The sequence below is a fragment of the Notamacropus eugenii genome, chromosome 3, assembly GCF_028372415.1.
Source record: "Notamacropus eugenii isolate mMacEug1 chromosome 3, mMacEug1.pri_v2, whole genome shotgun sequence".
NCBI classification, from domain to species: domain Eukaryota; kingdom Metazoa; phylum Chordata; class Mammalia; order Diprotodontia; family Macropodidae; genus Notamacropus; species Notamacropus eugenii.
The window spans coordinates 210,503,718-210,567,403 of record NC_092874.1 but is presented as its reverse complement, the minus strand read 5'-3'; the positions used below and the strand labels follow the sequence as shown (position 1 = coordinate 210,567,403).

Here is a 63,686-nt window from a genome sequence, read left to right as displayed (position 1 = left end):
TCTTAGTACAGTTTTAAGCTAGTAGAACTTTATTAAAAACTTAAAAATTATTAGAGCTCTAAAGTTTAATAGTTTAAGATTGCACTAAGACTTTTGGGACACCTTGTATTTTTCCCTCTAGGTTATCACATTGCCCACCCCTTGTTCTGTCTTTTATTTGGCTGATATGCTTTTATGATCAAATCATATGGTCTTATATGAGAACAACTGGAGTTTAATACTTTTTGCAGTGACCTACTTGAAGGTGTGTGTTATCATTGGTTTTGCTAATCCATTTGTTTAAGCATATAAAACATACTCATTTGTCTAGAATTGTTTGGGTCTGTTGTTACTGGGTTATGATCTAAAGCGCTACAGTAGATGACACTTTAAGATCCTATTGAACCGAATGGTTCAGTAAATAGAATACAGGATGTAGCTTAGTCTTTTTCAGAAAGTTATAAACCACTGTTTTTCAATACTATTAGCTATCTACAGTCACCATAGTGGGCTATTTATGCCTACAATTGCAGGTCCTTGCAATTTAAGATGATGAAAGGTAAAATGTATTTTATTTTTATTTTGAACACACTGCATACTGTTATACTGAATCTAAAAAATGGTTTCATAGTACATGATTGACTTGGGGGGCACTCCTTTTTTTTTTTCTTCTCAATATGTCCCTTGTAATATTATCACAGGCAAATTCTTCACTGGAAATTTAATCCTTTAGAATCACATTAAAATTTGGATTTCAACCAAAAACAGCAGTATATTTTGATTCTTGGATTTGAACTCCATCAAGATTTGCCTAACAGTAACAATGAGTGCTAAGTGTTGTAAGATACATATCATATAACATTCCCTGACAAAGCAGGTATTATCATAAAAAGAGGTCTGAAAGGACTTTGATGGTTTCAAATTTATTTCCTCAACCTCAATGTAGCTTTCAAGTATTATCCATTTCTCCATTAGCCAGTTATGTCTGTTTTCATTTAGAAATCTTTATTTTAATACTCCTCCTCTTACCTTAATAATTACACATTTGAAATTAATATGAAATCTTTGCATTTAGGTTCTCTGAAGTTTACACTGCTCTAAAAAAAAATGGAACAAATGTTTCCATTCTCAAGTCTTTCTTTATAAGTTATTGGTTGTTGTTGAGAAGTTTCAGTAGTGTCTGACTGCATGACACCATTTGGGGTTTTTCTTGGCAAAGCTACTGGAGTGATTTGCCATTTCCTTCTCCAGCTCATTTACAGATGAGAGAACTGAGGCAAACAGCATTAGGTGACTTGTCCAGGGTCACACAAGTGAGTATTTGAGGCCAGAGTGGAACTCAGAAAGATGAGTCTTCCTGACTCTAGGCCCAGCACCCTGTTTTACCCTCTAATTCTAGGACTTCAGGGCAGTTTTCTTTGATAATTTCTTGAAAGGTGCTGTCCACACTCTTTTCTTTGATCATGGATTTCAGGTAGACCAATAATTCTTAAATTATATCTCCTGGATCTATTTTCTAGGTCAGTTTTTTTTCCAATGAGATATTTTACATTTTCTTCTATATTTTTCATTCTTTTGATTTTGTTTGACTGATTCTTGATGTCTTATAGATTCATTAGCTTCCACTTGCCCAATTCTAATTTTTAGCAAATTATTTTCTTCCATTAGCTTTTGCACCTCCCTTTCCATTTGGTTAGTGCTACTTTTGGAGGAGTTCATTCAATGAGTTTTTGTACCTCCTTTTCCATTTGATCAATTCTACTTTTTAAGGAATTGTTTTCTTCAGTGGAATTTTTTTCCATTTGGCCAAGTATATTTTTTAAGAAATTGCTTTTGTGCTTCCTTTTCCAAGCTGTTGACTCTTGCATACCTCTTATTTCTTTCGCCAATTTTTTTCTACTTTTCTTATTTGACTTTTAAAATCCTTCTTGAGCTCCTCCAAGAAGGCTTTTTGGGCTTAAGGCCAGTTCATGTTCCCCTGTAAGGTTTTAGATTTGGGTATGTTGACACTATTGACCTTTTCTGAGTTTGTGTTTTGATCTTCCCTGTCATCATAATAATTCTCTGTGGTCAGTGTTCTTTTTGGATTTTTGCTCATTTTGTTTGCCTATTCCATGGCTTTTAAAATTGAGCTCTTTTGCTGGAACACAGGGAGCATGGTCTCAAACTTCTTTTGTTGTGATTCAGGGACCTGGACACTAGTTTTGTACCTGGAATCTCAGGTGGCAGCTTCTGGAGGCTGTAGGTGTCTTGTAGCTTACTTGGTACTGAGCTAGGGTCCTAATGGTGGGTGTCTGGAGTGTGCTGAAGTCAGGTGGGGTTTTTCTGTGTTTGTCTGGGTCTGTGATGAAGCATGTAAGCCATATGAATAGTTACTTTTAAAAATGTTACTGATATATCTTCTTTTTATAGTACCTTCAATTTTAAATAGACAAAACTTTTTGTTAAGTGATTACTATGTGCCAAGCACTGTGCTAAGTACTGAGAATACAAAAACGAGAATGTAAGACAGTACCTATCCTGAAGGGGCTTATATTGTAACGAGGGGAAAGGATATAGAAAAAAAGGTAAATAGTAAGGATTTATAGGAAGGTGGCAAGCAGGTGCATGGTGTGGAAGTGTCTGGGAAGTAGTATTGAAGGCAAGCAAGGTAAGTCAAAGCTCATCTACCAGTTCTCAGGCCCCAGGAGGCAGAGCATATGATTGTGGTTGGATGAAAAAGAGGACAAGTAGAGTATAGGTGGCATGGTGAGGAGATGGCTGAAAGTAGCAGTGGCCTAGTTCTAATTTTATTCCTCCATCTTCCTCACCCAGCAGCCAACCCTTATAACTATTTAATATACTATGGGGCTTGCTATTCCAGAGCCAGGCTGCTACATCTCCTGCTCAGGGGTTCTATAGCCATCCTTATGGGATTGAGTATATCTCTTCCCTAATGTTATTGACTTAATACCCCCAGTATTTGTTTTGCCCCTAATTTGGCCATCAATGACTGACTAGTGGTTAAGTTTCTTCCTAAAATGAACATCTGACTATGTTCAATCCTTCCCCTTACCTTCCTACACCCTCAACTCAATGAAGTCCTGTGGCTCTTAATAACCAGAATTAAATATGGAATCCTCTATTTGGGTATTAAGTCCTTCACAATTGAGTTCTTCACAATTAACTTCACAATTAAGTCCTTCTAACTTTTTCAATCTTCTTAACTTTATTTCCCTCCACCTATCTTCAATCTAATATTGTCCTTACATAGGAAATACTCCATCTCCATTTCTGTGCATTTTCACTGACTGTCCTTTGTGCGTGGAATGTTCTCTTTCTTCACTCTTACATTCTGGTGTCCCTAGCTTCCTTCAAGTTTCAGCTGAAATCCTACCTACTGCAAGAAGACTGTTTTGGTCCTCTTTAATGATGGTGCCTTCTCTCTGAGATAAGGTCCATTTATGCTGTATCTATTTTTTTGTTCGTAGTTGTTTATATGTTGTTCACCCCATTAGAATGTGAGCTCCTTGAAGAGAGGAATTATTTTTGCATTTGTGTCCCTAAAATTTAGAATAATGTCTGGCATATAGTTGGTCAGTAGATATTTATTAAGTGTTCACTGTGCATGCCAAACACTGTGCTATCCACCGGGAATACAAAAAAAGGCAAGATAATCCCTTCCCTCAAGAAGCTTGCAGTCTAATGAGGAGGCAACAAGTAATCAAATATGTACAAACAAGCTATATATACAGGATAAATAATAATAAATAATAATATATTTATATTATATATATTATATAATAATATAAAAATAAAAGAAAAATTAAAAATAATAAAATAATAGAGGGGAGGCACTAGAAGCTGAAGAAAGCTTTATGTAGAAGGCAAGATTTTAGTTGGGACTTTAAGGAAGGCAATAGGTAGAGATGAGAAAGGAGAGCACTCCTTTTAGGGTCATGGACCCCAAAGCTGAGAGAGTGTCTTGTTGGTGGAATAGCAAGGAGGCTAGTATTACTGAACTGAAGAGTATTTGGCAAGGTGTAAGGTAGAAGAAGACTGGAAAGGTAGGAGGTGACTAGGCCATAAAGGGCTTTGAAGGACAAACAGAGCATTTTTTATTTGATCCTGGAGACAGTGTGGGGTCACTGGAGTTTACTGAGTGGTGGTAGTGGGTGGGGGACAGAGTGACATGATCTGACCTGCACTTTAGAAAAATCACTTTAGCGGCTGAATGGAGGATGTGATGAATGGGGAGAGACTTGAGGCAGGCAAACCCATCAGATGATTATTGCAATAGTCTAGGAGGGAAGTAATGCACTATTTTGAAGGGAGAAGGAGTGAATTATAGAGATGTTAGGAAGGTGAAATATACAGGCTTTGCCAACAAATTGAATATGGGGGTGGGGAATGGGGTGAGAGATAGTGAGACAAAATAGATATTTAATAATTGCTTGTTGACTTGACAACCCTAAAATTCTATAATTAAAGTAGCCTGTTTCTACTGTTCTGTCCATTCTCCTCAAGTAGTTTAGGCCCAAGATCTTGATTCTTATATTTTCTCTTTTCTCCCCATTTATGACTCACTCTCTGAAGTTTGAAGTGGTTTTGCTTGTGACTGTTCTATACTACTAACCTGCCTTGACTTTTGTTCATTCATTCACAAGCTAGAAAGAAAGAGAAATAGCATTTAAGTTATATTGATATACTATCATTGAAAGGTCCAGTAGATATTTTGATGACTCATTTGTGTGGCTAAGTTCAGATTTGGGCGTAAGTAATCTTTAAGTAATTTGAACCTAAGTAAATTTATCCCGTGCTAAAGATATATTTAAAAATTAATAAAGCATTCACTGTGGGTTTTTTTGTTTGTTTGTTTGTTTTTTGGCAAAGTTGACTTCTCAGTTGATGTATTTCCTCTTTAGATATAGATTCTCCCTTTATACAAATGAGTTTTGGGAATAAGTAGTTTGCTTAGATTACAAGGAAAGAGAATTTCAAAGGACTAATACCTAGAAAGGAACCCCTCTGTGCAGCTTTGTTTGGGTGAGAAATTTTACATTTTTGCCTCCATTCTTTTCTTTCTCAGATGTTTTCCAATATCTCTTTTTCTTAAGTATAGAAGCATCAGTATTGTGATTCTGAAAAACAAATGAAATGCTTTAAAATCACAACATTAATGTTTTCCATATTTCTGAAGATGAAATAACAAGTTTTAATGAAAAAAACACAACTAAATTCTGAACCCAATGTCAAAAGAAGAACATTATAAAATACAAAGTAAAACAAAAACAAGAATTATATGTGAAACTATGAATCTTTATTATGTACAGATTGTTTCTTGAAAGCAAACAATAAATTTAACATATTCCTTTTGGACTTGTTCTGCTTTTCTGTGTTTCCTTCTGAACTTCCTTCTTTTCACTAAAAAATGTTTATTGATGCTACATACCATTTTTTGGCAACACAACAGCTAGCTTCTTTCTCCCCAGACAAATCTCCAACTGCCAGTTGAAACCTGTATAGCCAACAATCATAGTCAAGCAAAAAACAATTCCACATATTGGGTCCAAATCCAAAAATGTATAATATCCAATATCCAATATAATATACAATATCCAAAAATATATTGTATATTGAAATGTAGCCATTCCTCAACAGATGAGTACCCCCTTAGTTTACAAGATTTTGCTACTATGAAAAGAGTTGTTGTAAGTAATTTTGTACATAAGAGTCCTTTTCCTTTTTCTTTAGTCTCTTCAGATATTGTATCACAGCTTTATAATAATGCATCAGTGTGCCTATATTCCTACAGCCACTCCAACTATTAAAATTTTCCATTTTTGCTTTCATTTTTTTCCAAGTTGGTGGGTATAAGGTTGGACATCATAGTTGTTCAATTTGTGTCTCTCTATTTATTAGTGATTTGGTAGATTTTTCACGTGGCTATTGATAGTTTGTATTTCTTTCTCTGAAGACCTCTTACTTCTTACTTTAAAGACTACTTACTTACTTCCTTTGACTTTCTATCCAATCAGAGATCAAGATGCTTGAAGAGATCAATGAAAGAGGAAAAGGAATCATATGTACAAGACTATAGCATCTCTTCTCAGAGTAAAAACAAAACAAAGCTGTAAATTAAAATTATGTTCGTTTGAAGCTTAGTGTGGCATATGGTATGGGACATGGGTTTAAATCTAATTTTTGACATTGCTTTCCAATTTTCCCAATAGTTTTTGTTGAGAATAATTAAGGTCTTTGTGTTTATTGAACTTTATATTATCATGTTTATTTGCTTTTGTATGTTGCATATCTAATCTGTTCTATGATTGTTTTCTTTTTATCTGACTAATATCCTAAAATTTTGATGCTGTTGCTTTGTAGTATAATTTGAAATTACTTTTGCTAGACTCTCTTCCTTCCATCTGTTTTCATAATTTCCTTTATGAATCTTGACCTTGTTTTCTGTCTAATGAATTATTTTTTTCTGTTTTTCCCTCAGAATGGCACTAGATAATTAATTTAGGTATGCCTTTTCAATATAAGTGATTCTGACGTCTACTATATAGGTGCTCATGGCCCAGCCAGGAACAATTCATATTTCTCAGATTATTTAGGTCTGTCTTTATTTTTCTAAAGTGTTTTTTAGTTGTATCCATATAATTCTTGTTTGTGTATCTTCTTAGTAGCTAAACTCTCCCAAGTTTTATACATTCTGTAGTTATTTTGTTCTTTTAAAAATATTTATTTAATATTTTATTTTCCCTCTCAGTTACATACAAAAACAAATTTTAACATTTGTTTTTTTTTTAAATTTTGAGTTCCAAATTCTATCCCCCCCTCCCTCATTCCTTCACTGGGAAAGCAAGCAGGCACATCCCAGGGAACTGAATCACTGGTGTCAGTGGCAATTCTCAGACTTCTCAGCACAGGAGGAAGGTGTCTGTCAGAACTGGGTGAGAGAGAAGCATAGTCCTGTGCTGGGTCTGTGGCAGTGGCAGCCACTGCTCCTGCAGCTGTTACCCAAAGACTGAATTTTGAAAGTCACCTATTTAAACTTCTGGGGGCCAAGGTGGTGGAGTAAGCAATAAGTTGCTCTCACCCTCCCTTATAGATTTTGAAAAACTCAGAGAATTTTTCCCCAGGAACAATCCTGGAATAGCAAAGGCAGCAGAAAGATGGGGTACAGCAATATTTTAGTTTGGGAGATTAGCTCAATTAACAGGAAGGGTCCCTCTTGCTGTGGCTGAGGAGACAAGTGCAGGATAAGAGGCATCCCAGAAAGCCAGCAGTAAGCCCCATCTCAGTAGACCAGTGGGAGATCTTGAGCCCCAGGGTGGAGGAGCAGGCAAGTGGACAACAGACACACTTCAACTACCACCACCAGCTCCATCCCAGTACCAGGTAAACTACCAGACCGCTACAACATCCAGCTGCCAGAACCTGAGGCTACAGCACAGAAAAGTACAAGAAGCCTGGGATAGTGACCCCTGGGCCCTAGAAGCAGAGATCAATTTTAAAAGTCAGATAAAAGGCAAACAACATGAGCAAGAAGAATCAAAGAAAAACAATGACCAGAGAGAAATATCTTGATGACAGGGAAGATCAAAACACAAATTCAGAAGAGGACAACATGGTCCATACCCACATCCAAAACCTCAAAGGGGAATATGAATTAGTCTAAAGACCCAAAAGCCTTCTTGGAAGAGCTCAAGGAGGTTTATAAAAGTCAAATAAGAGAGGCAGAAGAAAAACTGAACAATTCCTTTAAAAATACATTTGGAAAAAAAGTACACTAAAGAGAAGGCAAGCAATTTCATATGGGTTATACATGCAGTCATGCAAAACATATTTCTATGTAAGTCATGTGGAAGAAAACACCAACAAAAAAAAACCCAACATGAAAAATAAAGTTAAAAAAAAACATGCTTTAATCTACATTCAGATTTCATCAGTTCTTTGTTTGATAGTATTTTTCATTACAATTCCTTCAGAATTGTTTTTAGATCATTGTATTGCTGAGAATAGCTAAATCATTCATAGTTGATCATCATGCAATATTGCTGTTACTGTATACAACCTGGTTCTGTGCATTTCACTTTGTATCAGTTCATGTAAGTCTTTACAGGTTATTCTGAGAATATTCAGCTTGTCATTTCTTATACCACAATAGCACAATCTGTTCAGCCATTCCCTAATTGATGGGCATTTCTGTAATTATTTTGAATGGAATTTCTATTTCTCCTGGTTTTGTTGGTAATATAGAAAGAAGGATGAGTTTATTTTCTATCTTGTTATTTTGTTGAAGTTACTGTTTCTCTTAATTTTCCAGTTGACTCTCTAAAATTCTCTTCAAGTAGAAATAATTTTATTTCCTATTTCTCTATGCTTATTCCCTCAACTTTTTTTCTTATCTTATTGCTATAGTTAGCACTTGTTCAAATAGTGGTGATAATGAACATCTTTGCTGTACCCTTGACTTTATTGGCAAACAGGATAAGCTTTGAATTTATCTTGATTGTATATAATGTTGGTTCTTGGTTTTTAGATTGTGATAGGACAAATATCTACCAGGTTTTTTTCCTCCCCCAACCTGATGAACATTGTTTAGAAAATTTTCCTCCAAGGGTGACAAAACTTGGATTTTACTTGCTTGGGAATGGGGTAAGGAAAAGCTCAAACTATGCTTTCCTTAATGCAACTTCCTAGTAGCCTTTGGCTGGATTGATGTGGTTTCCTTGTCACTTTTTTTAGTTGCTTTTCAGTTTGGTCCAACTCCTCATGAGCCTGTGGGGGATTTTCTTGGCAAAGATACTGGAGGGGTTTGCCATTTCCTTCTCTAGCTTTCTTTACAAGTGAGGAAAATGAAGCAAACAGGGTTAAATGACTTTCCTAGAGTCACACAAGAGAGTGTTTGAGGCCAGATTTGAACTCAGAAAGATGAGTCTGCCTGATTCCAAGCCCAGCACCTTATCTACTGGGTCACCTAGACATCCCTTCCTGATATCCTTTGGAAATATAATTCCCAACCACATGGGGTCTGTGCCTTTCAGATTTGATGGGTGCTCTGAGACTAAGTATAGCATATAGTATAGGGACTTTGTTACTATATACTGCCATACTGACCAGATGCACTTTTATATGGAGATGAAGAGTGCTCCATTTACCAAAGAAAAACCATGCTATGTTAGAGGTAAGTAAATCCTTTTGTTTTGTTACTGTTCAATGACCCTTTGAGTGCCTCAATTCATCTTGACATCAAATCTGAACTAACTGAATGTGCTGGTATCAGGCCCATCCCAATATATATAGAGATGCTATTTATTATATTAAAGAAAAATTAATTCCCATGTTTTCTACTTTTTAAAATAGAAATGAGTTTTCTATTTGGTCAAAAGCTTTCACCTTATTTATATAATGGTAATTTAAATGGGAAGATCTTTCCCATTCATTAATAGGCCCATGTAACTAGTTTGAATCACATGGAAGCCTAAGTCACATATGGTAGGGGAAACTTGCCTAATGAATGGAACAGGAAAGGTGGAGAAGAGCTGAGAGAAAATTGGTTAGGCTAATCAGAGCTGGGAAGGACACAGGCAAGCAGCTATTGCTAGGCTCATGAGTGTTTGTTTGTGGGAAGGGTCCAGTGGGGGCGAGAGGGAAGGCTTGGAAATGCCTTTGTCCCCTGCAGTGTTAATGTGTATTAACTTCTTGGTTACTATGATGGAATTGGCTTTCTGGTGTTGGGATTTGACTTTCAGATGTCTGAATAAATGTTTCTCTTCTGCCTTCCATATGGAGAGTCTGTTATACTTTGTGATTCAGAATTACACTGGCATATTCACAGTCGCTGTTGGTGCTGTGAATATTGCCTGGGTGATACATTTGGCATCACAAACAGGATCGCACAGTATAAAATCTCTATTTGAAAGCAGAAAGGATTTAGAGGAAGAAACGGATATCCCAGGATGAGAGGATTTGCCCTTTTCCTCACTGGTAAGGGAATGGACTAAAATTCTCCCACTCTCTCTCCCACTGTGAGAAGTGGGAACCGAGGTTACAGGAAGGGGAACCTAGAGACTTGGAAAGGTGTTTGCAAGGAATACCAATAAGACCATGGAAAGAGCTGGCAGGAGTGTGTAACATAAAGTGGATTTTATTAACAGGTTTCCGTATTATGTGTAAAGACAGAGATGAACTGCTGAAGGAAAAAAAAGTCAGATGGAAAAATAGCTAGTTTGCTTGGGAATTCTCAACATTTGGGCTCTCCTTTAAAAGAAGAGGCTGAAAGGTCTCAGGTGGAAGAAAAAGCTATTCATTTTACTAAGAAAAAGTAGAAGGCTGGCAAAAGAAGTGCATATGCAACCTTTGTACAGACCCAACCTATTTACCATGATGACAATTGCCAGGAGAGTGTGTGTGGGAAAAATGTAACTAAGTCAGAGTTGGAAAATGAAACAGTGTTATAGGGGGAGATGTCTCAGGCCAAAACTTGCCCCATGATAAAAGAGGAGAACCAAGCAGCGAACACAGTGTTTAGAGAGATAATTGAGGATTTTACTCAGCAGGAGGTCATAGGTATTTTGAGCTGGTTCACCCAAAGGATGAGAGAATCATTAATATCTTGGATGGTGAGAATCAGTGATATAGGGGCCAAAGTGGCTACAAGTGGCGTGAATTATTTGAAATTTATAGGTATCAGTCAGAATACTTTTGTACAGCAAGTCTTTAGAGAACACAATATGCAGGGAGGTAACAACACAACTAATCTGTTAGCTTTGGCTGCAGAAGGATTCAGTAAGCAGTATCCTACTGATTCTATGTGGTCTAATGGAGATAGACCCTGGTATTCTCTTAGGGACTGTATAAGAAAGTTAAAGGAGATAATGAAGGCTGCCATAATGATCGGGAGCATAGATGCATACTGTGATACCCCCTTAGCAGTTTGCTATTGGAATATAATAGTGAAGATGACTGTTCCTGCTTACAAGCACCTCATTTTGATTCTAATAACTGGGGAAATAGAGTATCTTCTTTCAGAGGAGCTGGACAAGATTTCACAGTTAAGTGACTTAGAGGACTGGGGAAAACACAAAGTTCCTCAAGAGAGAAGAGTAAATAGCCAACAGATTCAAAGTCAGAATAGATTGACAAGGAAAGAATTGTTTACTGCTCTATTGAGAACAGTGATAGATTTTGGAAGCATAGATGGTATTCCAAGGAATGAACTGTACAGAATGTACTGAGAAAAGTTGCTTCATACTAGACAGAATAGAGAAGTAAGAATTGCTACTACAGAATCTCCGGAACCCTTGTACTCAAGTTTGTCACACCTTCAGAGAGAATAGAAAATTGACTGAGCTTCACTTCAGGTTAAAGAAATACATAGACAGAATTATAGACCCCATATCAACTTGACCATATATTAGAAAAATGGATCAAATACTGTAACTAGGGCATTAATAGATACTGGGGAAGAGGATACCTTTATATATAGAAACCCTGATAAATTTAAACATGGAACTCCTATCACCATCACAGGATTGGGAGGGGCTGAAATATCAGCCAGACAAGTCAAACTAATGATGAAAACTGGTCAATTATGTGAAAAAGAATACACTGTGGCAATTGTACCCATTCCTGAATACATCATTGGAATAGATATAGTGGGAGGGATGACTTTAAATTACTTGAGGAGAGATACCAATTTGTAGTAAGGAAGATAGGAATTAATATAATTTTAGTGGATAAAATAAAAATGAACCCAATCACTTTACCTGAACCTTCCAAAATAATTACTTCAGAGTGGTATCATGTGCCAGATGGGCAAGAAGAAATTACTATGAAGTAATATGTTGAGGCAGAAGTGTTAGCCCCTAAAACCACGTGATGGAATAATCTTGTCTGGCCATACAAAAGTCAGATGGGACATGGAGAATGACAATGGATTATGACAATTGAATAAGGTGACTCCTCCCTTGCATGCTGCTATTCCAGATATCGTTACCTTAATAGAAAGGAGCCAGAAATATGATGAGACTTGTTATGCAGTTATTGATTTAACCAATGCTTTCTTTACTATCCTAATAAATGCTACATAATGGGATCAATTTGCTTTCACCTGCCAGGACCAACAATACACGTTTACACACTTGCCACAAGGATATCTGCATTGCCAACTCTTTGTCATTGGATTGTGACTAAACATTTGGATGAATTAGAGTTACCTGGTGTACAGTTTACCCACTACATAGATGATATGTACATACAGGGAAAAAATGTAAAATAAGTGGAGAAGAGTTTGATGCTTATTTTTTTTAAATTTATTTAAGTTTTCAACATTAATTTCCACAAAATTTTGGGTTCCAAATTTTCTCCCCATTTCTCCCCTCCCCCGCCCCAAAATGCCAAACATTCTAATTGCCCCTATCAACAATCTGCCCTCTCTTCTAACATCCCTCCCTTCCCTTGTCCCCATCTTCTCTTTTGTCCTGTAGGGCCAGATAACTTTCTATACCCCATTACCTGTATTTCTTATTTCCTAGTTGCAAGAACAATACTCAACAGTTGTTCCTAAAACTTTGAGTTCCAACTTCTCTTCATTCCTCTCTCCCCACCCATTCCCTTTGGGAAGGCAAGCAATTCAATATAGGCCATATCTGTGTAGTTTTGCAAATGACTTCCATAATAGTCGTATTATGTAAGACCAACTATATTTCCCTCCATCGTATCCTGCCCCCCATTGCTCCCATTCTTTCTTTTGATCCTGTCCCTCCCCAAGAGTGTTGACTTCAAATTGCTCCCTCCACCCATTGCCCTCCCTTCCATCATCTCCCCGACCCTGCTTATCCCCTTCTCCCCCACTTTCCTGTATTGTAAGATAGGTTTTCATACCAAAATGAGTGTGCATTTTATTCCTTCCTTTAGTCGAATGTGATGTTTTTCTCTCACCTCCCCTCTTTTTCCCTCCACTAAAAAGTCTTTTGCTTGCCTCTTTTTGTTCAATGGCATGAAAAGCATCAAGAGAAGCAGGAGCAACTTCTTCAGAGTCAAAAAGCTCCTGAATTTCATCGGGATGAAGGAGGAGATGTTAGTGCCTGCTCTTCCCCACTGGAGTCTCCTGTGAGTGGTCAAGGAAGGCCAAAAGGGTGTGCCCCCACCCTGGGACAGCCAAGATGGGGAGCTCTGGGGTTTTATGGACAGCCCTCGTGGCCAAGTGAAAGGAGAAAACTTTGCCTTAGTGAAATGCATGAATGTTGTTATGAAAGGTGACAGGATGCCCTTTGACAGGGATGGTGGAAGGTGTCTCCCTCCCAGGGCTCCCTCAGGAATGTGTTAATATGCTCGTGAATTAGGCAGGCTTCTTTTTGTTAAGTCCAAACAGTGCTTGTAAAATTGGACTTGGAAGGAGGAAGCTCTGCTAAGAATGCCTGGTCACCCTTGGTCTAGCCTGTGGCTGTAAGAGTTCAGAGCAGGAGTAGGGAAGCTGCAGCCTTGAGGCCACATGTGACCCTCTAGGTCCTCAAATGCAGCCCTTTGACTGCATCTAGACTTTGCAGAAAACAAATCCCCTTTATAAATGGTTTGTTCTGTAAAACTTGGACTCAGTTCAAAGGCTACACTTGAGGACCTAGAAGGCTACATGTGGCCCTCAAGGGTGCAGGTTCTCCACCCCTGCTCTAGAGGCTCCTGGACACAGCCTTGGAGGCAGCCTGGAAACCTGGACATGATCCTCCATAGAGAACCTGCAAGAATGGCGTGGCAACCCAGAGGACTGGGAAGAGAGTTGTGGATTCTATCCCCAAAGGCTTGGCTTAGCTGATGGGACTGTCCTTGAAGGCAGTGCACTCTCTAGCTACCAGGAAACTCCTTCCCTGCTGTTTCTGCTGTTGCCTCCATCATCATTAACCTGGTAATGCCAGCTCAGGAATTGACTGTGTCAAGACATCATTAAAGTCTTTCCCTCTAGAAATTCCTGAAAGAAGGAAAAAGAAATGAGAAGTTGGGCTGACTGACTAGATGGGATTTTCTGGGATCCCCTGAGAAGATGCTGATTCAAGGGGGACCTTGAAGGAGAGGGAGGCAACAGCTTAGACTGATTCTTCCAATAGGGAAGCTGGGCTGCTACTGAGAGGCACTCTCCTAGAGTTTCTGACATGTCTCCAAGACACTGAGGGTGGCTGTCCACCAGGGCCAAGTCCAGCAGCTTCATGCCTGAGCTCAGCCTCAGCTCAGCCTGACCACAAGGTCAATCTCCAAAGGATTCTGCAGGAGGGGTGAAGTGCCAGCTTCATTCTCTATCCTGCCTCCATTCTGGATCTGCCTCTTGGCGCATCTTTATTGAATCTGGGATTTTGACACTCAGCTTAGGATGGTTCTCAGCTTACTTCACAAAGACACAATTTCCTGCTGTCAAGAGTTTGTAACTTTGAGGTAAAGGATTATGTCTCTTCCATGTCTTTGGTTCCCCCCCATCCCCAATAGCTTCTGGTTCTGCAATCCATTCTGGAGGGCAAAAAGAGTTCATGCTAATCAGGTGATACTAACACAGACCCTTAGGCCTCTGTTTCTTGAGTAAACAGCCCTAGATGGATAGTTGGATTATCCCACTCATTTTGCAGATGAGTAAATGGATGAATGAGGGGCTCCCTCAGAACCAAGAAGAGCCTCCAAGGCACACCCTGGACTTTCCAGTTCCCTTGCTTACAGCTGCAAGCTCAATGCCACCTCTGGGATTTTTGAGTTGCCAAGGATTGCACAAGATAAGTTTTAATGACAGGGACTGTCCCAGCCTTAGGAGAAAGTGGTTTAAAGAAAATGAATTAGACCACCCCCAACTCAGATTACAGACAAGACCAGATTGTAGGGAATCTCAGCCTGGTTCCCCAGTCTGTCCATGTAAGGTCATCTCTAATACACTCAAATTCAATTTTGAAGGGCCTGTGACCTTTGCCAGAACCTCTATATTGAGTATAACTCATTTTATTTAAAAGACACTTGCTTGGGTCATGGGATACAGACCCCAATGGATGTCTCTGCCAGTTGTGAAAATGAGAAGGTCTGGTTTGACTAGCAGGGAGAGTTCCTAATAGACCTGTCCTACAAAGGAGGAAGCCATGTCTTCTTAGCCAAGGAATCCCATTTGGTCAACCTGCTGGCTTCTCTGAAGATGGGCTGCCCACTTGGCAAGGACAGGAAAAGGCAAATTGGCAGTGGCCAAGGCAGATAGCTGACCTGATGCCCCTTTCTAGATTCCATCCCCACATGGTGATAAAGTCTGCCCCACTGGAGTCTTTGAATGCCCACCCACTGTGGTATCAGCATCAGCTCTTGCCCTCCGTCCCCCATGCTGTAGTGGAGTCTTTCCCCTGGACCTCAAACAAAGCAGTACAGCTAGTAGTGAGGCTGCTGTGGATACAAATCTCACCACATCATTGGGGGGCCTAAGAAGGTTGCATTGGCACCCCCCAAATTGCCAAGCAAAGTCATCAGTCTACCAGGTAGTCTTAAGTTCAGAATTTCAGTTTCATAAAGACAGAGAATCTAAGCTCTTGACTGTTCTGAATTCTACATTATAAGGGAAAGGCCAACCCTAGCCTCTGTCATCATAATCTAATCCCTTCCCTGCCTGCATCCCCCTTAAAACCACCCCTATGCTTTGAATAGCACAAAATATTGTTCTCCAGCTGATATGAAGGCCCAGAAAAGGCAGGTGTCCCTCTCTGTTACTGCCTCCTAGACTGACCTACAACCCCAGAATATTAGAATTGACAGGGACGTTGGAGATCCCAGTGTCAGTCATACTGCTATCCCCCCAATAAGGTGATGATGATCCAAATGAGCCCACTGATTTCGTTTGAGAGGAGAAAAACAAAACTTAGAAAGGTATTGCCTCATGTACTATTATCACATGGTCAGTGGCAGGGCCATGATAGGGCTACAATCTGGGATGCCTGCCCCCCATATCCTGCCCCACCCCCTCTTCATTCCATCCTGCTCCTCCACCTCTGTGCAAATGAGAGATGACTTTGTCCAGAATCTAATGTCCCCTACAGCCCCTGGGGAGCATCAGGCCAGGAGGCCACCATCCCCCTCCATCCTCCCTTGAAACTTCACATGCCACTTCTGCCAACTGCCTATGTTTCCTCATCTGTAAAATGGGGTTAATAATGGTGCCTACCTCACGGGATTGTTGTGAGGATCAAATGAGATATTTGTAAAGTGCTCAGCACAGTGTCTGGCACACGGGAGACACTCTATAATGTTATTATGTGAAAAGTTCTTTGGAAAAGGGATTAGCCTGTTCTGCTTGACCCTTGATGCACAATCCAGGAGCAGTGGGTGGAAGATGCTAAGAAGCAGATTTCAGCCAGATGTCAGCACAAATTTGTCAACAACTTGAGCTGTCCCAAAGTGAAAGAGGACAGTTTTGAGCTTCTGTCTTGTTTCACCTTCTCTGGAGGCTGTCGAGGGCATGCTGGTGACCCCTTGTTGAGAAAGCTGCAGAGGAGATTCTTTACACCTGAGTTTAACTGAATGGAAATACTCATATGAAGTGTCTGCTGGTTGGCAGGCCCTGTGCTGGCTGCAGGGAAGGCCAAGGCACACACAAAGCTATTGTTTTGCTAGGGGAGCTGTCCTGTTCCTGAAAGATGGAGCATGCACCCAGTGGAGTGTCTGTCTGGATATGTGTTTGTTTACTTATCTAGACAGACACCACAAGGAAGTATAAAACACAGATTTGGAGGCAGTAAAGTAGCATTAAGACCAGGAGAGGCCTTGTGGGTACTTCCAAGGGGCAAGCAGAAGTGAGAAAGTTTCCTTGGGTTCCCACACCCAGCTTTGCTTCTCCCAGCCCAGGCCTGGGCTTGGCTTCCTCTCAGTGCCCAGAGCAATCTATTCCAGGCCTCCCTCAGCAGAAGGGAAGCGACCCTTTGTACAGATTGTTTCTACAACAATCCCTCCTGCTTTTCCCCACTACTCTGAGTTGGCCTCAAGAGCAAATTTCAGGTGACAAGTAGACAAGAAAGCACCAGAGATAGAAGAAACAATTTATTTTTGAATAGGCATAAATTAGACTCTGCAAATTAAAAAATAAAATTAAGAATGAAACAGTAGCCTTTGTGATGGCAAAGAGCTAAGGCCCCATCTGTAGGTTCCTATGTGGGGCAGCTCAGATACCAGCTTCCTGGTAAGGGGACAGAAGAAGAGGGAGTAGACTGGACTGAGGGGCAGCTAGGCTCATCCCCCCACTATCTGCTGGTAGCCCTGAAACCTACACATGAATGAGCACCCTGCTGGCTTTGGGAACCAGTGCCTTGCTGATCGTAAGTGGTAGAAAGGATGGCAATGCCACTGTGAGACCTAACCCTAACCCCTAAATCCTTCTAAAGCTAACGCTAACCCTAATCGTAACTCTAACCCTAAGTCTAAACCTTAACCTTCAAGAGGATGGGGAGTGAAATAGCAATGACTGAGCTGGTGGTCTCCTCCACATAGGTGCCAGTCTGAGGAGGACAGAGACGTCGGGCCCTCCCTCGATCTGCTGTGGATGACGCCCAGAGATTTTGCTGGTCTCTGCTTTGGCCCACTCGCTTTCTCCTGCGTGTTGCCAAGAGCTCCATAGACGAGCCTGAGCAAGGACAAGTTCCTTTCCTTTTCACATGTTTTCCCATCAGGTTTTGGGTTAGGGTGGGGCCAGGAGATGAGGGATGGTAGGAAAGGCTGCACTGAAGAGGGGTCACTTTGGGAGGAGCGTTTTGCTCCTAGACTCTGTTTGTCCTCTTGCGAGGACAGCCCGTGAGCCAGACACCAGGACTGGGGAAGGGCAGGTCCCAGGGAGGACAGAAGGTCGAAGAGGGAACTGTGCTCCTCCCAGCTTCCATCTACTCTCATAGAGCCCGAGCTCAACCGTGTGGGAGCTGCCTCCGTGGGTGCCCATGGCAGCCCGTCTAGCCGTAGCCCCGGGGAGATTGCCTAGTGCGCGCCAGGCTTGCGACCTGGCTTGTCAACTGGCTTATGGCCCAGGTGGGCAGCCAGCCAGAGCGTCTCCTTGCTGAAGGCAGAAGGCCTGGGCAGGCCCGCCTGGATGCAGACATAGTGGGTGGGGGTGGCGGATGTATATTTGATTCCGCTCACACCTGTCCCCCCACCTTCACGTCCTCACGCAGGGTCACCGTAGGGGGCAATGTGACGTGGACGGAGAAGAGCACGCTGCTGAGCGTGCTGACGCGCGGGGAGCTGGACAACGGCCGCGGCTTCTCCCGGCAGAAGCTCTTCTGGCACAAGCAGGAGATAGAGTCCGGCCGCAGCAGCGGCCTGGGCAATGATATTCTGGGCTTCGACAGCGATGGCAACGTGGTGAACAAGCCCGACACCTCCGAGGGCAGCTAGAGTGGACCCAAATCTGTGAGAAGTCCCCCAAGGTCATCACCTTCCTCGTCCTGGCCGGCCACGAGAAGTACCTAAGGACGACCGTTTGGGGCATGACGGTCCACCTGCCCTACTGCTGCATGCTCGTGGTAAGTGGGAAGGGCACCGGCCGGCGGCAAGCAGGTCAAGAGCATGCCCAGCTGTGTGGAAGACAGGACACCTGTCAGGGCTTGTGGGGTAAGGGATCTCAGGGTTGCAGACGGCCCAGGAGTGAACAGGGCGGGACTGGATGTCAGGCGCCATGGCCCCTGGCTGGGTCATTGCAGGCAAATCTTAGTGCTGTGCCCATTCTATGGCTGAAGAAGCCAAAGCATAGGCAAGTTCAGGGATTTTCTCAGAGTCCAGTGGCTAGTGAGCACAGGAATCGGGTCTGAGGTCACCCTGTGCAATCTCTAGACAGAAAGTTAATCTGCTTCAGGGGCTACCTGGACACTTAGCTGAGGAGCCAGCAACACAGGATCATCTTCAAAGGAAGAGAAGCTGAAGCATTCTCTCTCCCCCACCTGCAGCCAGGATGTGGGAAGGGACAGGTGTGTCCAGGAGGGACAGAGGATACTGCTGGCAGGGGCAGGTCTCCAGGCAAGGGAAAGCTCCTTCCCTTACACAGATTGACATACAAACGAAATGAAAAGCAAGAGAAGTCTGGGCCTTTGTATCCTCTGAGCTAATTTTTATGGTCAGTCTGAAGTTTCCTTACTGATAGAAGTTGAGAATTCTTTTGGTTATCTGCCTTGTAAATAACTTTCATGCCCTGTTCTCTTTGGAAGGCAGACTTTGCGTGGGCAGGCCCTTCCCCTAGTAAGCCCTCATCCTGCTACTGTCCTTGTGAGCAGACCCCTCCCTACCTGCTCATGGCAAGCACAGGCTCACACATCTCACCAACACAGATTCTCAGCAAGAGTGGACCCACCGGGTCCTGACACTAGCCTGTGATTGTGGCCTGCTTGTCTTCAGCCCTTGGGCTGAAGCCTTCTGTAACCTTCTGTAGCCTCCTGAAGCCTGTGACCTGTTCTCCAGCTCATGTGTGTGATGACAGAGGGTATGAAGGCTACTGAGGTACTGTTATCAAAATATTTTTTTTAACATGGACCTCAAGTAGAGAACCCGTGTTCTAAGGGAAAGGTAAGATCATGAGAAATTGGAGTTGGTCTTGTTGGTGACCCTGGAACACAGAGTGTCAGAGCCTTGGAGGTCCTCTAGTGATGAGAAACTGAGGAATGATTGACCTTGACCCTGTGATTAGTAAGTAACTGAGGTAGGCCTGAAAGCTACCTTCTCTGATGACATCTCAGCTAATGGGTGTGAGCAAGACTGGCATTGACCTTTGATTCAAGACCCCCCTCCCTGAGCTGTGCTTCAGTTCTAGGGTTCTGTGATGTTCAGTCTTTTGGGGGTCTGTATTCTTTCCCTCCTCCTGTGAGGTTGCAGTCCTCCTTCTGGGCAGGGACCCCAGGCCTCATAATGACCCCTCCACACATGACTGGGCTGGTCTTCAGCTGGAAGACTATCAGGTTGGCCCATGAAGCTTTTCCCAGGTAGATCCTGCCCAAGCTTGCCTAAGCCCAGGGTCCCCTCTGGACTAAGTAGAAGCTTTGAGCAGGGTAGGAGAACATCCCTAGAGAATGAGCTCCACTGGAATGAAGGTTTTGAAGCTGCTTTCAACCTGGTATTAAAAGCAGAATCCTTTCCCACTGATCCCTCATTCCTCACCACACTGACCATTCAGTGTGATCTGAATTTTAGTCAGAGAGCAAGATAGAACTTTGGATGCAGGCAAGATTATTCCAGAAATGGTCAATTCCCTGAGCCCCAAGGCTCTGCTTTTCATCATGTGGGTGACAGGTGGGGTCACCTCAGGGAGAATTGGGGGAAGTGGGATCTCCTCAGGGTTGGCCCTCCCACCTTTCCCCAGCCAGCCCATCCAGGCCTCTCGTCTGTGTCTCCCTATGAGTCTGTCAGGGAAGATCACCAGTGAGCCAGAGGCCTTGCTCTGATGCTTGCCCCCAGCAGTCTACCAGTTTCTTTGTAGCTTCTCCTGTTTCAGCCCTGTGTCCTTCAGATGTCCTTCGTGGCTCTTGGTGCCTATGGTTGACACCAGGGACATGTAGGAGCTGCAATATTTCACTTTGCTTTTCCCCTCTGGGTCTCCACCTTTTTGACTGAGGTCATAGGTCTTCTGAGGCATGCTGAATGGAGGGACTTGGGGCAGCAGGTGGCCCCCAGGTGTCCTCCTGAGTTCTGCCCAACTTCTCTCCTGTCAGTCATGTGCTGGAGTCTGGGCTCAGCCACTGAGTAGTTAGAGGCCTTTCCCTCTGTGGTCCTCTATTTCCTCATGTGCAGAATGGGAACCATCATACCTGTACTCCTGAGCTTCCTGGGCTGTTGAGAAGCCTGCCAGGAGGGGCAGGGGCTTCTGTACCCTGGATTAACCAGAATTCATCTCTGTTGAGTCCTTTCTAATCTTAGTTTATGTCATTGCACTTATTTGTAAGTTGTTGGCACGCTGGCCTCTTGGTTTGATAGAGAGAGTCCCTGCCTCTGATCCACATGGGCTGGGTGGCCCTGGCCAAGCATCTTCCTGTGACCACTGTCTATTTGACTTGCCCGTCTGGTGGAGAGAGTTCTCCACACCGATGATGTGGCTTCCCCTCATGCTCTCCTGGCATCCGAGTTGTGCTGGGTGCTACCAGTATCTGAACACCTGCTTCTTTTCCCCATTCTGGACTTACCCTGGTACTTGTGGCTCCACTGCTGAAGGCTACCCCTAAGAAGGGGGCTATGTCCTGGCCTCCCTCTGACTCATGGTTACTTTCTTTGTCTAGGGCAGGTGGACAACAAAGCTGGGGTTTTGGAGATGACTCAGGAGGACCTGAACTTAGCACTGGTGCTCAATGTTCCCATCTTCATTGTGGTCCCCAAGATTGACATGTGTCTGGCCAACATCCTGCAAGGTAATTGGGAGGCCTCATCTCTGCTGGAGGCAAGGGAGTGGCCAGCCACATTGGCATCATTCAGCAAGCCAGGATCTTCTCATTCCTCTTTCTTGTTTTGATCTTGGCCTGGAAATATTTTTCAATTGAGTGACTTGTCCTCCAGATCCTGTAGAATAGAGCCAGGGGCAGTGGGCTGGAGGCAAAGAGAGGCAGGTTTGTTGGTGTGAAAGGTGTGCCAAGGCCAGGCCCCAGCCTGCCTCTCCAGCTTTATTCCTGCTGCTTCTCTTTTCCCTGTTTTGTCTCTCTGCCTGGTGGGCTGTGTCTCTCCTCCCCTCGCTTCCCCTGGGTGAGAGGGCCTTCCCCTGTTCTCTCTCTTGCCATTCAGGCTACCTTGTCTCATTCACACTAACTCTCATGGCTTCTATCCCCTAGAGAGATGACAGGCATGCTGAGGAAAGGAGCTAACAATGTCCTCCTCTCTGGATCTAGGCACTGTAGGGTTTCTGCATTGTCAGTGAGAGTCCAGCTATTCTTGAGTTGAGCTGAGGTGGCTTGGGGCTACTGAAATAGTGCAGTTGAAAGCTGTTCTCTCTGTGGGTTTGACCTTTTCTAGTGGGAGGAGTGCCTGTAAGTGAAGGCTGCTGTCTTACATGGCTAAATCTAAGAACCATACCACCCACAACCAATCACAAAAATGGCACAGAAATGGCAATCAAGAAACCTAGGTCAGAGTGATACCCATCTCTGAAAGGGGTCAATCCCAAGTTTCTGAGAAACATGCTTTGTGAAGAAACATAAGAAGGGGCTGAAAAAGATGCAGGCCAACAATACCAAAGACCTGAGCAGAGACCATCAAGGCCCTGATCACCAAGGCCTCGAAGACTCAGATCCTTATGCCCAAGATCCCCAAAACCAGTGCCCAGTATGCTGGCCACAACATGGCCACTAAGTTTCCAGGCTCTAGGGTTACCACCAAACATCCAGGCCTCAGGATCAAGAAGCCTGATTCTAAGGATGCCGAGCCCATTGACCCCAAGGTCACCAAGTCTGTCACCAAAGTCAATAAGTCTGATCCTAAGGCTACCAAATCTAATACCAAGGCCACCAAGTCTGATTTAAAGGCTGACAAGTCTGCTTCTAAGGACATAAATTCCAGTGATTCTAAGACTGGGAAGCCTGCTGAGTCCAATCCCAAAGATGTTGGGGCTAAAGCTGCTAGTCCCAAGCTTTCAAAAGCGATGCTTCAGAGTGAAAGGACTTGCTTAAACACAAAATTGCCATTTTTCCCCAGCCAAGGTATGATTATTCATTATTTTGTACAAATAAAATAAATGGCAAGTCATAAGAAGAAAATATAGTGCAGGTATGAGGAGATGAGGCCAAGATCAGGGTAGGGGCAGCATCAGAGAGAAAGCACAGTTTTTGAAAGATACTGCAGAGGTGAACCTGAGGAGAGGTCCTGCTAAGGTGAAATCTGCCAGAGATATTGAAGTGTTGAAATTGATGAGAGGAGCTACAATGGTAAAATCCACAAGAGATGTTGTGGAGAGGTGAAACTGAGGAGAGGTGCTGCAAAGGTGCAATCTGGAAGAGATATTGATGATGTGAAATCTGCCAGATGTTGATTAGTTGAAATTGATGAGAGGTGCTATAGCAGTGAAATCTGCAATAGATGTTGCAGAGGTAAATTGGACAAACCTTGGCAATGGCTTGGATTAGGCAGGGTGATAGATGTTAGGAGTCCAGGATGGTGCCAAGGTCAGGAGTCTGGAAGATGGTAGTGCCCTTTACAGTAATTGGGAAGGTAAGAGGGGGAATTTTAGGGGAAACATAATGAGTTCTGTTTTGGACATGTTGAGTTGACAATGTCTACTATTCATCCAATTTGTGATATCAACAAAGCAGGAAGAGATGAAAGACTGGAGGTTAGCAAAGGGTTTTAGGCAGAATAGGTAGATTTGAGAATCCTGAGCACAGAGATGGTCGTTAAATCCATGGGAGCTGATGAGATCCCAAAAGGAGGGAGAAGAGAAGGGGGCCCAGGACTGAACCCAGGTTCTTCTTCTCCTTCACATTCTTTTCTCTCCAGCTTTTCAGTATTTTACCCACACCTGGTTCTCTTCCTGCCTGTTTGACTGCTCCTTCTCAGTCTGCTTGTCTGCATCTTCATCCCAGTTATGCCTGTTAAAAGCCCATGCCCCACAGAGTTCTATAGGATCTCTACACTGGGGCCTACTATAGACCTACTAGATTACCTTTAGATAACTGTGGGATGCAGATTAACTTTCTTTCCTTTGTAAACTGTCTTTCCCCCCACAACCCTTGTAAAGTAGAAGCAAGGCGGCAGAGGTCTATTAGCCTCCCTCTCCTTTCCCATTGATTGGCTACACCTGGGCTCAAGATGAGCTCCAGCCTCCTCTAAATGTCCCTTAGGTTATCCTGATTTTATGTTCTTGCCCCATTTATGCTTTCTGAGAGGTTGCCTCAGCGTAGACATAGCCAAGTGACTCTGGACAGAGAATCCTGAACTCTCTTTTCCTGTTCACTGCTTTATATAAGTTGCATTGGTTCATTGAGCAGGTAGGAATGACCCATCCAGAAAGCCATTTTCTACTTCATTGGGACAACTGCTTGATTACACTCTGAGCACTTTCTCTCCTTAGGTAAATGAAGTAGTTTGCTTTCATAACAGGAGGGCAGAAATGCATGGGCTAAAAAGATACATTTCCTACCCACTCTGCCAAGATCCCAGATCCCTTGTAAAATAGTGTCTGATGAGCTGCTAGTCTTCACTTGGATCAGTGAAATGCTGCAAAGTGCATTCAGGTTTTAGTAAAGTCTTCGATTGGGTCACAGATGACAGGTGAATTTGAAAACTGTTAAGCAGTTAAATTGCCCTACCTGTTGGTTGCTGGCTAATGAGCTAATGCCAGCTCACTAACAGGTCTCAGGGCAATGGTCCTGATTGCTCCAGGGATTTCTCCTTTTCCCCATTGCTTCTTTAGCATTTTTATCAAGGACTTAAGTGAAACAGCAGAAGATGTGCTTGTCCAAATGTGCCAATGCTAAAGCTGAGAGGGATAGGTGGAGATGTCATATGACATAGGATGAAAGAGCTTTCAGTTTGCTAGAATGAAGGGCTGACTTTACCCAGGTGAAAATATCCTGTGGAGGTAAATGCAGAGTCTTCAACATGAGTTAGAAAAGAAAAATCAACGAGTGGGGAAGGGTTAGCAACCATGGCTCCTGTTAAGGGATCCAGAGATTTTTGGGGATAGCAGTGTCTGTGTAAAATCACCAGTGAAACTCGATGGTTGGATTGGCCAGTGCCTCCCTAAGGAGCATTAAGAAGTCTATGATCTAGAAAGGGGGTCAGTAATAGATCTGTACAACTCTGTCCTGATCACACCCCAGCTAGAGGGTGGTGTTCAGACCTGAGTATCACAGTTTTGGAAAGAAATGGACAAGCTGAGGTGCATTCAGAGAAGGGTGAGCAGAATGATGAATGGCCCCAAGAACATGGTGGAAGGCCCTGGAGAATAGAAGAGGTTGGAAGACCATGGCAACTGTATTCAGGTGACCCAGGAGATAAAGCACTGGTCCTGGAAGCAGGAAAAACTGAGTTCAAATTCACTCTCAAATACTTACTAGCTGTATGATCCTGGGTAAGTCACTTCACCTCTGTGTCTGTTTCCTCACCTGCAAAATGGGGCTAGTAATGGCACCTACCTCACAGGGTTGTTGTGAGGATTAAATGAGATATTTGTAAAGTGCTCAGCACTCTGCCTGGCACACGGTAGGCACTCTAGAATGCTGTTATTTGAAAAATTATGTGGATGGTGGATTAGCCTGTTCTGCTTGATATGAATGAACCAGGAGCAGTGGGTGGAAGATGCCAAGAGGAAAATTTCAGCCTGATGTCAGGACAAATTTGCCTACAATTTGCACTATGCTAAAGTGGAAAGGGACGGATTGGCAGCTTATGTCTTGTTTCCCCTTCACTGGAGACTGTCAAGGGAATGCTGAGTGACCTCTTGGTCAGAAGACTGTAGAGCATATTCTTTCTTTACACCTGAATTTAAGTAAATGGAAATGCTCCTAAGAAATGTCTTCTGTGCTGGCTGTAGGGGCGACCAAGGCAGACACAAAACTATTGTTTTTCTTGGGGAGCTGTCCTGCTCCTTAAAGATCGAGCAAGCACTCACTGAAGTGTCTGTCTGGATATGTGTGTGTGTTTACTTATAGATATCTAGACACAACAAGGAAGTACAAAACACAAATCTGGGGACAGTGAAGGAGTATTTAGACCAGGAGAGGCCTTGTGTGTACTTTAAAGGGGCAGGAAGAAGTGAGAAAGCCTCCTCTGGCTCCCTCACCCAGCTTTGCTTCTTCCAGTCCAGGGCTTGGCTCCTTCTCACTGCTCAGGGCAATCCCTCCCAGGCCTCACTTAGCAGAAGGGGAGCTACCCTTTCAACAGAGGATTTCTACTAGAATCTTGCCTGCTTTCGATTTCTACTAGAATCTTGCCTGCTTTCCACCAGTACTCTGAGTTAGCCTCAAGAGAAAGTTCCATGCGATAGGTAGACAAGGAACCACCACAGATCCAAGAGAAAATTTATTTTCCATAGGCATAAATTAGAATCTGTCGATTAAAAAATGAAACTAAAGAATTAAATGGTAACCTCCATGATGGGGAAGAGCTAAGGCCCCATCTGTAGGTTCCTACATGGGGCTGCTTAATGCCAGCTTCCTGGGAAGGGGACAGAAGTAGAGGGAGCAGACTGGGCTGAGGGGCAGCTAGGGTCAATCCTGCACCCCCTGCTCCTGGCCCCTGAAGCCTGCAGTTGAGTGGGTACCTTTGAGGACTTGTGTCTAGCCCTGTGGTATGAAACACTGCCTTCCCTCCTAACCTTAAGAGGCAGAAAGGACAGTGATCTCACTGTGGGGATCAGTGCTTGATAGCCTGCCCCACACCACCAAACTGAAACTGGAGTGAATATCATTCTGGGTCCCAGGGGAGGCAGTCAGAAATGAAGCCCTTAGCTTTTCTATCTGATAACAAAGAATCATGAAATAGATCTATGTATAATTATATATATGTAGCTATATACATAATACAATTGACCCATAGGGACAAAGAGATCGCCCTTCCCCTTCCATGCCAGCCTTAACTCCAACAAGCTCCATCCCAACCTATCCTGCCAGAAAGCAACTAGAATCAATGCACAGAGTAGGAGACTGATGAGCTTCTGATGCCATTTCCCTGTGGAGGTCTGTGAGGCTGGGCAGGTCCTCCCCAGGGAAAGAGGTCAGCACCGGCTCAATGTCAACCATAGACCAGGCCAAACAAGGACTCTTCTCACCAGGATCTGGGCCAATCTCCTGCCCACTGTATCCATACCTACATGAGTTGATGGTTCTAAAGGAGAGCCCATAATGATTGAGCTCCAGGTGAGGAGGTGGACGAAGGCATGGCTTGAATGGAGAAGTAGGACCCTGGGCCCTTGATGACCAAGAGGAGAAGCCTGATACCAGGAGCACAAGGGAGGGGCATATCCCAATGGCCCCTGGCTGTACTCTGAGCTCTTCTCCCTGTCAGCATTATCTAATCCGAGATTAATACTGTATCTAATACTTCCTTTCCCATACAACAGAAACCCTTCATTTCTCTCTAAATTAAGCCCCAACTGGTATAATGAGGGACCTCCCAGCAAATGCCACCTCAGGTGATCCTGGGGGCAGAAATTCCCTGATAGTGGATGGTCTGAATGGCCTTCCCAGTATTATCATAGGTAAAGTGTGCAAGGGCTACCCTCTCTGACTCTGAATCTTCATTTAACCCCTGAAGAGAAGGAAAAGCAAAAGGAAGGGATGGAAGGATGGATGGATGGATGGATGGATGGATAGATGGACAGGAGGAGACTAGAGGAAAGGTCCTGTGGTTAGGACATGAATCCAAATTGATCAATGCAGGCAAAGGAGAGGTAAGCAGTAGTGGGAGAGGAGGAGAAGGAGGCCTCAGGGGGATTCTTGGGGGAGAGAAAATTGGAGAAAACAAAAGCCACTATGATGTTTCCTTCCTTGATCCCCTCACCTTCTAGAATCTCTCTCACTAATTCAGTAGAGAGATCTTTTGTCCTCCAAGCCCTTGGCCTCCTTCTCTGCCTCTTCCCTTAAGCTACTGAATGGTTTGGGAACCCAACTTAACTGTGGGTACCTCATTTCTTCATCTGTATCAGGATTTAGGTCCTGAAATGTCCCTCTCCCATGCATCTTTTCCCTTCTCCTTTGACTCTGTCTTCTCCGGAAGGGGGAGCATAAGGGCTGATTGTAGAGTCCGGAGACTGGCCTCAACATCCCAGCTGTAAAATGGAGACATCCTTCCATTCCTTACTTCACAATGCTGCTGTTAAGAAATGCCTTTCAGCCATACTAGATAGGAGAGCTGCCAGGCTCAGATACCAAGATGACAAAGTTCTTGGGGGTGCTAAGGATGTTGCTGCTGGGGGACAGGGCTCTGGGCATGTGCTCTAAGGTGAGGGCAGTGAAGTGGATGCTGGCAGATAATTGAACTACAGCAAAGCCCTGGGGGCCTGGCAATGCCTAGGAGTTGCTGGGGTAGATGTCTAGCTGTGGGCAGAAGACAAGTCAAGTGAAAGGTAGGCACCCAATGAAACAGACCCCCGTTGTGGCACCACTCCCTCTTGAGATCCCAGCCCCAAGAGGGCAGGATATGACAGGCAGCGAGTCAAGCTGGGGCCATTTGTTCAGTCCTACCTGGAAAATGGCTCTTAGAGACTGGGAATAGTACCACAAGGGGATGCCAAGCAGACTGAGAAGGGCCTTCCTGGTGTATAGGTCTCTGAGCTGCAAGTACTGAGGATGCAAGGCCCTGAAAGTGCAACAGGGAGAGAAGGTGGGGGTGTCAGTTGAGGGCTGGCAGGATGCAGAGAAGGCCTAGGGCAGCCCTCAAGGCGAGGGAGCATTGCCAAGACATCAGCCCTCCTAATCACCTTGTCCCATAAGGGGCATCCTGATTTTTCAATTCTTGCTTTCCCATAAAAGGCATGTGTCATGTCCCAAGCCCTCTGGCTTTCTACAGGCTGCCCACCTGAGGCTTCCAGGGCATAATCCAGCAGCCAGATGCAGTCTTCACTATATTGCTTCAGGTCTTCATTCACAATTTGGTGTAAGTCCTAAAAGACAGGACTGGATGCATTCATGAGCCTGGCTGCCTGCAGGACCAACCCAGTCCTTTCACAGAGAGGCACATGAGCTTCCTGCTTGGTCAGGGATTCCCTTTCCCTCCTGAAAGGCTTCTCTCACGCCAAACCCGTGATCCCCACTAGGCAGACATGGAACAGGGTAGGCCTCACCTCCTCCATCACTCTGGTCACTCCTTCCTTGTGAAAGATCAGCCTCAGGCCAGCAGCAGCTTCGCTGGCAGACTTGATCTGCTCTTTTGCCACCTGAGTAAGGATTCTGTACTCCAGGTCCCCAAGCTGGGTCTGTACCTCTTCCACCTGAAGGAGCCTAACCTTTGTGCCTTTGTCTTCAACAAGGAACTGAGTGATCCAGGCCAGAAACTGAGACTCCAATTAGAAGCCACCAGAGGAGATCTGAAAACTACCAGAGGTGAGGAAGGTAAAGGACCTGCATAGGGCCCAGGGAGTCTAGAGAGACTCAGAGAGCTCAAGACCTGCATGTGCCTGCCTGGTGACAGGGAAGTGATGATTGTGAACCAAGTGACTGGCATTTCTCCACTGCTTTCAGGTCTGCAAACAGCATCTCACTGAATGCTCTGGAGGGCTGTTCTTATCCACTCCATGTCACAAAGTCCACCCAATAGGCCCAATATCTGTTGGGGAAGCAAACAGTGGACACCTTAGAGGGTTGGACCTCCCTGGGCAGATACTTGGGCAGTTCAGTTTGGATTGAGGGGCACATGTGGCCTAATTGGTGGACTGGTGGACTCATGTCACTATGCAAGACTGCCATCTTCTCTGGAGAAAGGTTTACTTCCTATGCCACTGCAGCCTGTCTCTGGCTCAAGGTTGTCATCTCATGTCTCAGGCCCATCTCCTTTAACGTATTTTCCCAAACAGGTTCTTGGACCAACCTAGCCAGTGAAAAAAGAAGTCAAAGTCAAACACTAGCTAGTTGCAGATGATGGAGTCAAGCAGAACCACCACCCAACAGAAAGAACAGAACCAGAGACCTGGGTGCAAGCCTTCACTGACATGTACTCTGTGTGTGACCCTGTGCAGATCACTTTCCTCCTGGACCTTAGGACCCTCATCTTCTCTTTGAGGTCCTTACCTGCTGTGATCAATCCTATGGACATAGTAACAAAGTATTCTGGTTCCATTGACCCCCCAGAGAATGTCAGTTGTGGATTCTCTGACATAGCTTTCTAGCCCCCCTCTTCTGTTTGCTAGTTAGTTTGGGGCTGTACCTCTGCCATTCAGACTTGAGCTGGAGCACTGAGCTTTCCAGCTCCCATAAGGAAGATGATGATATAATGAGACTGATGAAAACACCAAAGTCAAACACTAAGGATTCGTGGTCTCCTTTGAATGAGCCCACAGTCTGCTAAGAAGATCTGAGTCTGCAAACTGCTGGGCTCCAGAAACCTTGAACTTGGTTCCTGACTGAATGTTTCAGTGACTGGTCTCCTCTCCTACTATCCCACCAAGAGAAGGCATCTGAGAAAGACTCAAGCTCACTTGGGATTAGGCATGAACCACTTTCCCTAGAATGGTGAGGTCACTTCTCAGTTTCAAATTCACCTCTTAAGTCATATTCTTCTCATTGACAGTCTTATCTCTCCCTAGTCTTCATGCATGGATATGCTCAGCACATGGGAGGGGTTTGAGAAAGGAGCTACAGGAGGAGGTCTACCTTTGTTTTAGGTCAGTAAGTTCCCTGTGCATCATTCAGATAAGGGGGTCCAGGGTCCTTAGGAAGCTCTGTTAGCAAGTGATAAACTCTCAGTGAGACTGGAGTCTTTGTCAATCTAAGATGCTTCCAGTTAAGTAAGGAATGTGGCCATAGTGCAGTTGAAAAGTGTCAGTCCTGCTGAGAGCAGCATCAACCTTTCAAGGATGCTGATACAGCCAAAAGCCACCTGCCCCCAATATATCCAACCCCATTGTCTCTTCCTCCAGAAGCATCTCAATTTTCAGATTACTTGGGATTCCTGAGTAATCTGCTTCATCATGTTTTCCAAATCTGCTTATGCCCTGATTGTAGTGAGGGCTTACTAGGTAGCACAGAAAAGGAGACAGGCTTTCAACAAGACTCAGAGAACTTGGCAGGCTCTGGCATGTCCAGAGTCCTGCCTTACCTCAATACTTCTGTGCCCACCACTGACTGGGCTTGGTGACCTGGTCTTCTCAGAAGAGCTTTCACCTCATCTGGATGTGGGCAGTGGTATCTCTGTGGAAGTCCTCCTTCAAGATGGCTTCCCATCAGCTCACCAGGCCCCTGAGGAGAATCAAAGTGTCCTTGTGGCTCAGGCCTTTCCCATCTTCACTCACACTGGCCCCTTGCCATAGCTCCAGACCCTCTAACCTGGTTGCCTCCTTCTGCCAGAGGGCAGAGTATTTAGAAGAAAGAGTTTCCAGCTGCCCTTCCAGAGCATGAACATTTGACAGCACACGCTGTTCAGCCTTGGGAACAAGGAGGAAAACACAGAGATGCAAAGTCTCTTAGGAGCAGGAACAAAGAATACCAAGACTTTGTTAAGCACCTACTATATGCCAGGCACGGGGCTGGGTGCTGGGAACACAAGGACCAGGAAGGAAACCTTTCCTGAATACTAGGAACTTTCATCCAAGCAGAGGAGACAGGAATGTTCCAAACCTCCTGGTATTTAACTGCTGTTTGTGTATTTCTTCTTTTTATATTTATGCTGTTAAAATTTTGCCTGCATTTTTGGTCTCCCCCATGAGAACATAAGTTCCCTGTGAATAGGAATTGTTTCATTCTTTGTTGCCGTATCCTCTGGGACAGGACCTGTCACATAGAAATCCTTAATAAATCCCTGTGAATTGACAAGTTGATTGGAATGAATTCTCAGCATGGGGGCATCCATATCGGCAAGGTCACCAACGTGCTATTTTGCTCTGGAGGCAAAGGGGAACCGCTGCTGTTGGCTCAGGTGGGAAGTCACCAGGTCTGCTCTGTGTTGAAGGAAAGTTCCTTGGGGAGCAGACTAAAGAACAGACTGGAAGAAAGGAGGTCACTCAGGAGTCTGCTGCAGTGACCAAAAAAGAGAGTGATGAGGACCTCAACTGGGATGACCAGGTTTACCAAGGTAGAGATGGGAAAGAAGCTATGAGAGCTCAGGGCAGAAAGCATGCCCAGCCTACCTCCTCTCTAAGCATCTAGAAAACTTGCCTGGCCATATTCTGATCAGCAAAGTCAAGAAAAAGTCCCCATGAGACATTTTTGGCGCCCAGGGAAGTGTAAGAAGCAAGACAGAGCTGTGGAGATTGGGGTGGTGGCTGGCCAGGAGCCCAGCAGAATGACTGCCAGGACGGTGGGGAGCATTACTGTCCCCAAGGATGGTAAAAGTGCTGTGACTGAACTGCTGAGGGGAAGCAGATCCCAAGGGACCATGTACTAGTGCTGGGAGCAGGAGTGGGGCCAGCTGGCACAGAGGTAGGGTAGAGAGCAGCACTCTTAAGTAAGTCAGTGAGCCAGACCCTAGCTGAGCAATAGCCAAAGAAGAGGTTCTTCTGCAAACAAAGCTGTGGGCTCAGTTGTAACCTTTAATCCTGTGTGTAAGCCTGCAGTGGGATACTTGAGACAGGATACCCAAAACCAAGGAAATTCAGTCTGTCTTAACCTGTAGAACCTTAAAGTGGGCTAACAGCGACTGATTCCAATAATAACATTCTTCAGAAACTCAACCAGCCATGCACCAGAAGACCAAAACCTGGGTCAGGAACTTATACACCTCAGACAAGAAAAGCAATGAACATATCTCACCACTTTGGAAGCACTGAAACCTTGCAGACTGAATTGAGAAAGCCCAAAGGTGAGCAGGCCCAACACCAAAATAAAGTTCATCATCAAGAAACACATTGGAAGAATGAGTAAACCAAAAAATGAACTTAACCATAAAGAAATACTATGTCAACAGGGAGGCTCAAGACAGATAAAAAGAGGAAGACAATGACTTGAAAACACCTATCTGCAAATCCTCAAAGAAAAAGTGCAGATTGGACATGAGCTGAACAAGAATTCCTAGAAAGAGATAAAAATGAACAGGAAAATGATTTTAAAAATCAAGTAAGAGTGGAAGAGAAGAAATTGAAAAAAAAGAGCAGTGCAAGAAAGATATGGAAAAAATAGTTTGGTCAAAGAGGCACAAAAATACTGAAAACTCCTTAAATATTAAAAATGAGCAAATAGAAGGTAATAAGTCTTGAGAGATGACAAGATAAAAATAAAATCAATTCAAAAGAATGAAAGAAGAATAGAAAAAAACAATGACTGAGAAATGAATTGAGGAGAGACAATTTGAGAGACATTGGACTATTGAAAGGTCAGGAACAAAAAAATGAGTGGGGGAGGCTTACATAATATTTTAAGTTATTATAAAAGAAAAATGCCCAGATGTCTTAGAACCACAGGGCAAAGTAGAACTTGAAAGAATCCATAAATCATTTCCTGAAAGAAGCCCCAAAATGAAAACTCCCAGGAACTCTACCAAATCCAGAGCTCCCAGGTCAAGGAGAAAATCCTGCAAGCAGACAGAGAGAAATAATCCACATACTGTCAGGACACATGAGATTTAGCAGCTTCCACATTAAAAAAATTCAGGGCTTAGAATATAATATTCTGGAGTGCAAAAGATGTAGGATTAGAGCCAAGAATAAGAATAAACTATGAAGCAAAACTGAGTATAATACTAGAAGAGAATATGGACACTGATTGGTTGTTGTCCTTCATCTTCAAAGAGGACCAAAATGACATCACCATGATAAAGTAAAATTCTGTGCGACTGATCAGACCAATACAAGCTTTGAATGCTCTACCACAGATTGGGCACAGATAGTCCATGTGAATATTTGGGGTGGGTATCCCAAATTTGTGCATCCTCCATTTACTTTGTGCTGTCTCAATTCTGCTTTGCTCTAAGAGCACAGCACCCTTTCTGATGTGGGCACACCTATACTGAGAGGTCCTGTGCCAGTATATGCCATGTTGCACAGTCAAATCCAAAGTTCTTGCGAGAGACCTTGAGAGTGTCCTTGTATCACTTCTTCTGACCACCATATGATTGCCTGCCCTATGTGAGTTCTCCATAAAATAGTCTTTTTGGCAAGTGTTCATTTTGCAGTCAAACAACATGGCCAGCCCATCAGAGTTGCACTCTCTGGAGCATAGTTGGAATATTTGACAGTTCAGCTCGAGCAAGGAATTCAGTGTCTATACCTTATCCTGCCAGGTGATCCTCAGAATCTTCATAGGACAGTTCAAATGGAAGCAATTCAGCTTCCTGGCATGGTGTTGGTAGACTGTCCGTGTTTCACAGGCATATAACAATGAGGTCAGCACAATAACTGATGCATTCAGACACAGAACTCAAGAGAAGAATCAGGTTAACATGGGTAAGAAATCACAAGACACTAAATAAGGGTAAATTGTTTACATCCCTTGTGTGCCAAGATGATACAGAATTTTATGATCACAAGGAATCCCAGAGGCAGTCTAATTAGATAGCAGTCTATGTGACTCTATTATGTTGTGAGAATCTTCAAAGAATGGAAGGGTGAGGAAGAGAAATGAGCTGGAAAGGGAGTGGTGGGCAAGGAGAGAAAGAATGGGGAAAGTTATCTCATGTAAATGAGGTGCACTAGTAGGAGTTGTGTCAGAAGAGGGGAAGAGGAAACATTTGAACCTTAGTGTCATCTGAATTGGTTGAAGGAGGAAGAATACATATACACACACAATTCGATAAAGAAATTAATCTTACCCAAGGGAAAGTAGAAGAAAAAGAGTTTAAGAGAAAGGTGAGGGGAAGGGAAGAATGAGAGGGTAGATTAAGGGAGGCAATGGTCAGATGCAAAAGACTCTTGAAGAGGGGATAGGGTAAAAAATAAAATAAGTTTAAAAGAGTAGGATGGATCAGAATACACATTTAGTCATCATAACTGTGATTGTGGATAGGATGAACTCACCCATAAAATGGGAAAGTATAGTGGAACAGATTAGAAACTGTAATCCAACAATATGTTATTTACAAGAAATATGCTTGAAATAGAAAGATACACAAGTAGAGATAGAGTTGGAGCAAAAGAATGGATCCTAAAGAACGGATTGGTCAAAGAACAAATCACAGAATTGATAAAAAATTTCATGAAAGATCATGACAACAATGACAACAAAATTTGGTGGATGCAACCCATGAAGTACTTAACAGAAAAATGTATGTCATGAAATACTTACATTAATCAAACAGAGAAAAAATGGATTAAAAATGGGGCATGCAACTGGAAAATTAGAAAACCAACAAATTAATCCCTTCCCAATGAAATACTAAAATTAAAATCCTGAATCAAAACAAAGACTAACAAAATTGAAAGAAAAAAAAAGTACTGAGCTAATAAATGAAAGTATAACCTTTAAAAAATTTAATTAGATACATCATTGGCTAATTTAATTTTTTAAAAAGAAAGAAAACCAAATTACATTAATAATACCCTTCCAGTCCTGCAACTCACGAGGCTAGAGAGAAAGCCTCCTTCCTGTGGCTGAAGCAGACCAGTGCAAGATTGGAAGTGTCTCACAAACACCACCTCTGTGGTTCAGCAGAAGACCTGGGCATGGAGATGATAAGTGCCAATGCCTTAGCATAGCCAGGAAATCGGCAGACACCAGTGCAGACACATTGACTAGTCACTGAACCTGACTGTTTTCTAGTGCAGACGTAGGGGAGGAAGAGACTTCCCACAGCTGGACCTAATCTCATGCCAGGATTTTCAGTGTAATCCATAGGAAACTCAGAAAGACTTCACCTGGCCTCAACTTTGGCACACACCAGTCAGCTAAGTGCAGTAAGCTGCACCCTTAGGGAGTTTCTAACTGAAAGAACCATAGGCTACAACATGCAACACACACTCTCCCAGCATAATAAACGTGGGACAGAGCCCCTTGTCCCCCAGAAGCAGAGACCCACTTTAAAAGCCAAGAAAATGGTAATCACCAGGAGCAAGAAGCAAATCAGAAAAGCAAAGACCCTAGAATCTTACTACATGGACAGGGAAGATCAAAATATGAATTCAGAAGGACAGCAATATCCCCACATCTGAAGTATCAAAAGGGAATATGAACTATTCTGAGGCCCAAAAAGCATTCTTGAAAAGGCTCAGGAAGGATTTTAAAAGCCAAATTAGGCAAGTGGAAGAAAAGTTGTCCAGTGATTTTAAAAACACAATTGAGAAAATGAAAAAAATAATGAACTGAAGGTAACAGCTCCTTAAAAAATAAAATTGGCCAAATGGATAAGGAGGTACAAAACTTAACTAGAAAACTGGATGAAAGGGAAAAGGAAGTACAAAAGCTAACTGAAGAAAACAATTTATTAAAAATTAGAATTTGGCAAATAGGAGCTAATGATTCTATCAGGCATAAAGAATCAGTCAAAGAAATTCTAAAGAATAAAAAAATTAGAAGAAAATGTAACCTATCTCATTGGAAAAACAACTGAGCTGGAAAATAGAACCAGGAGAGAAAATCTAAGAATTGTTGGTCTTCCAGAAAGCCATGATGAAAAAAAGAGCCTGGACAATATCTTCAAATAAATCATCAAGGAAAACTGCCTTGAGCTCCTACATCCACAGGGCAAAATAGTCATCAAAAGAATTCACTGATTACCTTCTGATCTCAAATTGAAAATGCTTGGGAATATTGTTGTCAAATTCCAGAACTATCAAGTGAAGGTGAAAATCCCTCAAGAATCTAGAAAGAAACAATTCAAATATTGACTAACTACAGTCAGGATCACACAGGACCTTCCAGCTCCTACATTAAAAGATCCAAGGGATTGAAATATGATATTCTGTAAGGCAAAGGAGCTTGAACTATAATCAGGGATCAATTACCCAGCAAAATTGAGCATAATCTTTCAGTCAACAAGATGGACATTCAATAAAATAAGGGATTTCCAGACCTTCCTGATGAAAAGGACAAAGCTCAATAGAAAATTTGACCTTCACATCCAAGATTCAAGAAAGTCATTACAAGGTAAAAAGGCAAAAAAAATTTGTTGTTCAATATGGGCAAACTCTTTACATCCTTATATGGGAAGATGGTACTTGTTCATCTTGAAAGTTCTTTATTTCCCAAAGAAGGAGTGGATATAAATTTACTGATGTGAAGATAAAAATGTCATTAATGGTTATGAAGGGATTGTTGTGGGAGAAGAGGAAAGAAGAAGGCAGAAAATAGTGAATTACATCATATGAAAAGCCACAAAAATGTATTATAATGGAGGTAAAGAAGGAAGGGAGATGAACACTGTAACTTTACTCTCATCACATTAGGTTCAAGGAGGGAATAACAGAGTTAAGTATGGAAAGCTAACTTATTCTACAGGCACTAGTAGGTGAATGGGGGGAAAAGGGAGGGGGTGTTCAGAAGGGAAGGAGGAAGTGAGGGAAAAGGAAGGGGGGCTGAAAGAAGAGAGGGGCAACTGAGGGATGTGGTAGTCCAAAGTAAACTCTTGAGGGGAAGGGAGATGGGAGAAATATAATATAAACGGGGGAGGATAAGAAGGAGAGAAAGACCCAGATAGTATTCATAACTTTGATTGTGAATGGGAACACTTCCATAACGATGGGTAGTAGAATGGAGTAAAAACCATAATCCTACAATATCTTGTTTACAAGAAACACATTTAAAATGGCGATATGCACAGAGTAAAGGTAAAAGGTTGGAGTAGAATATATTATGTTTCAACTAAAGTAAAAATAGCAGGGATAACCAGCCCAATCTCAGACAAAGCAAAAGCAAAAATAGATCTAATCAAAAGAGATAAGGAAGGAAACTATATCCTGCTAAAAGGTATCATAGGTAATGAAGCATTAACATTACTAAACCTATGTGCACCAAGTGGTATAGCATCCAGATACTTAGAGGAGAAGTTAAAGGAGTTCCAGGAAGAAATAGACACCCAAACTATACCAGTGGAGGAGCTCAGCCTTCCCCTCTCTCAACTTGATCAATCTAACCTCAAAATAAACCAGAAGGAAGTTAAGGAAGTGAATAGAATTCTGGAATTTAGAATGGGAATAGAAGAAAATTGAATGGGAATAAAAAGGAATATACCTTTTTCTCAGTGGTACATGGCACACAGACAGAAATTGACCATGTACTAGAGCATAAAAACCTCACAATCCAGTGCAGAAAGACAGAGGTAGTCAATGCAACCTTTTGAGATCATGATGCAATGAAAATCATATGTAATAAGGCCATCACAAAACAGACCAAAAATTAATTGGAAACTAAATAATCTAATCCCAAAGAATGAGTCGGTCAAACATCAAATCATAGAAACAATAGATAATTTCATTCAAGAGAATGACCATGAGATAAGCTACCAAAATTTATGGGATTCAGTGAAAGCAGTTCTTAGGGGAAGTTTTATGTCTGTGAATGCTTACATGAATAAAATAGAGGAAGAGAAGATCAATGACTTGGGCATGTAACTGAAAAAGCTAGAAAAAGAACAAATTGAAAATCCCCAATTAAATACTAAATTAGAAATCCTGAAAACCAAAGAAGAGATTTAAAAAATTGCCCAAATGCCCCAGCCAATGCAACCAAGATTAGGAGGGAAAAAGAAAACTGGGAAAGCACTTTTACAACTAGTGTCTGTGATAATGGCTTCATTTCTAAGATATATACAGAACTGAGTCAGATTAACAAGAATCCATGTTATTCCCCAGTTGATAAATATTCAAAGGATATGAACAGGCAATTTTAAGAGGAAGAAATTAAAGGTACCTATAGTCATATGAAAAAATGCTCTAAATCACTATTTATTAGAGATGGAAATCAAAAAAACTCAGAGGTACCACATCACACCTATCAGATTGGCTAACATGACAAAACAGGAAGATGATAAATGTTGGAAAAGATATGGGAGAGTTGGAACATTAATTCATTGTTGGAGCTGTAAGGTAATCCACTCATTCTGGAGAGCAATTTGGAACTATGCCCAAAGGGCTACAAAAATGTGCATAACCTTTGACCCATCAATCCCACTTCTAGGATTGTATCCCAGGTTATAAAAATAGCAAAAGCACCCACATGTACAAAAATTTATAGAAGCTATTTTTGGGGTGGCCAAAAACTGGAAATCAAGGGGATGTCCATCAACTGGGGAATGGCTGAACAAGTTGTTGTATATGAAAATAATGGAATACTATTGTGCTATAATAATGATGAGCATTGAATTCAGAAAAACCTGGAAAGACTCATATGACTGATGCTGAATGAAATGAGCAGAACCAGAAGAACATTATACACATTAATAGCTCCACTGTGTGAGGGCTGTTACTGATAGACTTCACTTTTCACAGCAATTCAAGGACCCAAAACTCTTCCAAAGGACTTATGGTGCAAAATGTCATCCAGATCCAGAGAGGGAACTGTGGAGTCAGAACACAGAGTGACACAGACTATTTTCTCTTTTGCTATATTTTGTTTTGTTCTTATTTTTTCTCATGGTCTCTCCTATTCGTTTTAATTCTTTTATGCAACATGACTCATGTGAATATGTGTTTCATAAGAATTTAAGTATAGAAGCCATATAAGATTGCATACCTTTTTGGGGAGGGAGAGGGAAAGGAGGAGGAGAAAATTTAAAAATTGTGGAAGTGATTGTTAAAAACTGAAAACATATGAATTAATGAGTCAGAAAAAGATATTATCAAGGAAAAAATACCCAGATGTCTTAGAACCAGAGTTATTTTGCAAAATATCTGTTATTAGAACCATTTATTTTGCCAAATAGCTAAGGTCCCTGTAAACCATCTGTGTGGGCAAGGTCATCAGCCCCAGGAAAAGAACTTATTTGGGTTATGTAGTTCCTCAGCAATGAAAGGATTTTTAACAATTGGCTTTTATACCCGCACAAGTTTTAAATTTGAAAGGAAAGATGTTAAATGGAATCTCTTATGTATGTGAGTTCTAGTAAATCTTTATTGCTTATTGCAACTCTATGAGAAAAAAACCAACTGTATCTGGCTGTAAGCTTAGATTAGGGAGGCTTGCTGTTTAAGATAATAGGTACTTGGGACCATAACTTTTTGTTTTGAGTTTGAATTTGGGTATACTTTTCTCCATTAAATCAGTATTTGAAAAAAAGGCCACTGGCTGCTACTCAGAGGGAATGGGAGCCTCTACTGTCAATAGATGTAAATTTGCATCTGGGAAGGACAATCTGAGAGGACAATGCCAGCCTCAATCTAAGATTGCATCCTCTTGGCTCAGTTTCCCCATTGTGTTGCTTCAAAAAGGAGTTACCTGAGTATTCCTGAGTCTGGCTATGAAACAGATACTGTATGATTGGAAAATTTCACTCTTATCTGAATTCAAACAGAGTCAAGTATGTTTTATCCCATTATATTTGATGTTACATGTCCCTGATTTTTTCCTTCTATAGCAAATTTCTGTGATCAAGAGCAAGTAGTCAGTAAACGTGAACTCTTTTGTGTAATCTCACTGGGAAATCTAACATTATTTTTTATCTAGTATTAGAACATGTGCAGAAATTTACATAAACTACTTAAGACTCACCTTAAGATGTTTGCATTGTTTAAAAGGACTTAAAAAACAGTAGTATTTTTCCGGTGATCAATTTCTTACTTTTATCAATGAGAGATTCCATTACAACACCTTTTTAGACTAAGGCAATTTGTGACACTAAGAATTCTGCAATAACTAAGAACTTAGTTTTTATAATACTTTAGGTATCTATGTCACTTAAGGACATTTTTATACCCACTTAATTTTAATAAATTTCAGTTTTTAAGGTTTGTTTCTTTTGGTTTAATGTGAAAAGAGAGTCATAATTTTAAAAGTTTTCAATTAATTTTCTTTATAAGTGTTTAGTGACTTTTTTCACATCAGTAGAAATCTGAATCTCCTTAAAAAGAAAGACTTTAGGAAGACATCATTTTAAAAATCTCTCTTGTGGAATACTATTGTGCTATAATGGAATACTATTGTGCTATAAGAAATGATGAACAGGAAGACTTCAGAGGGGCCTGGAAAGACTTATATGAACTGATGCTGTTTGAAAGGAGCAGAACCAGGAGAACTTTGTACACAGCAATAACCACAGTGTGCGAGGAAGTTTTCTGGTAGACATAGTACTTCATTGCAATGCTAGGACTTAAATAATTCCCAATGGTCTTTTAAGGCAAAATGTCTTCCACATCCAGAGAAAGAAATATGGAATTTGACTGCAGAATGAAGCAGATCATTTTCTTTTGTATTATGTTTTGGTTTGTTTTATGATCTCCCATTCATTTTAATTCTTCTATACAACATGACTAAGGTGAAAATGTATTTAATAAGAATGTATGTGTAGAACCTATATAAAACTGTATGCCATCTCAGGGAGGGAGTGGGGAGGTAGGGGGGAAGGGATCGGGGGGGGGGGAAATCTAGGATATATATGGAAGTGATTGTAGAACACTGAAAACAAATAAAATAATAAAAATCTCTTTTGTAAGTCCTACTAAATTTTCATTTGCAAAATAATATATTGCTAAATTAATGTAATGGGTTATACAACAGAAGAGATCTTGTCATTTTATTCTGAATTTGTAGTCATTCCATGGCCTAAGCAAGAGTTAAAATTAGTGTTTTGACTTATCATCTGTAGAATAATTTCTAAAGTTTCTCTTCCAGAGTGAATATAATTAGAGAAGGATAAACAATCCTGTGAAAGAAGGATGCATAGCTATTCAGTTATGAGGTTCAAGTCAGAAACCTCTTTTGTTTAAGGCAGTACAGTTATGTTAATCAAAAGTAAGAACTTGTGAGCCATCTTGTCTATGATAGAAATATAAAGGAAAGTGAAACAGTCTGAAAAATGTGTTCTAAAGATTTCGAAAAATAAAGGCTTGGTCAAAAATACAGAAGACAGATAAGAAGATTTGGGACAAATGGGGGTTACCCAAGTCCCTCCTGTCCTGTTATTAAGTATGTTGAGAGGAAGTTTGTGAGGAAGTTTGACAGTATTCCCATACCCACTCCACTTCTAGTTATTTTCTTACTACTCCTTTTTGGTCACTGTTTTTTAATCTCTTTGCCAGATTTGTGTCTTCTAGGCTCAGTGCCCTCCATTTTTAGATGAGAGCTTAGGTTGGGTACCAACTACTGTCTGAGACCATGACACCCATCACCCTCTGGACTCAGAATTACACTGGCCACAGACCCAACCCTTCGAATGGTGGGACCCTGTGAGTCAGGGACAGCTCTATGCCCTCTCTCAGCATGAAGCAGTTTCAGAAGCTGAGATCTTTGTCCAAAATGATTTAGGGTCCCATCAGTTCAAGGCAAGAATGATGGGGTGATTGGGTGCCTGTTCTTGGACTCCAATTCTAAAATCACATTTCTCTTTAAAAATCACATTTCTCCTTAGGCTCAAAACCCTATCCCAGGCAGTTTCTCCTCAGCCCAAGAACAGCCTGCCCCAGTAAAAACCATTATTTCCCTTCCAACTACAGTAGCCAGTTGTACCTAATAGAATCTGTTAGTTTGAATTAGCTGTGTACTAGCTGAAGTGACTGTGTACTGAGTCATAATGACATTTATTACTCACTGACCCACTATGTCTCCTAGACTTAGACATATATATATACTCCCTTACATTTATCTTGTCTAACAAGTCATTGATGAGAGAAACCTGGTATTCCTTAGTCCTAATTATTAGTTGATTTAGTGACATTTCAGACCTAAAACCACTCCTCCATGTAGTACCCCCTGGACTATTTTCCAATAAACTCTGGGTTAAGTACCTGCTGTAGATACTAAAAGTACATGTCCCTTTAAGAACTAACCACTCACTAATCCTGTCCTGAATCACCTAGACATCACACTTGGCACATGTTATACTATAGAATATATTATATAAACTTAACCTGTACCCCATTCAAATTGCAGGTTCTCTAAGAACTCTTGCCCACTGAAAAGCATAATAAATCTTTACCACCTTGACCTCAAGAATGCTTGAGTCTGTATATTATTTTCCAGATGGCCCACACAGGGGACTCCAGTCTTGGGGTTCTTCAGTCATTTCTCTTATGTTTCCTGAGCCCTCATCACCATCAGTGGCAGTTTCCAGAATTTTCCACCCATGAACACCAAAGACAGCATAGAAAATCAGTGGGAAAACTCTGTTGGACATGAATGGGGGAGGGGTGCAGTCTGATGGGGGTCTGGTTCCAGCCCCAGGGCAGAGGAGGAGGCAGTGCTGGCAGCAGCTGCTGCTGCAGCAGTAGCAGGAGGAGCAACAGCAGCTTCCAGAGCTCTGGGCCCCACAGATGGTGGGAGATTCAATGGCTGATATAAAACCCTTGAAGCACGGGACAGTATACCCACCCACATCCCCACCCACACTAGTTGGAAAGTTAGGTACTTGGCTGAGAAGATGAACAAACAGAGGGAGAAAAGTCAGACTGTAGAATCTTACTTTTGTGACAAGAGCAAAATATACAATCAGAGGAAAACAAAGTCAAAGCTCTTACATGAAAAACCTACAAGAAAAATAGGAACTAGTCTCAGGCCTTGGAAGATCTCAAAAAGGATTTTGAAAATCAAGTAAGGGATGTAGAAGAAAATTTGGGAAGAGAAATGAGAGTGATGCAAGAGAACCATGAAAACCAAGTCAACTGCTTGCTAAAGGGGATCCCAAAAACGCTGAAGAAAATAGTACTTTAACCCACATAAATCATCTGCATTTCTATATATTACTAACAAAACCCAACAGCAAGAGATAGAAAGAGAAATCCCATTTAAAGCTACAGTAGACACTATAAAATATCTGGGAGTCTACTTGTCAAAACAAACCCAGGGACTATATGAACACAATTACAAAACACTTCTAGTACAAATAAAGTCATATCTAAGTAAGTATTCATTGAATATAGCTGTCTACTGTTTGATAAACCCAAGGACCCCAGCTTACAGTTTAGGAACTCACTGTTTGACAAACACTGCTTGGAAAACTGAATAAAGATGTGGCGGAAACTGGGCATAGACCAATGCCTGACACCGTACATAAGAATAAAGTCCAAATGAATATGTGATCTAGGTATAAAGCCTGTTACTATAAAGTTAGCAGAGCAAAGAAGAAAATTTTTCAAATTTATGGAGAATGGAGAAATTTATGACCAAACAAGAGATAGAGATTCTATGAAGTACAAAATGCTTAATTTTGATTACATTAAATTGAGAAGTTTTTTGCAGAAACAAACCCAATGCAACCAAGATTAGGAGGGAAGCAGAAAACTGTGAAAGAATTTTGACAACTAGTGTCTGTGATAAAGGCCTCATTTCCAAAATATATACAGAACTGGGTCAAATTTACAAGAATACAAGTCATTCCCCAATCGATAAATGGTCAAAAGATATGAACAGATAGTTTTCAGAGAAAGAAATTAAAACTATCTATAGGTATATGAAAAAAATGCTCTAAATCACTATTAATTAGAGAGATGCAAATCAAAACAGCTCTGAGGTACCACATCCCACCCATCAGATTGGCTAACATGAAAAAGAAACAGAAAGATGATAAATGTTGGAGAAGATGTGGGAGAGTTGAAACACTAATTTACTGTTAGTGGAGCTGTGAGCTGATCCAGCCATTCAGGAGAACAATTTGGAACTATGCACAAAGGGCTACAAAAATGTGCATATCCTTTGACTCAGCAATATCGCTTCTAGTACTGTATCCCAAAGAGATCATAAAAATGGGGAAAAGGTCCCACAGGTACAAAAATATTTATAGCAGCTCTCTCTGTGGTGGCCAAGATGTGGAAATTGAGGGTATGCCCATCAATAATGGAATGGCTAAAGAAGTTATGGTATATGAATGTAATGGAATGCTATTGTGTTATAAAAAATGATGAACAGGAGGATTATAGAGAGACCTGGAAGGACTTAGATGAACTGATGGTGAGTGAAATGAGCAGAACCAGGAGAACATTGTACACAGTTAACAGTCACAGTGTTCGAGGACTGTTTCTGATGGATTCAGCCCTTAATAGCAATACAAGGACCTAAAATGTTCCCAACAGACTCTTGAGACAAATTGCCATCAACTTCCAGAGCAATAACTATAGAGTCAGAATGCAGAATGAAGCAGACTCTTTCTCTTGTGTTATATTAGCTTAGTTTTTTTCTCTTGGTGTATCTCATTCATTTTAATTCTTCTATGCAGCATGAATAATGTGAAAATGTATTTAATAAGAATGTATGTGTAGAACACATATAAGATTGCATGCTATCTCAGGGAGAGAGGAGGGTGGGAGAGAAATTTAAGACTTATGGAAGTGATTGTTGAAAACTGAAAGCAAATCAATTGAAGAAAGAAAATAGCACTTTATAAAATAAACTAACCCAAATGGCAAAAGAGGTCCAGAAAGCTAATGAGGAGAAGAATGCCTTAAAGAGCAGGATTCACTAAATGGAAAAAGAGGTTCAAAAGCTCACTGAAGAAAATAATTACTTCAAAATTAGAATGGATCCAATGGAAGCTAATGACTCCATGAAAAATCAAGAAATTATAAAACAGTGCCAACAGAATGAAGAAATAGAAGACAATATGAAATAGCTCATTGGAAAATCCACTGACTTGAAAAATAGATGTAGGGGAGAGAATTTAAAAATTATTGGACTACCTGAAAGCCATGATCGAAATAGAGATTCTAGACATCATCTTTCAAGAAATTATCAAGGAAAATTGCCCTGATATTCTAGAACCATGGGATTCAATAGAAATAGAAAGAATCCACCACTCAACTCTTAAAGAGATCCCCAAAGGAAAACTCCTAGGAACATTGTAGCCAAATTCCAAAGCTCCCAGATAAAGAAGAAAATGTAGACTAATGCAATTGCCAAAATAGGTCCAAAAAGTCAGGGAGGAGAAAAATGCTTTAAAAAGTAGAACTGGCCAAATGGAAAAGGAGGGTTAAAAAACTCACTGAAGAAAATAGTTCTTTAAAAATTAGAGTGGACAAGATGGAAGCTAATGACCTTTTTGAGAAACCAAGAAATTACAAAACAAAACCAAAAGAATGAAAAAATCGAAGACAATGTGAAAGATCTCTTTGGAAAGACAACTGACCTGGAACATAGATCCCAGAGAAATAATTTTAAAATTATTGATCTATCTGAAAACCATGATCAAAAAGAGAGACTAAACAATATTCCAAGTGATTATCAAAGAAAACTGCCTTGATATTCTAGAACCAGAGGGTAAAACAGAAATAGAAAGAATTCACTTATCACCTCCTGAAAGAGATCCCAAATGGAAATCTCCTAGGAATATTGTAGTCAAATTGCAGAGTTTCCATGTCAAGGAGAAAATATTATAAGCAGCCAGAAAGAAATAATTCATGTTATTATGGAAATATAATCAGGACAGCACAGTATTTAGCAGCTTCTATACTAAGGGACAGATGGACTTGGAATATGATATTCTAGAGGTCAAAGGAGATAGGATTAAAACCAATAATCATCTACCCAGAAATACTTCAGGGAAAAAATGGAATTTCAATGAAATAGAGGACTTCCAAAGATTCTTGTTGAAAAGATCAGAGCTGAATAGAAAATTTGACTTTCAGATATAAGAATCAACAGAAACATGAAAAGGTAAACAGGAAAGAAAAGGCTTAAGAAACTCATTTATGTTGAAGTGTTTACATTTCTACATGGAAAGATGTTATTTGAACTCATCAGAACTTTTTCAGTGTTTAGGTAGTTAGAGGGAAAATACACACATATATATGTATATATATATACATGGTATGTATGTATATATTATATATGTGTAGGTATGTATAAGTACATGTTGAATGTGTATATGTGTATATATAATACATATATACATATACATACATACATATATATACATGTATATGGCATAGGGTGAGTTGAATATGAAGAGAATATGAAAAAAATAAAATTTACTGTTGAATGAAATGTACTAGGAGTAAGAGAAATAGAAGTCACCACAGATCTGCCCAAGGTCCCAAAGCTAGCAAGCGACAAAGATCAAACTTGAGCCCAGATTTTCTGACCCTGGCTGCCCAGGGCTCTGCATGTAGAAGGTAAAAATCTCCTTAGGCTGATTTGGCTGCTTGTAAGCATCTCTGGTGCAAAGATTGATGAGTTTTGAGATGAAAATCCATGCAGTAACCAAAGTTACTGAATGAATGCTTCATCATAGCCTGAATTGATATTCTTTTCTCTGGCCCCATAGCACAGATCACAGAGAAGGGACTGTCACCACTGAGACAAATGACGTGTCTTCTGGAAGACACACACTTGGCACCCCAATATCAAAGACAAAGAACTGGAAACTAAGAGTTGCCCCCAGCTGGGCAAGAGCTGAACAAATTATGGTATAAGGATGGAATACAACTGTGCATGAAATAATGAAAGAGATGGTGTTCAGAGAAACCTGGGAAGACTTGTATGAACCAATGCAGAGAAGTGAGCAGAAACACAAAGACAAACAACTTTAAAGACTTTAGAACTCAGTTCAATGCAGTGACCAACTATTTTCCTGGAAAATGATCCAACCTCTGGGAGGGGATGGACTCAAGAGGCAGAAGGAAACATATCTTTGAGACATGGCCAAGGAGGGATTGGTTTGCTTAACTCTGCATAGTTGTGACAAGTGGTTTGCTTTTCATTTTTTCTGAATGGGTGGGAGGCAGGAGGGAAATAAAAGAGATTTTTGTTCCTTTAAAAATGAAAACAAAAGCAGCCTTTTATGTCTAATCCTGCTTCTCCCTCCTCTGAAGCTTCATGGTGCTGCAGAGCTGAGCCCAGGGCCTCAAGGACAGTGCCAGGAGAGGACACCATATGACTGATCCCGCCAGGTCAGAGCTGCCTTCAAGGATGGTATGGTAATAGTTGGTATGGCTGCCATACAAGAAACAGCGCAGTCAACTCTCTTTACTGCTTCACTCCCATTAGTCCTGTTAGATCTCCTTTGTACCTAGTTGTCTCCTCATCATACTGTGAGCTCCCAGAGGGCAGGGACTGTGGGCTTTTGCCTTTCTTTGAATTCCCATCGTTTAGCACAGTGCCTGACACACAGTAAGCTAAGCTTCCTAAAGCCTAGTTGACTGAGAAACGAACATGATGGTGAGTAGACTGTCTGCCCATCCTGTGCAAAGTGTTCCTGGAACTCACCCAGGCACTCACCTGGAAATATGGGGTGGATGCTCCTGATTCCCATACCTCCCCTTTCCGGCTGCTGCCCTTTGCCACCCAGCAGTAGAGCACTGCAGGGGGAAAGGTCTGTAGTTTGTAAGGGTAGAAATACCAAGCACCTAGCACATGGGAAGAAAGGATAATGAAGGCAGAGGCTGAGGTGCCAGAATGGCAAGATGTCCAGGGGTGAGGACCTACTTCTGGACTGATTCTGGCAGTGTCATGTCTACATGAGTTCAGACCCCAGCCCAGGGAAGGTTCATGCCCTGTCCAGAAGGGATATGATCCAGAAGGCTATGGCTAGAGCACCTTTCACTCCAAGAGACTTCAAGAAAGGCATCTCTCATGATCCTCTCAGGAGTTATTATATACTTTTGGATTGTGGCAAAAATGAGGGATAAAGAATATTCTCTGTGGAGAATAAGCAGTGGAGACTGAACCCAGAATTCCTGGCTCCTGGTCCCAAGCCTGATACACACACAACCCTGTCCCTTCTGGAGGACTGGGATGCTCTCAAAAGATGCCACCTGAATACAGTTCCTGGTGACTGTTGGCTTGCGGCGTCATCATTCCCAAGCTGGGGTTTATCTCATTGTTTGTGTTGAGTTATGTCATAGATCCTGACCATGAGTCCAGCCCTTCTGGCACCATCCCAGGGAGGATCACCCAGTTCATTCTCCCCAGTGAGAAGGAGCAAAGGCCTTCAGAACTTGCATTGTCTGTGTCCTGCCCAACTAACCCATTCATTCCTCACTCAGCTCCTCTATCAATTCTCCCACCCTCATGGGCCTTGTCTGTGTGCCCACTGAGGGGCAGAGTCATCCTCAGAGCAGTAACCTGAGAAGGATCCACAGGTGTCATAGGTGACTTTGCTCTCCCTCAGTCCACTGCTCTCAGCATCTCCCTCGCCTCTCCTCCTCCTCACCAACAGGTCACCACCTGTGCATAGAGAATGGAGGGGCCTGATGAGCATGTAGCTTCAGTCTTGAAGCAACAACAGCGGCTAGAGGTGGGACACTTGGCAGAACTTTTCAGAACTCAGTCATCTCATCCCTTGTAGGGGGCTGAGCTCAGAAGCCTATCCTATCTTGTCTAGGGTGGGGAGGGAGTTTTGCCCAAGGGACAAATCAGGCTCCCTTCCTATTTCTGTATGAATTAAGAATGATTTTTACATTTTCCCATATGATGGAACTTTACTGAAACATGGAAAGACCATTTTGAGCTCATTGGCTGCACAAAACCAGGCAGCCCTCTGCCTTAGGAGGCATGGTTATTCTCTCAGAGATCTGTAAAAGTGCTATCTATGGGGCTGAGGGACTTCAGGAGAGTGGAAGGATGTCCAATCAGGGAGGATCCAGGGAAATGAGCCAAACAAGAGATGCAGGCTAACTCATGACAGTGACAAGATTAAAGGCTGGACTCCAAAGAAATCTTTAGAAGACAGGGAGGTCTGTCTGAGGTTTGTCCAGCTCTGGGCAGAGCTCACCATGCTGACTCCAGTAATCATCACTGTCCATCTGGTCCTGTAGGACTGAGCTTTTTGCCAGCAATGTGGCCTGAGGGCCCCCGACATAGGATTGCCTGACCACTGATTCCCTGTAGTAGGTGGTGTGAGCTTTGGAAGCAGGGCCCAGGTGAGGGGCTGGTGAGAGGCATTTGCACTACTGGACTTCCTCTTCAGGGTCCTGGGAGGCAGTGAGCATGAAGAGCAAAGGAAAGAGGGACAAGGAGATGAAGAAGGAGAAAGATAAGGAGGGAGAAAGGCCTGAAGAGGAGACTTTCAGGGAACCTTCCAGCAGGAAAAGAAATGATACTCAAAGCCATCTTTTCCTCCCCTTATTCCTTAAACAGATGAATCATTTTGAACACTGGAGGTAGGACTGAACAAAGCCATGGCTCTCACGGGCCAAATTAAACCACCATTATGAGTTGTGAGAAGAGTTAATAGCCACCTCAACCTGTTTCCTCACCCCCAGTGCCATCATCCCTGTGGCTTGCTCTGCTCTTGTTGGACCCTGCAGCTCCTCTGAGGAACCATGGGCATTGAGGCTAAAGAGAAGAGATCCATCACAGAGGGCAGTTGTTCCCTGCCCAGCTTCAGGCCTCAGGGTTTTCGGCTCTCTCTGTGCTCAAAATAGCCCCTTCCTAGTTCCTGTTCTCAGACAGTGAATGTAGCAGCAGCCAGGTGGTGGTGGTGGGCAAGAGATGGTGCTGGGGACAGGAAATTCTCCCATTTCTGGGCAAAGAAAGCAGTAGAGTGATGTTTCCACCAAAGATGGGGACAAGAAAGAAAGATGCACATGGAAGCCAGCCCATCCTTAGCCCCTGGGCAGTTGTGATCTAGAAGTTTAGGTTTGGCTTACCTGAAGGGACTGTCCTTGAAGTGGTGTGCTGGTCAGCCACCATGGAATACCCTCCCCTGCTTTTTCTGCTCCTGCCTCCATCATCATCAACCTGGTAATGACAGCTCAGCTCTGACAGTGTCAAAACATCATCAAAGTCTTTCCCTCTAGAAATTCTAGAAATTCCTGAAAGAAGGAAAAAGAAGTGAGAAGATGGGCTGGCCGACTAGATGGGATTTTCTGGGACCCTCTGAGAAGATCCTGATGCAGCTGAGGGGGACCTTGAAGGAGAGGGAAGAAAAAACCCAGACTGATTCCTCCAAAAGAGAAGCTGGTCAGGGACTGAGAGGCACTCTCCTAAGGAGTTTCTGAAGTATCACCAAAGCATTGAGGATGGCTGCCCACCAGGGCCAAGCCTAGCAGTTTGGTGCCTGAATTCAGCTTCAGCTCAGCCTGACCACAAGATGCTCTCTCCAAAGGATCCTGCAGGAGGGGTGAAGCACTGGCCATACTCTCTATCCTGCCTCCTTGCTGGATCTCCCTTTGAGCGCATCTTTATTGAATCTGGAATTTTGATACCAGGCTTGGGATTATTTTCAGCTTGCTTCATGAAGAAACAATTTCCTGCTCCCAAGAGTGTAATTTTTAGGAAAAGGACCATGTCTCTTCCATGTCTTTGGTTCCTCCAATTGCATCTCCAATAGCATCTGTGATTCATTCAGGAGGGCAAATGGGGTCCAAGCTAACTGGCTGATACTAAGCCAGACCCTCAGGCCAAGTACTTCTTGAGTAAACAGCCCTAGATTGACCTTTGACTTATCTAGCTCATTTTATAGATGAGTAAATGGACAAGTGGTAAACTCCTGAGGGGCTCCCACAGCACCAGGAAGAGCCTCCATGACATGTCCTAGGCCTTCCAGTTCCTTTGCTCGCACTGCTCCAGCTCAATGCCTCTTCAGAGATTTCTGAATTGCCAAGGATTGCACAAGATAAGTTTCAATGACAGAGGGCTGATACAAAAAGGAGGCTATCCCAGCCTTAGGAGAAACTGGTGTAAAGAAGATGAATTCCCCAATTCAGATTACAGACAAGACCAGGTTGTAGTGGTCTCAGCCTGGTTCCCCAGCCTGTCCATGCCATAAGACCATCTCTATACCCAAACTCAATTTTGGAGGGCCTGTGACCTTTGCCAGAACCTGTATTCTGGGTGTAACTCCTTTGATTTAAAAGATACTTGCTTGGGTAATGGGATACAGATGCCAATGGATGTCTCTGCCAATTGAGAAGGTGTGGTCGGAGAGTTCCTTCTAGACCTGTCCTAAAAAGGAAGAAGCCATATGTCTTCTTGGCTAAGGAACCCCATTTGGTCAACCTGCTGGCTTCTCTGAAGATGGGCTGCTCACTTGTCATGAAGGACAGGAAGAGGTGAATTGGCAGTGGCCAAAGCAGACAGCTGGCCTGATGCCCCTTTCTAGATTCCACCCCCCACATGGTGATAAAGTCTGCCCCATTGGAGTCTTTGAATGCCCACCCACTGTGGTATCAGCATCAGCTCTTGCCCTCTATCTCCCATGCTGTGGTGGAGTCTTTTCCCCAGGCCTCAAAGCAGTACAGCTAGTAGTGAGGCTGCTATGGATACAAATCTAATCACATTATGGTGGGGTGGTCTTGAAAAGGTTGTTGGCACCTCCCAAATTGCCAAGCAAAGCCCACAACAAAGAAGGTAATCTTACCTTCAGAATTTCAGTTTCATGTAGACAGAGAATCTAAGTTCTTGACTGTTCTGAATTCTACAGTAAAAGAGAAAGGCCAACTCTAGCCTCTGTCATCATAATCTAATCCCTTCCCTGCCTGCCTCCCCCTTAAGACCACCTATATGTTTTGATTATCACAAAATATTGTTCTCCAGCTGATATGAAGGCCCAGAAAAGGCAGGTCTCCCTCTCTGTAACTGTCTCCTAGGCTGAGCTACAACCCTAGAATATTAGAATTAACAGGGACCTTGGAGATCCAGTGTCAGTCATACTGCTATCCCCCAATAAGGTGATGCTGATCCAAAAGAGTTCATTGTTTCCATTTGAGTAGAGAAAAACAAAGCTTAGAAAGGTATTGCCTTGCGTGCCATCATCACATGGTCAGTGGCAGGGCCAGAACGGGGCTAGAACCTGGGGCATCTGCCCCCCATGTCCTCCTGCCTCCTCCTGACCCACCGCTCCCCACTCCATCCTGCTCCTCTACCTCTGTGCAAATGAGAGCTGAATTTCACCAGAATATCATGTCCCCCACAACCCCCTGGGGTGCATCAGGCCAGGAAGCCACTGTCCCCCTCCCTCCTCCCTTGAAACTTCACATGCTGCCCCTGCCAAGTGATTTTTATCTAAAGGCCACCTACTGCCCTGCTCTGTCAGTCACTGACACACAGGGATGGATCCCTGTTGGCTCAGGCAGGTGAGCACACTGGACCTGCTCCCACTTTGAACAGAATTGGCAGGGGCAGAGATGGGCAGGATCTTCCAGGCTGCCCAGAAAAGTCCCTGGGGGATTGGTATGGTTCCAACACCAAACACTGACACTTTTCAAGAGCACCACCCTGGAGAAGCCTGGCTTTCCCTCATCTGTCCATGGATGACTCACAACACCTCCCATGGTCCCTCTTTCAGGAGCCACTAACCCAAAGGAAAGGAAGTCACTTGCAGCTGCCCAAGTCTGAGTTTGGCTCATCTCTGCAGATGAGGTGGGGTTAAGCAGGGGAGTGGCTCCTGACCCTAGACCAACTGCAGGGAGCAGGGAGGAAGGGGCCATGATACTTTGGCAGGGGCACCTTGTAAGCCAGGGGCAGCTGGGCCTTCAAACTAGAAGGATCATCTCTGGGCTGGGGCTGCTTCACATTACAGGGTAAACTCGAGGGCAGCTGGGCTTATGCACTGGCAGGATGAGGTTGGTAAAGACTGGGCAGAGAGGCTGTGATGAGCCCCTGTGTGACCAGCCAAGAGGGGCATCTGGTGCCAGGGGAATGGGTGGGTCAGCGCTGGGAACGGGACTGTTGCCAGCCCTCCCTCTCTCCCCAAACGCACACAAGTACACACACAATTACACACAGACACATGTATATACATACATACCCACAAAGAGCCACACACACAACCATGTACATACCCCACTGGGAAAATCAACGCAATTTTGGCCCAGAGAGAGTTAGAAAGGCATGCCAGGCCTTGGCACTGGCTCCTTCTGTGACTGAGACAGGTCAAGGAAGGACCAGGCACAGGAACCTCTCCCACTGCCTCTGGGAGGAATTCCCTGGGCTTCCAGGGGATCAGTGTACATCCAGCCTCTCCTCCATTTCCTCCCGGCACTGGCTCCCCTCCTGGCATCTGTAGCATTAAGGTTTCAGCCATGGTTGCCTCCTGGAAAGCCCGGGGAGCTTCAGGAGATATGAAGGGTGCAGAGAAAGGCCTTTTTTCCCTTGGGTAGAGTTGAGGGGGGTGGGGAGCTTGGTCAGTTCTTTGAATGAACCGAGGTGACTTTCTGTAGACCGGACGGATTATGGACTGAGCAAGGACGACATGGAGGTCACATACTCTATGGTGAAGATGTCATCCTCTTCCGGGAGCTTCAGGGGCCCTGCTGAGTGTCCAGCTATCTTGGCCTCAAGCTCATTTGAGACAATGACTTCCTGGAGATCAGGTGAGGAGGTTACAGCGAAAAATTGCCAGCCTGAGGAGGACAGAGACGTCGGGCCCTCCCTCGATCTGCTGTGGATGACGCCCAGAGATTTTGCTGGTCTCTGCTTTGGCCCACTCGCTTTCTCCTGCGTGTTGCCAAGAGCTCCATAGACGAGCCTGAGCAAGGACAAGTTCCTTTCCTTTTCACATGTTTTCCCATCAGGTTTTGGGTTAGGGTGGGGCCAGGAGATGAGGGATGGTAGGAAAGGCTGCACTGAAGAGGGGTCACTTTGGGAGGAGCGTTTTGCTCCTAGACTCTGTTTGTCCTCTTGCGAGGACAGCCCGTGAGCCAGACACCAGGACTGGGGAAGGGCAGGTCCCAGGGAGGACAGAAGGTCGAAGAGGGAACTGTGCTCCTCCCAGCTTCCATCTACTCTCATAGAGCCCGAGCTCAACCGTGTGGGAGCTGCCTCCGTGGGTGCCCATGGCAGCCCGTCTAGCCGTAGCCCCGGGGAGATTGCCTAGTGCGCGCCAGGCTTGCGACCTGGCTTGTCAACTGGCTTATGGCCCAGGTGGGCAGCCAGCCAGAGCGTCTCCTTGCTGAAGGCAGAAGGCCTGGGCAGGCCCGCCTGGATGCAGACATAGTGGGTGGGGGTGGCGGATGTATATTTGATTCCGCTCACACCTGTCCCCCCACCTTCACGTCCTCACGCAGGGTCACCGTAGGGGGCAATGTGACGTGGACGGAGAAGAGCACGCTGCTGAGCGTGCTGACGCGCGGGGAGCTGGACAACGGCCGCGGCTTCTCCCGGCAGAAGCTCTTCTGGCACAAGCAGGAGATAGAGTCCGGCCGCAGCAGCGGCCTGGGCAATGATATTCTGGGCTTCGACAGCGATGGCAACGTGGTGAACAAGCCCGACACCTCCGAGGGCAGCTAGAGTGGACCCAAATCTGTGAGAAGTCCCCCAAGGTCATCACCTTCCTCGTCCTGGCCGGCCACGAGAAGTACCTAAGGACGACCGTTTGGGGCATGACGGTCCACCTGCCCTACTGCTGCATGCTCGTGGTAAGTGGGAAGGGCACCGGCCGGCGGCAAGCAGGTCAAGAGCATGCCCAGCTGTGTGGAAGACAGGACACCTGTCAGGGCTTGTGGGGTAAGGGATCTCAGGGTTGCAGACGGCCCAGGAGTGAACAGGGCGGGACTGGATGTCAGGCGCCATGGCCCCTGGCTGGGTCATTGCAGGCAAATCTTAGTGCTGTGCCCATTCTATGGCTGAAGAAGCCAAAGCATAGGCAAGTTCAGGGATTTTCTCAGAGTCCAGTGGCTAGTGAGCACAGGAATCGGGTCTGAGGTCACCCTGTGCAATCTCTAGACAGAAAGTTAATCTGCTTCAGGGGCTACCTGGACACTTAGCTGAGGAGCCAGCAACACAGGATCATCTTCAAAGGAAGAGAAGCTGAAGCATTCTCTCTCCCCCACCTGCAGCCAGGATGTGGGAAGGGACAGGTGTGTCCAGGAGGGACAGAGGATACTGCTGGCAGGGGCAGGTCTCCAGGCAAGGGAAAGCTCCTTCCCTTACACAGATTGACATACAAACGAAATGAAAAGCAAGAGAAGTCTGGGCCTTTGTATCCTCTGAGCTAATTTTTATGGTCAGTCTGAAGTTTCCTTACTGATAGAAGTTGAGAATTCTTTTGGTTATCTGCCTTGTAAATAACTTTCATGCCCTGTTCTCTTTGGAAGGCAGACTTTGCGTGGGCAGGCCCTTCCCCTAGTAAGCCCTCATCCTGCTACTGTCCTTGTGAGCAGACCCCTCCCTACCTGCTCATGGCAAGCACAGGCTCACACATCTCACCAACACAGATTCTCAGCAAGAGTGGACCCACCGGGTCCTGACACTAGCCTGTGATTGTGGCCTGCTTGTCTTCAGCCCTTGGGCTGAAGCCTTCTGTAACCTTCTGTAGCCTCCTGAAGCCTGTGACCTGTTCTCCAGCTCATGTGTGTGATGACAGAGGGTATGAAGGCTACTGAGGTACTGTTATCAAAATATTTTTTTTAACATGGACCTCAAGTAGAGAACCCGTGTTCTAAGGGAAAGGTAAGATCATGAGAAATTGGAGTTGGTCTTGTTGGTGACCCTGGAACACAGAGTGTCAGAGCCTTGGAGGTCCTCTAGTGATGAGAAACTGAGGAATGATTGACCTTGACCCTGTGATTAGTAAGTAACTGAGGTAGGCCTGAAAGCTACCTTCTCTGATGACATCTCAGCTAATGGGTGTGAGCAAGACTGGCATTGACCTTTGATTCAAGACCCCCCTCCCTGAGCTGTGCTTCAGTTCTAGGGTTCTGTGATGTTCAGTCTTTTGGGGGTCTGTATTCTTTCCCTCCTCCTGTGAGGTTGCAGTCCTCCTTCTGGGCAGGGACCCCAGGCCTCATAATGACCCCTCCACACATGACTGGGCTGGTCTTCAGCTGGAAGACTATCAGGTTGGCCCATGAAGCTTTTCCCAGGTAGATCCTGCCCAAGCTTGCCTAAGCCCAGGGTCCCCTCTGGACTAAGTAGAAGCTTTGAGCAGGGTAGGAGAACATCCCTAGAGAATGAGCTCCACTGGAATGAAGGTTTTGAAGCTGCTTTCAACCTGGTATTAAAAGCAGAATCCTTTCCCACTGATCCCTCATTCCTCACCACACTGACCATTCAGTGTGATCTGAATTTTAGTCAGAGAGCAAGATAGAACTTTGGATGCAGGCAAGATTATTCCAGAAATGGTCAATTCCCTGAGCCCCAAGGCTCTGCTTTTCATCATGTGGGTGACAGGTGGGGTCACCTCAGGGAGAATTGGGGGAAGTGGGATCTCCTCAGGGTTGGCCCTCCCACCTTTCCCCAGCCAGCCCATCCAGGCCTCTCGTCTGTGTCTCCCTATGAGTCTGTCAGGGAAGATCACCAGTGAGCCAGAGGCCTTGCTCTGATGCTTGCCCCCAGCAGTCTACCAGTTTCTTTGTAGCTTCTCCTGTTTCAGCCCTGTGTCCTTCAGATGTCCTTCGTGGCTCTTGGTGCCTATGGTTGACACCAGGGACATGTAGGAGCTGCAATATTTCACTTTGCTTTTCCCCTCTGGATCTCCACCTTTTTGACTGAGGTCATAGGTCTTCTGAGGCATGTTAAATGGAGGGACTGGGGGCAGCAGGAGGTCCCCAGGTGTGCTCCTGAGTTCTGCCCAGTTTTCCTCCTGTCTGTCCTGGGACATTGTGCTCTGTGGCTCTGGAGTCTGCGCCCAGTCACCAAGTAGTTAGAGGCCTTTCCCTCTATGTGCATCTGCAGATGCCCTTTCCTCATCTGCAGAGCCTTTCCTCATTTGCAGAATGGGGACCATCATACCTGTACCATGAGCTTGCTGAGCTGTTGAGAAGCCTTCCAGGAGGGGCAGGGGCTTCTGTACCCCTGATTACCAGAGTTCATCTCTGGTGGGTCCTTTGAATCTCTCTAATCTCAGCTATGTCTTTGGGCTTCATTGTAATTTGTTGGCACGTGGGCCACTTGGTTTGATAGAGAGAATCCCTGCTTCTGGTCCACATGGGCTGGGTGACCCTGGCCAAGCATCCTCACCTATAAACACCTGCCCATAATCACTGTGCACTTGACTTGTCCATCTGGTGGAGAGAGTTCTCCACAATGATGATGCCCTGCTGGCATCTGAGTTGTGCTGGGTACTGTCAGTGTGTGATCTCCTGCTCCTTTTCCTCCTTCTGTGCTTACCCTGACACCTGTAGTTCCCATGTTGAGAGCTTCCCCTAAGAAAGGGCTGTGCTCTGGCCTCCCTCCTACTAATGGTTCTGTTCTTTGTCTAGGGCAAGGCTGGGGTTTTGGACACGACCAAGGAGCACCTGGACTTGGCACTGGTGTTCAATGTTCCCATCTTCATTTTGGTCCCCAAGATTGACATATGTCTGGTCAACATCCCGCAAGGTAATATGGAGGCCTTACCTTTGCTGGAGGGAAGGAGTTGGTCACCCACATCAGCACTGTCCAGCAAGCATGGATCTTCTCCCTCATTTCTTATTTTGATCTTGGCCTGAAATATCTTTCAATTGAATGACTTGCCCTCTAGATCCTGTAGGGTAGAGCCAGGGGCAATGGGCTGGAAGCAAAGGGAGGTGGGTTGGTTGGATGAGAAGATGTACCAGGGCCTGGCCCCAACCTGCCTCTCCAGCTTTATTCCTGCTGCTTCCCTTTTCCCTGTTTTTTCTCTTTGCCTGGCAAGCCGACTCTCCTCCTTTCACTTTCCCTGGGTGAGAGGGCCTTCCCCTGCTCTCTTCCTTGCCATCCAGGCTACCTTATCTCATTCACACTAACTCACATGGCTCCCATCCCCTAGAGAGATGACGGACACGCTGAGGAAAGGAGCTGGGGGTGTCCTCCTCTTTAGATCTGGGCACTGTAGGGTTTCTGCATTATCAGTGGGGGCCCATCTGTTCCTGGGTGGAGCCGAGGTGTCTTGGGACTACTGCAATAGTGCCGGTGAGAGCTGTTCTCTCTGTGGCTTTGACCTTTTCTAGTAGGTGGAGTGCCTTTTAGTAAAGGCTCCTGTGTAAAGATGGGTAAGTCCAAGAACCATACTACCCATAATCAATCATAAAAATGGCACACAAATGGCATCAAGAAACTTAGGTCACAGTGATACCCATGTCTGAAACTGGTCAACCCCAAGTGTCTGAGAAACATGCGCTTTGCCAAGAAACACAAGAAGGAGTTGAAGAAGATGCAGGTCAACAATACCAAACAATACCAAAGGCCTGGGCAGAGATCAAGACCCTGAGCAGCAAGGTGTCTAAGACCCAGATCTTTATGCCCAAGATCCCCAAAGCCAGTGCCCAGCATGCTGGCCACAAGGTGGCCCCTAAGTCTCCAGGCCCTAACGTTGCCATCAAACATCCAGGTCTCAGAATCAAGAAGCCCGATTCTAAGGATGCCAAGCCCACTGAACCCAAGGTCCCCAAGTCTGCCACCAAGGTCAATAAGTCTGATCCCAAGGGTACCAGGTCTGACACCATGGCCACCAAGTCTGCCATTAAGGCCACCAAGTCTGATTCCAAAGTTGAAAAGTCAGATTGTAAGGACATAAATTCCAGCGATTCTAAGGCTGGGAAGCCTGCTGAGTTGAAACTCAAAGGTGTTGGGGCTAACGCTGCTAGTTCCAAGCTTTCAAAAGAAATGCTTCAGAATGAAAGGATTTGTTTAAACACTAAATAGCCATTTTCCCCAGTCAAGGTATGACCATTCACTATTTTGTACAAATAAAATGGTGAGTCATAAGAAGAAAATATAGTGCAGATGTGAGGAGATGAGGCCAGGACCAGGGTAGGGGCAGCATCAGAGAGAAAGCACAGTTTTTGAAAGATGCTGCAGAGATGAACCTGAGGCGAGGTGCTGCTCAAGATGCTGATGAGTTGAAATTGATGAGAGGTGCTACAACAGTGAAATCTACAATAGATGTTGCAGAGGTAAATTGGACAAATCTTGGCAACAGCTTGGATAGGGCAGGGTGACAGATGTTAGGAGTCCATGATGGTGTCAAGATTAGAAGCTTGAAAGATGGTAGTGCCCTTTACAGTAATAGGGAAGGTAAGAGGGACAATTTTAGGAGAAAGATAATGAGTTCTGTTTTGGACACGTTGAGTTGATGACGTCTAGAGGACATCCACTTTGTGATATCAACAAAACAGGAAGAGATGAAAGACTAGAGGTCAGCAAAGGGTTTTAAGCAGAATAGGTAGACTTGAGAATCCTGAGCACAGAGATGGTCATTAAATCCATGGGAGCTGATGAGATCTCCAAGGGAGGGAGAAGAGAAGGGGGCCTAGGATTGAACCCAGGTTCTTCTTCTCCTTCACATTCTTTTCTCTCCAGGTTTTGGGACTCCACCCACACCTGTTACCCTTCCTACCTGTTTGATTGCTCCTTCTCAGTCTCCTTGTCTGCATCTTCATCCAGGTCATGCCTGTTAAAAGGCCATGCCCCACAGAGTTCTATAAGATCTCTACATTGGGGCCTACTAGATTACTTTTTGATAACTGTGGGATGAAGATTAACTTGCTTTTCTTCATAAACTGTCTTTCCCCCTGTAAGTTAGAAGCAAGGCGGCAGAGGTCTATTAGCCTCACTTTCTCTTCTTTCCCATTGATTGGCCATGCCTGGGCTCAAGTGGAGTTCCAGCCTCCTCTAAATGTCCCTTAGGTAACCCTGATTTTATGTTCTTGCCCCATTTGTGCTTTGTGAGATGTTGCCTCAATGCAGACGTTATAGCCAGGTGACTCTGGACAGAGAATCCTGAACTCTCTTTTCCTGTTCACTGCTTTATATAAGGTGCGTTGGTTCATTGAGCAGGTAGAAATGACCCATCCAGAAAGCCATTTTCAGCTTCAGTGGGACAACTGCTTGATTACACTCTGAGCTCTTTCTCTCCTTAGGTAAATGAAGCAGTTTGCTTTCATGACAAGAGGGCAGAAATGCATGGGCTAAACGGATACATTTCCTGCCCACTCTGCCAAGATCCCAGATCCCTTGTAAAATAGTGTCTGATGAGCTGCTAGTCTTCACTTGGATCAGTGAAATGCTTCAAAATGCATTCAGGTTTTAGTGAAGTCTTCAGTTGGGTCACAGATGACAGGTGGATTTGGAAACTGTTAAAGCAGTTAAATTGCCCAACCTGTTGAGTGCTGGCTAATGAGCCAATGCCAGTTCACTGGGAGGTATCAGGACACTTGTCCTGATGGCCCCAGGGATATCTCCTTTTCCCCATGCTTCTTCAGCATTTTTATCAAGGACTTAAGTGAAACAGCAGAAGGTGTGCTTGTTCAAATGTGCCAATGCTAGAACTGGGAGGGATAGGGGGAGATGCCAGATGACATAGGATGGAGGAAGTTTCAGTTTGCTAGAATGAAGGGCTAACTCTTTCCAGGTGAAAACATCCAGTGAAGGCAAATGCAGAGTCTTCAATATGAGTTAGAGAAGAAAATTCAACAAGTAGAGTGGGTAAGGGTTAGGCAGCCATGGCTCCTGTTAAAGGATCTGGGGGTTTTAAGGGATAGCACTATCTGTATGAATTACTAGTGAAACTTGATGGTTGGATTGGCCAGTGCTTCCCTAACGGGCGTTGAGAGGCCTATGATCTAAAAAGAGGGCCGTTAATAGGTCTGCCCAACTCTGCCCTGATCAGATCACAGCTAGAGGGTGGTGTTCAGGCCTTAGCATCACAATTTGAGAAAGAAACACTCAAGCTGAGGTGCATTCAGAGAAGGATGAGCAGAATGATGAATGGCCCCAAGAACATGGTGAAAGGCCTTCAGCAGACCTGTCTCCTTTAACATATTTTCCTAGGTAGGTACTTGTCCAAACTAACCAGTGACCAAAGGAGAAGTCAAAGTCATCCACTGGCTAGTCACAGATGATGGAGTCAAGCAGAATCAGTGCCCAACAGGAAGAACAGAGCCAGAGACCTGGGTACAAGTCTTCACTGACGTACTATGTGTGACCTTGTGCAAATCATTTCCCTTCCAGGCCTCAGTACCCTCATGTGCTCTCTGAGCTCCTCACCTACTGTGATCAATGCTATGGACAAGTTAACTCAAGTATTCTGGCTCCACTGACCCTCCCAGAGAATCCCAGTTGTGGCTTCTTTGATCTAGCTTTATAAGCTTCCTCTTCCCTTTGCCAGTTAGTTTGGGGGCTAATTTACTATTCAGATTTGAGCTGCAGCACCCAACTTTCCAGTTCCTGTAAGGAAAATCATAATATAATGAGAGTGATGAAAAGACCAAAATCAAACACTAAGGACTCGTGGTCTTCTCTGAATGGGACCATGGTCTGCTAAGAAGATCTCAATCTCTGCAACCTGCTGGGCTCCAGAAACCTTGACCTTGGTTCCAGGCTAGACCTTTCAGAGACTGGTCTCCTCTCCTACTGTCCCACCAAGAGAAAGTATCCGAGAAAGACCCAAGCTCACTTGGGATTAGGCATGAACCACTTTCCCTAGAGTTATGAGGTTACTTCTCAGTCCCCTGAAAAAAGGTTCCAATTCCCCTTTAATTCACATTCTTCTCATTGACAGTCTTATCCCTCCCTAGTCTTCATGCATGGATGTGCTCAGCACATGGAAGGGGTTTGAGAAAGGAGTTACAGGAAGAGGTCTACATTTGTTTTAGGTCAGTAAGCTCCCTGTGCATCATTCAGACAATGGGGTCCAGGGTCCTTAGGCAGCTCTGTTAGCAAGTGACCAACTCTCAGTGAGTCTGGAGTCTTTCTTAATCTAAAATGCTTCCAGAGAAGTAAGGAATGTGGCCATAGTGCTGTTGAAAAGTGTCAGTCCTGCTGAGAATGGCATCATCCTTTCAAGAATGCTGATGCAGCTAAAAATCACATCCCCCCCAAGATGTCCAACTCCGTTGCCTCTGCCTCCAGAACCATCTCAGTTTCTGGATTACTTGGGATTCCTGAGTAATCTTCTTCATCATGTTTTCCAAATGTTGCTGATGCCCTGATTGTAGTGAGGGCTTCCTGCTTAGCATAGAAAGGGAGAGAGGTGTTCAACAAGACTCAGAGAACTTGGCAGGCTCTGGCCTGTCCAGAGTCTTGCCTCACCTCAAGACCTCTGTGCCCCCCAGTGGCTGAGCCTGGAGACCTGATCTTCTCAGGAGAGCTTTCATCCCAGCTGCATGTGGGCAGTGGAGTCCCTGCAGAAGTCCTTCAGGATGAGTTCCTGTCGGCTCACCAGGCCCTGAGGAGAAACAGTGTCCTTTTGGCCCAGGCTTTTCCCATCTCCACTCCCAGTGTCCTCTTGCCATAGCTCCAGGCACTCCAGTCTGGTGGCCTCCTTCTACCAATGGGCAGACTATTTGGAAGTCAGAATTTCCAGGTGCTTTTTCAGAGCATGAAACTTTGAGAGGACACACTGTTTAGCCTTGGGAACAAGAAGGAAAACACAGAGATGAAAATTCTCTTAGAAGGAAGAACAAGCAACACCATGACTTTTTTAAACACCCACCATGTACCAGGCATGGGGTTGGGTGTTAGGAACACAAGGACTAAGAAGGAAACCTTTCCTTAATACTAGGAACTTCCACCCGAATGGAGGAGACAACATTCCAAACCACCAGGTATTTAACTGCTATTTGTATATTTATATATTTTCCATTTATGCTGTTACAGTTTTGCCTGCATTTTTGGTGTCTCCCATCAGAATGTAAATTACCTCCAAACAGGTATTGTTTTATTCTTTGTTGCTATATCCTCTAGGACAGGACCTGTCATATAGTAAGTGTTTAATAAATCCCTGTGAATTGACAGGTTGATTGGAATGAATTGTCAGCATGGGGGCAGCCATGATGGCAGGGTTACCAACATGCTATTTTGCTCTGGAGGCAAAAGGGAACCCCTGCTGTTGGCTCAGGTGGGAAGTCATCAGGTCTGCTCTGTGTTGAAGGAAAGTTCTTTGGGGTGAAAGAGAAGAACAGACTGGAGGAAAGGAACCCACTCAGGAGTTTGCTGAAGTGACCCAGAAGGGACTGATGAGGGCTTCAACTGATATGACTAGGTTTATCAATAAGAGATGGCAAAGAAGCTATGAGAGCTCAAGGCAAAAGGTGTGCCAAGCTCACTTCCTCTCTAACCATCTAGAAAACTTGCCAGATGACATTCTAATCAGAAAAGTCAAGAAAAGGTCTCCATGAGTCATTTGTGCATCTCAAAGCAAGCTTAAGAAGCAAGAGAGAGCTGTTGACACTGGGGTGGGAACTAACCAGGGACCAGTAATGACAGACAGGACAGTGGGAGGCATTTCAGTGCCCAAGGATGGTAAAAGGGCTGTGACTGAACTGCTGAGGG

The 63,686-nt window shown here is 43.8% G+C and overlaps 1 protein-coding gene and 1 long non-coding RNA gene across 2 annotated transcripts; one reads left to right on the top strand and one right to left on the bottom strand.

Annotated features, from left to right (window-relative positions):
• Positions 1 to 17,463: 17,463 nt before the first annotated feature.
• On the top strand, positions 17,464 to 31,378 carry LOC140533898 (GTP-binding protein 1-like). Its single transcript, XM_072654243.1, has 2 exons — positions 17,464 to 21,341; positions 28,886 to 31,378. The coding sequence occupies exon 1, from the start codon at positions 17,977 to 17,979 to the stop codon at positions 18,349 to 18,351; it is 375 nt and encodes a 124-aa protein (XP_072510344.1). The 5' UTR covers positions 17,464 to 17,976; the 3' UTR covers positions 18,352 to 21,341; positions 28,886 to 31,378.
• Positions 25,926 to 30,806, bottom strand: LOC140533899 (uncharacterized). Its single transcript, XR_011977095.1, has 2 exons — positions 30,670 to 30,806; positions 25,926 to 29,442 (listed from the first exon to the last, which is right to left on the bottom strand). It is a non-coding gene; the product is annotated as an uncharacterized lncRNA (long non-coding RNA).
• Positions 31,379 to 63,686: the final 32,308 nt, after the last annotated feature.

Coding starts and splice junctions, on each gene's coding strand:
- LOC140533898 (XM_072654243.1), top strand. CDS start 17,977: ATGGCCCAGGTGGGCAGCCAGCCAGAGCGTCTCCTTGCTGAAGGCAGA.